Source organism: Quercus lobata, chromosome 9, assembly GCF_001633185.2.
Source record: "Quercus lobata isolate SW786 chromosome 9, ValleyOak3.0 Primary Assembly, whole genome shotgun sequence".
Taxonomy (NCBI): Eukaryota; Viridiplantae; Streptophyta; class Magnoliopsida; order Fagales; family Fagaceae; genus Quercus; species Quercus lobata.
Genome location: NC_044912.1, coordinates 51,179,982 through 51,241,531, shown reverse-complemented (window position 1 = coordinate 51,241,531; position 61,550 = coordinate 51,179,982). Strand labels below are relative to the sequence as shown.

Here is a 61,550-nt window from a genome sequence, read left to right as displayed (position 1 = left end):
TTGGTTAGTCAACATTTAAAAATTCCTAATTCTTGGTTGTATTTAATTGCGATTGGAAGAATTAAATGTTAATTATCTAGTCTTTAGCTCCAACCAAGGTCCAAAAGGCAGAAATTTGGAAAAAATCTATGCATTAATTGCAACTAGGAGCTGAAAAAATGAAGGAAATTAGGATGACCTAGGCCTAAGTGCTGATCAACACTTGGCCAATCATTCATATGTTGATGGACATATTAAATAACACAAGCCAAGTGGCAATCACTTGGGCTTAATTGACTTCTTTTTTTTTTTTTTTTTGGGCTCTCTTTTTCCTCGAATCGCATTTGATAGGGGAGCAGAAAATTAGTCTAACTCCGGTTCGTCCAAAGTGGTCGTCCAGATCCAATTGAGCAAGTTCGACCTGGAATCACCCCAGAATAAGTAAAAGTGTTCATGGACAATAATACTACTCTTGATCAGTGAAGTCTCCCATGGATGATAAAGTCGTCCATGATGAAGGTCGTCCATGGACGACCTTCAAATGTCCATGGACGACCAAACAGTCCTCCACCAGACGAACGAATACGCAACACTTAGAACTTTTGACTCTTTGTAGCAGTTACTAAACTCGCAACTATCTCAACGAATCCATCAAATAAGTTAACTTCCGTTAGCGGTTACAATTTTAGTAGCCGTTGAGGAAGTTAACTCCGGACTCGTTGGCTTCCACAAATCTTGGGGAGGTTATTGGACAAATAACCGTCCCTAGGATCCCTATATAAAGGACCGGTCTGAACCCGACAGAGGTAAGAACTTTTCTGAGACATTACTCCAAAATACTTGGAACTCCCTTCTCTGCGAGACTAACTTCTTCATCGGAGAGGGTTTGGCCGGTATTCTCCGGTCTCCTCTTTGATTGTTTGTTTCTTGTAGGCCTTCCACCACTTCAGTAGCCCACCGAAGCCAGATCATCCATCTTACTGATTCGGAGCGATATCAACATTAATTTCAAAACTAATTACCTTTCTTTCAAAATCTTTCTTTGTCACCACCGCACACCCTTGGTGCAATGGTCACTTCACAAGTATAAATGCTTGTGGGTTGTGGGAGGTGGGGGGTAAAAGCCGGGATTTAAGTCTCCAGGAGGGAGATCACACACACATACACTTAAATTAGGTTAGGGTATAATTCTATATTATATAAAAAAAAAAAAAAAAATCTTCCTTTGTCTACCATATAAACCATGCCCTTTATTGTCACTCCATGTAAAACCCTCAATATATATAAAGGGAAAGATATAATTAGATGAATCACCAACTTAAGAGGCATTTAGACAAACTCCTCCATTCAAGTGGGTGTGGACCAATAAACCAAAGGTGGGCTGAAAAATGTATTAATTTGGACAAAACACTCATTTGTTTTCGTTTTAATCCAACTAAAAAAAAAAAAAAATTGTTCTGAGCTGCATTTTAATCCAAATTTTAGATAGTTAATATAACAATTTATGGACTAAATTATGATACAACCAAACCATAATTTGTCCTACGATTTATGTGTTGTATGGGAAGAAAAGTTGAATTGTATAATATTTCTTTTCAAAAGAGATAAATAAATCTATTGGTTCATAGGGAAATAAGATAAATGTTCCCTATTATGTTATTTATTTTTGTGTAACAAAAATCCCATCATCGCATATAGAATGAAAAGGAAAAAAATATGGTAATTATAAATTGCATCCTCCAACTTTGCCTAAAATATTAATTCATTATTCTAATTCATTTTCATTAATTTTAGTTATTTAACAAAGCTAAGAGTTAACTACACAATTTTGACGGAGACTAATGGAAACTTAATTAACTTAATTGAATAGATTTAAAAGTTAGAGAACTTAATTGAATGAAAGCGAAATAACCAAATTTTGACAAATTAAGGGTATGTTTGGTTGGAATGATTTTAGGGAGGATGAAAAAAATAAGTGAAAAATAGGAGAAAAAATGGGTGGGAGGGTATTTTGGTTGAGAGGGGGAGGGGGAGAGAAAAATGGTAAAGCCCAGTTGTTTTTTTTTTGTTTGGTCCCACCAAAACTTAATATTTCTAAAATGGAGAAAAAATGAGAGTAAAAATGAGGTGCAAAATTTTGGACTAAAATGTCCAATCCACGATGTGTTTTTTGTTTTGCCTCTTTCATTTTTTTCCCTGACAACGTTATTTTTCCTATAAGTTCTTTTTATTTGACGTGCTATTCGTTTCTTTATTTTTATAATTATTTTTCATCGGTTTTGGTTTTTTGTTTTTGTTTGGGGGTTATTAATTTTTTTTTATATAAATTTTTTCCTCAGTTTTGGGTTCTTGAATTTATTTATTTTTGTTTTTTTTTTTAATGAAGTGTCCATTCATGTATGTATTTTTAATAAAAATTTAACAAATGGTGTATTTAGATACCGTTTATTTTGTTAAAATTAAAAAATTATTATTGAAAGTACTATAAATAAAAATAAAAGTTAGTTGAAATAATACAGTGGGACCTATAAATAATGCCAAAAAATGAAATAGAACCCATAAATAGTAGTAAAAATAAACTAAATAGTGAAATAATTTTAAGTTTTAAGTGCAACCCAAATGCACCCAAAGTGTTATTTTTGTGTATCTTATGACGTGATTATAAATTTATACAAACTACATTTTTTATCATCTAATTTTTCTTCTTAATCAAATAAAAAAGTATTTTATTCCTTCACTTTCCCCTTCCTTCTTTTCCACTTCTCCGATCAAACGGAAACTTAGAGGGTATAATTTGTCATTTAGCCAAATAAAAGAAAATCCCATTCTCCCTCTGGATACAAAACCCTCACAAACCAAACAGACACAACGAACAAACAAAGCCCAAGAAAAAGTCTCCCCAGATTTCCAAGTTCTCATTTCTTCAAATTCCAAATTCCATGCTCTTTCTCTCACTCTCACAAAAATCAGAATCACAAACACACACAGAGAGAGACAGAGCAAATCCAAACATCATCAATGGGCGCCACAAGCGGCGACGTGGAGGCGGGGTTCGCGAAGCTCCAAGGCGAAGACTTCGAGTACTACATGCAAACCTACTCCATAATCCTCGGCCGGAACTCCAAGAAATCGACGGTCGACGTCGACCTCTCCAGCCTCGGCGGCGGAATGAACATCTCCCGCCACCACGCCCGCATCTTCTACGACTTCGCCCGCCGCCGTTTCGCCCTCGAAGTCCTCGGCAAGAACGGCTGCTTCGTCGAGGGCGTCCTCCACCTCCCCGGCAACCCTCCCGTGAAGCTCGATTCTCAGGACCTTCTCCAGATCGGTGACAAAGAGTTTTACTTCCTTTTGCCCGTTCGGAGCATCCTCGGTGGCCCGGTAGGTGCTCGGGGTTACGCCGCGGCGGCCGGGGCGGGGGCGGGGGCGGTTGTGGCAGCGCCGGTCTCGGCGGGGCATTATGGGAATTATCATATCGCGGCGGCCGCAATGGGGAGTGGGAAGAAGGGGAGAGGGAGGGAGTATTATGAGGAGTATGAGGAGGATGATGGTGATGATGATAATAATGGGATTGGTGGGAGTAGTGGGAAGAAGGTGAGGAGAGAAGGATTTGATGGGTACAGCTATGGCGCTGGAGGCTCCGGCGGTAAGGGTTAGTGTTTTTTCGATTTTTGTTCAAATTCAATACTAGTAGGAGGAGATGGTAGAGTAGATTTTTAATTCAATGGTATATACCGGTTTACTAAGATATTAATATGATTGTTTTGTTTGGTGAGTTTAATCACTGGTATGTGCCATTTTGGATTTTTTTGTTTTTGATGATTTAGTTTTTCAATTTTTTTTTTTTAGAATTTAATACGAGTAGGAGGATATGGCATGTGAGGTGTGTTTTGTGGATGATATGATTATTTTGTTTGATGGGTTTTAGTTATTGGGATGTGATATTTTGGATTTCCTCAGAAAAGACGCTAGGCAATGCTACTGAGCTTTGAGGCTCTTGGCAATGTGGCATTTCGGATGTTGTTTATTACATGTGGTTGTGAGCTTTTGATTGTGTTGAGGGTTGCTTGGACACTTTCTTTGTTAGATTATGCTTGCATTTTCTGAACGATATTAAGGGGTTGTTTCGATTGATTGGTTTAATAACTGAGAACAGTGTGGAATTTTTTTGGTTAGGGCTTTTGATTATGGTGATATTGGTGGGAATTAGTAATTGGATTTTGAGTTTGTTAGAATATTTGGGAGGAAAATCTTTGCGTATTATTGTTGATATTTTTGGTTGTGGAGCTTTTTGGCCAAGAGCCTTGGCTCAACTAGAACCTCCTAGTGTTTCCAATGAAGATGTTCAGGGTTCAAACCCAATATCCCCCATTGTAACTGTTGAATATATATATAAAAATGGTAGTGGAGGTTTTTTTCATTCTACATGAGAAGTTGTTGAATGCTGTATTCCTTGGTTCTTTTCATTAAGTTCTTTGGGATGACTCATGGATGGTGCTGGTTAAACCCTTTGATAAACCTTGATATACTTCATTATCTGGATTACTTTGCGTTTGTGTTATTGACTATGCAAACCTGCTACTTCTGTTCTTATGAACAATATATATATTTTTTTGTTAATCAGTTGGTGATAGGAACTTTTTCCCCTTTCCACTTTGATATTTTTATGTTTGGTTGGTGTTTATTTTGTGCTTGTAGTTGTTGGAGGATGCACAGTTGATAGATTATGAACCAATTCAATGTTTTAAGGTTTAATTTCTTTTTAAAGTATATCTTTATCACTCATCTTGTGGCCTAGTATATTTATTCCCCTCCTCAACCACCACTTGGCCCCCCTTTCAACCTAGACTTAGTTTCCCAAAAATTGAGTCTTATTCATTTTAGTGAAATACACACACCCACACCCACACCCACACACACACATAGTATCACAATCACAATTTCAATAAATTGAACGGTGTTTGATGTGTTTGTAAGAAACATGTTGAATAAACCTCTCATTATAGCTGATGAGATTCCTAATTGGTACAGTTGGTATAATCATCCATGTATGCATTTAGACCCACTTAAACTAGGTTTTTAACATCTATACCTGTTTTTTGATAAGAAATAAAACTTTATTGAAATGAAAATGAGTATGCTTCTCATGTACACAGGCAGTGTACTAAGAAGGCAACAAAACTTCATCTTAAGTTCCATTAATCTAGAATTTCCTTCAAGGTAGAAAAAGAATGGCTACTTAAGCAAGCCATCCACTCAAGCATAGAGTGTAAAAAATACAATTTTAGCTCCAAGTTCCATTATATAATGTAACTAAAGAATCCATCCAAGGATCCTTAACTCCAAGTTCCATGAAAACAAAGATTCTGAAAAATGCATTATAGACTATGGAAAATCCCTGTTGAGAATGATTGGAGCCCCTGAAGAAGATGAAAATATTGAACTTATCAATTGGATGGTCAAATCTTCTAATAGATATAGATCACTTAGGATGATGAGGATGGAAACAAATGTGAAATAAAATGTAAACCTGATAGCAGTGTTGGTGATAACCAACACCCACAATCTGCTTTCAGGAAACTGAAGGGAAAGGTTGACTATTTGAAATAAGTGCATTGCTCCGTGTCTTAAAAAGAGAATATGGATTCCATTTTGAGAAATAGTGTTCCTAGTTCCCGCAACACTACATGTGATTATCCAATGTACTGAGAGGGCAAATTTTAGGTACAATTTATTAGATACTTTTGTGTTTATGGCTTCTTTTTGGGATTTCCTATGATAAATAGGATATACAGCTTCTTGATAAATTTATACAAGATGCTGACTTTACATAAATTGAAAGGGGACTTGGAATGAACCTTTGAGAAGGAATGTGCAGAAGCTGAAAAGGAAAGCAAACCCTTAGATCATGTGTTGTAACTGGGATTGTTTGTTGCTGATGTTATGATTCTTTGAGGAATTAGGATGAGGCTTAGAATTTTGTTCTGTTCATGGGCTGTTTAATGTTTACCAAGATGTCCATCCAATGGTGCTATTATAATTTATGTTGACTTCACGAATCCATTTTCCTGGGGTATATATGCACAGACATAGGGTAGGGGTAAATGCTACTATCTTTATTAATTGGCCTAGTTCTAGGTTATGACCATTTATTCTAAGTTTATCTTGTAAGCAAGCCATCATATGGAACATGTTTTGAAACTTGATTAAAAATAAAGTACTGTAGCTGACATCAAATTAATGCATATGACATTCTTCCTTGTTGAATTTATCATATTTACACCAATTTTCACCTCAAAGAGAAACACATGTATTATGTAGCCAACCTTGGCTATTGTTCCTAAAATTTATTTAGTTTGTGCTAGAAAAAGCTAGAAACAAAACTTTTCTGAAGAGTTTTTTTTTCTTCAAACAAGTTGGGTGCATTACGAATCAATACATGGAGGAGCTCTCACTCAATAGCAAAAAGCATGAGGAGCATGGAGGAGCTCTCACTCAATAGCAAAAAGCATGATGAGCTTGGCTAGTCCTCGTGATGGAGGACCATGGAAGCACTATTAAAGGCATAATTATTTTTTGATAAGTAAATAAGTTTTTTTAAGAGATGGAGGTATGTAGCCCAACCACAAAGGCTATATACAATAGGTACACACACAATTCAACTATGATCCATAGAATCTAATAAGTTTGAAAATGAAAATAATCTTGATTTTTTCCCTTAGTTTATCTTTCTGAGTTCCTTATCTTTGGTTTTGTTGTTTGGTTTTTCTGTTTCTTGTTGTTCATCATCATGAACTACTTGTACTTTTATTTTTCCTCATTTATATCATTTCTCTGATTACTTATCAAAAAAAAAGAAAATAATCTTGATGCTGTCATCCATTCAAACACGGTTATGAAAAACAGCAATTTCAAATCTAAAATGGTCCTCTTATGGTGGTGGGGTTGTGTATTTGTGGTTTACTTCCCAGTGGTGGATCCAAAGGGCCCTACCTTGTTGAGGTTCCACGCGTCAAAAAAAAAAAAAAAAAAAAATCGAAAATGGTCCTCTCATACCCCTCAAAGATTCTAGAATTCCTTTCTCACCGATTAAGGGTTATTGACTTGATTTTGTGATAAGATGTTCTCATATTCACTATATCACTTGAAAATGATCCTGAAAATTTGTTTTTGTATTGATATCATGCATTCTTGAATTGAATTGCCACATAGTTGCTTTGACAGTTTGCTTTTCCTTTTTGACTGCTTGGTTCCAAAATGGCTGTATAAATGATACAACACTTGTACCTACAAAATACTCTTTCATTGGCATGGTATTGTCTCCAATTCCTGCAGAGAAGAAAGCAGATGGAAGATCAAGGATTGATCGGGATGCTGACAATCATCAACTTCTGCAGTTGGAAGAAAAGGACGTGGTATCAACTGTAGCTACTGCGCTCTCAGATATTTGTGGTCCTGGAGAATGGATGCCTATGGAGAAACTTCATGCTGTGGTTAGTATTGTTACCTTTATTGCTTGTATATAAGGTCATTGCCCGTTGCTTATCCCATCTAAGTGATGTCCTGGGGGGTTTGTTTGGATCTTGTGCTAACCTTCAGCAATAATTTTTTGCATGAAGTGCCTCAGACTTTCAATGAGTCCATCTTGGTTCTAAGGGCTTGCAGGAACTGCCTGAGTTACTGAAATAAACCTCTATGTTCACTGAATGCCTAATACCTAAATAGAGTCAGTTATATTATATACTGATTTTGAGTATATATAGGGTAAAATGCATAAAACCACTTAAACTATTCTGCTACTTTGCCACAACTGTCTTATGTGGCAGATTGTGATTGGCTGCTGTCACTACTCACTATCATATGGACCCACCATTTTTTTTCCACCCCACACAGGCTGCCACGTAGGACAGTCGTGGCAAAGTGTGGTACTAACATTATTGTAAACTATTATCCAGTTGTAGTTACAATCCATGAAGTAAACCTTTAGTCAATTTTACCCATAAACTTTAAGAAATATGTAAATAAACCCTTCTGTTAATGTCTGTTCCAAATTAATGATTGAAAATAGCTCCATGATTGGTATGTGGCCACTAAAATGCATTAAATACCATGTAAGTTAGGCCAACACCATTCTAGGAGAAATGAAAATTTTCAAAAAAACACAACCCAATACGTAAATGGAACTCTACTATGGGGAGGGCTCAGTTTTAATGCTTAGAATGGAACTCTTTGAAGAAGCTCGTTTACAACTTGAATCAGCACCAAAAGAGAGAACCTTATGTTGAGATTTTGAGAAATAAATAGAGGAAGAGGGGATGGGTAAGGGAAGGCAAGCTATCCATTCCTCCATCTACATTTAGGTACTGCCTCTTGTTCTATTTTGACATTTTATTGTCCGATGCTACAAACTTTGGGAATTTTAATTTGATAATAAGATTGATGCGACTAATAATGTCAAAATACAAATATTAAATACATTGGTTGTGCATGACTGGATTATTGGGTGCATCACAGAACAAAGTGTTTGCTATAAATTTAGTCATTGTATTGTTAGGTATGGTAGGACATGGTAGCAGTCAGTGAGTTTATTAGAGTTGAAGGTTGCATCTTTGAGCTGCACATAACACTTAGAGGGATTATTAGAGTTGAGGATTCGGGTTTCAAAGTTGTCCATGAGTTCCAGGACAATGCCTCCAATAGAGGGATTCCATGGGAGGTCGATGTAGTTTTAGGAATTTTTGGGTTAATTTTCATGGTTGAGGGAGCTGTAGGGTTCTCAAGAACTTGCAGGAAAGTGAGGGTAAAGGATCTGGGTTGTTGGTGGGTTGGGTGAAGACAACTAGGAGGACTGGGAGGATGTCATGATTGAAGATTATGAAAGAAGATGTCCGGGGTTCTATGGGGTGGTCATGGTGTACAAAGTTAACGGTGGTGAGAGGGAGAGGAGAGGCAGCAGAGCAAATCAAATGTGATGACATCTTCAGCGGTTATGTAACAATCACATTGTCATTTTCTGTTATAAATTTGGAAGGTTCTAATGGAAGGATCTATTTGCATCTTTCTCAAATCTCAAACTTTTGAGGTAAAGTTAATTCAGGGATGTCTGTGCAGCTGATGCTCCGTTTGTTTCGAAGTAAAATATTTTCATTTTACAATGTTTGGTTGCATACTTGAAAAATGTTGTGAAAATCATTTTCAGTGTTTGTTTCTTGTAAAATGAAATTTTTCCTAGTTCTCAATACCCACCAAATGCAAGCACAACCACAGAAACCACCACTGATCGATCACCCAAAAATCCATACCGTGAAGAAAAAGCAGCCACCACTAACCACAAACCCACTTTGAAACCACCACCAACCCACCCACAAACCCACTCCTAAACCACCACCAACCACCCAAAAAAACCACCGACAACCCTAAAAACAATCACCAAACTCTGAAACCACCATCAACCACCCAAAAAGCATCCACCAAGCCACCACTAAAGATGAAACAACACAAATCCGAATCAGAAAGCCAAAAAAATACCCATGAAGGCCAGATTGGATACCCCAAAATCGCATGAACTCAAAACCCAAATCAAAACTTGATCGGTGTGAGAGAGTGAGAGAGGTGGTTGGCGTTTACAATTGGTTCAGATCAGGATTTGGGTTGTGAAATTGAGAATTGGTGGCGGAGCCGATGATGAGTGATGCTGACAAAAGGTGGCATTGCTGGTGGTTGCCGGACCACTGGGTAGGTGAGTTCCTGGCTAGTTTGTGGGATAGAAGAGGGAGAGAGAAGTGAGAGATGGAGGGAAGAAGGAGAGAGCAATGTGAGCGAGAAATGGAGAGAATAGTTGAGAGTGAGAGTGGAGAAATTGGAAAATGTTTTACTGATTTTTTAAACGTAAAACATTTGACCACTTTTTGCCTTTGCTCTTAAGGTTGACTAAAAATATTTTACAGTTGACCAACTATTTTACAACAAAACAAACATGGTAAAATATTTTCTTGGAAACATTTTACTTCAAAACAAATGGAGCGTGAGTAGAAGTTTAAGGGGTGCAAAACCATTTTACCCTACATAGATAAAAATTAAAAATTGAGACAATCTGGGAAAATTGTCTCTGTGTGCTTGTGGTAGGCATATGGTTAAGAGGATTTGTGAACTTATGGTGTAGAACCTTTAGAAAGAAGGGTTAGCGTTCAGGAATGACTAGGGTTTTGTAGGGAAGAGAAAATAATTGATTTAGGGTTGCAAAGAGGTAAGAAGAAACAGAATTGAATCTACCACAATTCGTTGATAGCAGCATGAACAATGCATGTGAACAGTGCCTGTGAATAGCTACAAAATATCAAAAAGAAGGGAAAGAGTGAGAAAAAGAAGAAATGAACAATAAGGCTATGTGCCTCAATACTCAAAACAATCAATATTTTATTGATCAACTCAACTCCTTGTTTTGAGTACTATATGGATGCTAAAACCTAACTTTTTTTAATAGAATTAGGACTATTACTTTTACCAGTGAATCTAACCCTAATTAAATTGAAATATCACACATGAAGACTCATAAAGTAAATAAATCTTATTAATAAAATTAAACCCAAGGCCCACAATTATGGCCCATACCCAACAATTACAGAATTTAAAAAATACATTTGACTGTAGAGAAACAAAATAAACATAAACTAAAATACAAATAACCAACTTAACTTACATGGGAAATTGTTCTTAGACTTTGGCTTAAATTTAGGTTTTCAAAGAGGATTTTTTTTTTATATCTAAACATGCTACGTTTGTGCCATCAAAAACTGATTTTACATTTTTGTGATTACCATGCTCCACATGGATGTGGTGCTTGCAGCACAACTATATTTTGGTTTTTTCTTACATACTCTCCTTGTTTGGAGTGTGGCTTTGTCGCATTTTTCTTGTTTTCCCTTCCTGTTTTACTTGGTTGTTGTAATTTTGGTTCTTGATTTTTGCCCCCACAGTACATCCCCAATGTACTCAGGTTGGCTTCTTTATTAATAAAATTTTTCGTTACTTATCCAAAAAAAAAAAAAACTTCTGAATAATGGATGCTAGCTCTAGTGTATTAGCCTGTTAAGTTCATTTTTGAAACTTGAACTGTGTACCTTGCCATCCCTTTTTGATGCCATGCCTCCTTTTCCATACTGCAAAGTCTTCCACATGGAAGATAGCATTCTCTTAACTTCTTGGATGCACTTTGTCGTAAAAAATATTTAGTATGATGCAAGTATATTTTTCAGTTAAGTGCTGGGTTTTTAGTACCACATTTCCCAGAAGGATACAGTGCAAAGAAATTTGTAAACTTAGAACCCACCCATTACATCTTTTGATTAGTGTTACCATGCGGACCTTCCATTGCAAGACACAACACCTTGCAATTTATTTTCCTTTTGACTTTTTCGTCACACAGCTCTCACATTGAGTAATTCTTTAAAGGTTCAGATGTTACTGTTTCATTAACTCTCGTCTAAATCTGATTAGTGCTGTTGCCAAATCCAGGTTCTCATCCCCTACCTTAACAATTATTATTGAAGTCAAATCAATTTGGGCTTCTTGCAATTAGATGATTTTGTAAGGGGGATTGAATCATAGGGTTGAGGCTACTACTTTAGGCATTTAGTAGACACTGAGTTTCTAATTTTCTGAAGAAACAAAAGCTTAAGTCACCATCCCCTCATAAGTATATTTTTAAAAGACATGGTTTCTTTTCAGTTTTGATTCTTATGGCAACAAATTTAATGATAGTGACTATCTTTTCTTTTTGGCTCAGCTGTAATGGGTCATTTTTATTGCATTGATAACAATGATTTGTACTACTGATATTGCATTGGGAGTTAAAACTCACATATACATATGGTTTGTTCACATTACTGAGTGTTCCTTGATGGTTCTAATCTTGTTCAGTTGTTGGAGAAGTATGCTAATGTCTGGCACCATAGTCGAGTAAGGAGATATCTTACATCTGAGGACTGGCCTGGTCCTGAATCCAAGGGGAAACCTTGGTACGGCTTGCTTATGTTGCTAAGGAAATATCCTGAACACTTTGTCATCAACACAAGGTCCAAGGGTCGTGTAACACTGGAGTTTGTCTCTCTTGTGTCTCTGCTCTCATAAAATAATGAAGTGGCTATGGGTGATTCCGTGATGCTGATACTTTATGGTGAAGTTTATTAGGAAAGGAATAGCAAGGGATTCCTATCGAGCAGCCAGGAACAAGGAGATTCAACTGTTCAAGGAATTCTTATGAGGTGTATTCTATAGTGATGATCTAGGTTCTAGAGACAAAATTGCTGATTGTCAACTTTTTTCTCTAACCTACTATTGTTGTGGAATGGGGTCAACCACCAATAGTGAGCTTTAGATAGGACCCTGTTAAATATATGTAAATGACAAGCTTGAATCTGAATTATGTTGCTGTTGTTTAAGCTACTGATATGAGATTGTTGGTACTCTTTCGGTGTTGGTATTTAGTGTCCTAAGTTTATTATACCGTCAGTCCCAAGATAGGAGGAAGGAGGGTCGTGAATGGTTGATTTGGATAAGTAGATTCTCCTTTTGAGCTTATAAACTGGTGGTTATCCCATCAGATCAATTACTAAATGGGGTTTTCGGTTCTAGTCCAGGCGACGCCATGTTTCAATTTAATTTTTAGATATTGTTTAAAACTGTACTATTTTTATAAAAAACTAAATGGGGTTGTTCCTAAACAACTGTTCTCCCTTTCAAGTTAACGTGCAAGAGATTCTTAAAAAATATTGCCGAGTGCTATGAGAAGCATCAAGCTGCTAGGCAAGGACTTGACATTCCTGAACTCACAATTTCAGAGCATAGATGGCAGAGGCTTGCTTCGGCCTTCAGGTACGGTCAGTTAATTGAGATTCTGAGCCTGCATAGCCTGCTGGTTTCAGAAATTATGAAGGTAAAAATAATAAATGGCTAGTCTAGTCCAGTATTAACCCAGCTTGTGGATTGCTATCCTTTGGTTAGGCTAAGGCTGTTTAAGCAGCTCTCATCTTGGCTTCTGATGCTGAGGGTCTAAGTCACTTTAATATTGGTGTGGTGGGTGACAGCATTGGATGCTCTTTCCTGGTTGGGAGACTGAAAAACAAATGAAAATGATATTAGAGAATCAGGGAAGGGAAGTCATTTACATGCTGCAGTTTCAGCTGTACCAAAAAGAACTGCAAATTCAGCAGCTCAGAATTAGCAGTGTATTCTCTCTGCTCGTATTCCTTCAACTTCTTACCGTCATGGTCTTTTTTTCGTTTTTATTTTTTAAGGTATACCCTCATGGTCTTTTGTTGGCTCCGTTGTATGATATCTATACTCGGTGATTTTTGCAGTGAATCTTCATATAAAAAAAACAGACTCACACACCGCACAAAAGGGCACGTCGGAAACTTGAGCATACAACGCGCTGCACATGAAAAAAACTTTTGTTTTAATGATAGGAGGAAAAACGTAAGTTTAACCAGATATATTTCCTTTACTTTCGTAGTTTTACATCAAACCCATATTTCCTCTAATAAAATTTTTCAAATAAGGGAATAAGAGCATTCACATCAAATTGTGCAAAAATTATTTACTTTAGTATTATAACTAATTTTTTTTTCTATTTTAACTAACAGTTTATCGAAACACTTATATTAATTCTAAACTTTATTTCAATAAGATACTTTTTTTCATATATATATTGTTTTTTATAAGTTTTAACAATATTAAACCTCAAAATATTTCAAAACAGCCATATCCTTAAACTTTAAACACAACAGTCATATTTTTTATTTTTTACTTAACGGTCATATTTTTGAAATTCAAACTCAACATTCATATTTTTAAAATTTAAATCCAACGGTCATATTTTTTAAATTCAAAACTACAATCACATTTTTGCTCTGTAAATAAGATTACCTTCTCTTTAATTTTTATCCACTTCTACCCAATTTTCTTTTCCATCCCCTTTTTATTTTCTCTCAATAAATTTCCCTTTTCAATTCGATTTTATTTTTCAAGTTGACGAGCCTCAACATGACTCATCTTCTTTTGATGATGAGTTGAAGCCTACTTTAGCTACTGTCATAGAAGAAGAATTGAATAACAAAAATTAATCGACATTATATCGTGATTCTATTCAACCTTGTATGTTTTTTTGGCGTAAGTTTTTGCAAGGTGATACAACTATTTTGCTGAAACACTGAAGTATCCTCCAAAGTATTTCAGAGGAGGTTTCCAATTAGGGTTGAAACTGATGAACCATACTTTGTTAAAAAAAAAAAAAAAAGCAATTGGAACGCTCGGACTGACCGTCTTCCCTTAAGAAGATGACCGCCGCATTCAAATGCTCACTTATGCAGTGATGACTGATTTGAAACGCTCACTTATGGAGTGAAGACTGATTTGATGGATGAATACTTTGGTCACATTTTTGGGTGTCTTATGCTATTTTGGCATACCTAATGCAAATGCTAACCTAAAAGGTTTGCCTGGGAACCTGATAACCAATACGGCAATACCCACCAGAGTACATCACATCCTCACCAACAGACTTCATTGCCCTTAAAACGGACAGTCCAGGTAAGAAAAAAAAAATTCAATTCTAGCATTTAATTGACAAAAAGCTTTATGAATTTTGTGAGTATATACACGTGATAATCTCCTTGCATACTAAGAACATTACTAGTCTCTATAGGACTAGCTGCAAATTCATCAATTGAACAGGAAATTACTGAGATAAAGAAACTGACTTTGTCAAAATTTGTCTACAGAAGCCATTTCGAAAGGGCTGGAAGACAGGCACCAAAAACATTATTATTAAAATATAAGAGTTCAAGGTACAAGATAAGATATTTTCAAGATTCTTCTTTGTTTAGTTTGCCAATTGCCCTCTGCGCATAGAGCTGTTGTTCTCGGGCTTGTTTTGCAGCAATGGCTTCCTCATCAAGTACTTGGATGGGGGACCACTCCGGGAATTTCAACCAGCCATCCTTCTTCTGTGTACTGTCATTACCCAATATAGATTCACTGTAATTTCTCAAGGCAGGTTCTAGTTTAAGCGCAGTAAAATCTGCTGCAGTCCCCGCAATAGCAAAGATGATAGAGTAACGGATAGCACCAGGTCGACCACCTAACATGCCAAAGAAAAACAAATTTAATTAAGAAAGGGACACAGTAAAATTATTAGCCTCTTATTGCTTTGGTTGCAGCAAGCTCAGAGTTGCAATACAGACATCCCTGCACAACCAGACACACCCCCTGGCAGGTGAGAGAGAGTCTTAGAATTTAACCTTGAAGACGCCCAAGAAGAGCACCAGTTCCGAAACCCGCAATTGCAGAGCTCAATAGATCATTAGGTTCTGTTTTCCTAGCTGCTCTCACAAATTCACGTGCTCCTGTAAAATTGGAAATTTTTAATTAAATTAATTCTCAGACAAAATTGTCTCCAAAACTATGGTGATCCTTCAATCAATTTCCATTGTCATTCTTCATCATTGCCATTTTTTGCAGCCAAAGACTGTCTTTGGTTGCCTTGCATTTTCTTGAGATGCAATCATATGTGAGTCTCTGAAAAAGGTGGACAACTACTACAATAATGCATGCATCCACAGATAATTTTTTTCAGATTACTGTCATATATGCCTTGATCCTGAATCTTGACAACAAAGCACAAAGAATCCAAGTGATGCAGTTGGCAGCATGATTAAGTGGAAAGATATTGAAGCCTTAGCCACAAGAAAAGGCAAACATAGGAAAAACCCAGTTCTTGGGTGCCAATCTAACAAAACTCTAAGTTCACAATAGAACTTACTATCCAAAGTCATATAACGTAAAGAAGTCAAAGTTTATTAATATTTTCATACAATATGTCTATATCAAAACAAAACTCTAATGATCACCTGTTTTACTATCCCGGAATACATGAATCCCTGTTTTCAGGCCCTTTTTTTTTTTTTTTTTTTTTTTTTTTTTTTTTTTTTTCCATCTTAATGATCTACCTAGATTGATTCATTCAAATTTTCTTGCTTAGATATTCACAAGGAAGCAATCAAGAAAAACTTTGAACCACAACTCATTCAAGAGAACAGGATGTCAACAAAATAAATGATTCTAGGGGAATGATAATGAAGACATATAGGCAGTTCTTAGATTGTATGACCACTAAAAACTTTATATTTTGATTGAAGACTCAAAGAGAAGTGATGTTTCACAACCAAATAGGCAGCCACATGCTTCTCAAACAGTAATCGGTATGCTGAAATACACTCATCTGTTTACCTTATTAAAACTAAATGCATAATTCCTGTACTTGTGCAATAGTTAGTGTTGTCAATATTTATTCATCATATATCTCACAATGACAAAAAATGTTCCAAACTGCCTTGTGGTATATTAGATATGCAAAAAATAACTGTCAAAAATTCCAAATTGAGTGTCCTACAATTCCCATTGGAAACACTACCAAAATCATATGTTATCTTCCCCAATCCCACAGCTGTAATCCGTTTCTTTTTTCAGAATAGATCACATAGATTCTTCAAATCAGTGCACACCACATTTCTAGTCTTGAAAAAGTAGTACTCTAGCATAGGTTCTCAAAAAGAACTACCAGCGGTTCAGCCAATAAAAAGAAAAAAGAAGAAGAAGAAGTAACTGCCAACAGTCTCACACCTTAAACCAACCCACTTATCAGGTAAGTCCTTTTTTTTTCTTTTTTCTTTTTTTGTGGGGGGGGGGGGGGGGGAGAGGGGAGAAGAGGGGCCAAAATGAGGTAAGTCTTTAGTTCTAGCATATTCTTAGCATATAAGCCTAGGAATTGGCTTCAACATGATGTCTACATTATGCTTTTAAACACAAGGAAAGCTATAGATGCTCTATCTTATTTTAGTTTAAAAAAAATAAGAATTTCTATTTTAAAAAATGGAAGCTCTGAAGGAGAAGCTTCCAAGAACTTACAATCAAAAGTGTAAGGTATCACAAAATCAACTATAGATTTACATACACAACTACCAATTACAGCCCTATAATTTTTTTCCATATAACCCAGAGCTAGAGGTCATTGCTATTATATCCCCATATTTTATATCAAAAGATATTCTAGAATTCTCAATTGCTTCAAAAGAAACTCAAAATCATAAAGTCTGTTTACAAAAAAACTGACGACCCAGCAGCTTAAGATTTGAGGTTCTAGGCATTGACTAGTTGTTGGGTAAATCTAATAAAACACATTGGTGACCAAAGAATATTCACTACCTCCAAACTGACAAAAAGACCATTTATCTCTGCTTGAAATGCAAGATGCAGTGCTTTTGACAATGTGAATTCATCAAGGGACAAAATTTCAGCAGTAGCAACACCAAAACAGTTCATGCTTGCATCAAGGCATTGAAGAAAATGGTATACTCCATCACAATTAATGATGTAAGATTTGCTACACACATATGAAATGACTTCATTTTAATTTGTAATGTATAAGATGATGATTCCCATGTAATATAATGACACTAAACTCTAAGTGGAAGACAATTGTATGTAGCAATTGAAATTTCATGGGATTTCAAAATAGCCTTAATGAATGAACAAAAAAAAAAAAAACTAAACAAACAAAGTGAGAGACTGAAACTTCAACACAATCACATGACTGAAAGTTTTATGAAGCAGAGATTTTTATTACCGCAATAGCAACCGGTAACAATGGCCAGATTAGTAGCATAAGTAGCACAAATCTTTGCTAGACCATGAACGTTTCGATGCTTTGACACCAACCCAACTCCTCCACCAACAATCCCTGCCCAAATCCAAAAAAAACAGGTCAATTTCTCAAATTGTCAACACCAAATAAATTCCTTTACTTTGAGCCTAAGTCCCTAAACCCAACTGAACCCAGTATAGCAAATTGGTTTAGAAATGTTTCACTTGTTTTCAAGTAAACAGAAATATAAAACTTAAATTCAATACCAAATAAACTCCCTTTAATCTGAGCCTAATTCCCTAAACCCAACTGAACCCAGTTTAGCAAATTGGATTAGAAATAATTGGTTTTCCTTGTTTTCAAGTAAAAAGCAACAAAAACTTCCATTCACTACCAAAAAAATTTCATTTACTCTGAGCCTAATAACCTAAACCCATCTGAACCCAGTGTCGCAACTTGGTTTAAAAAAATGGGTTTCACTTATTTTCAAGTAAACGGAAACATAAAACTTAAATTCAATACCAAATACATTCCCTCTACTATGAGCCTCACTCCCCAAACCCAACTGAACTATAGCAAATTGGTTTAGAAATAATGGGTTTCGCCTTTTTTCAGGTAAATAGAAACATAAAACTTTAAATTCAATACCTACACTCCCTTTACTCTGAGCCTCACTCCCCAAACCCAACTGAACCCAGTATAGCAAATTGGTTTAGAAATAATGGGTTTCTCTTGTTTTCACTAAAGAGCAACATAAAACTTAAGAAATGAGAATTTTTTTCTTCTAGTTTCCTATGTTTTTCTCTGATTCCTCAGCAACCAAACAGATGGGTAATAAATGAAATGAGACCTGCTAGGAGAGTAGGGATGAAGATGCGCTCTTTCCAGCTGTCAGTGGACGAAGATGGAGGCTCTCCTTCTAGGATTTTTGGATCTCCAGAAGCCATTTTTTTTTTTTTTGGTTGTTGTTGCGGTGGGTTTGGGTTTAAGCTTCGGCGATGAAATGAATATATTGGCACTTGGCAGTGAAAGTTGTAAACAGTGTAGCGGTAGATATAGCGGGGCTGGTTCTAGCCTTGACTCTCGGGCAGCCGAACACCCAAACCAAGCTGCTCCGTTTTGTTGATTTATTTTATTTATTTATTTTTTGCATTTAGCATTATTTTAAAAATATTTTAGTTAGTTGTCATATTTACAAAACTTTGTAGTAAACTAGTATCTTGAAATTTTAAAACTTGAGGTCAAAGGAACATATGTATAAAACTTGAGTTCAAAGGTGAAACTCGAGTTTCATGTGATGACAATCTGATGTAGGAAAAAATACACATGGAAAATCAAGTATTTAAAACTTGATTTCCTGTGTTCACCTGGGTTCCTTTCTTCTTCTTCTTCTTCCTCCCCCTATTCTTTCTATTCTTGTGAGTTCCTCTGTTCTTCTTCTTCCTCCATGGGTTCTTCTCTTCGTCTTCTTTTCTTTTTCAATTTCTTCAGATTTTCTTTTTCTTCAGACTCGAGTTCTGTGGCAAAAAAATCTCCATGTCAGCAATCAGAACTCGAGCCTCAAAGGCTTGAGATGCTTCTCTCCTCAATTCTTTCTAACGTGTGCTAACTAACGACATAGTGTGACAAACTTATGCTACTTTGCAAATTACCCCTGGTTTTGTTTGTCTTTTTTTTTTTTTAAATGATCTGTTTGTCTTTTTGTTAATAGAACGCACTACATTTTTCACAACTACTCATATCATAGCATATAGTGTTATACTTATGGGTGTCCATTGGTTGGTCCTGGTTGGGTTTGTGCCCAATCCGCGACCGACCTGACCAAATCGGGTGGAGAACTTTCATACCCGTTGCTGATTGGTGAGGGAGTTAGTTCAAAGTGGTCAGATAAATATGCATTGGGTGGCGGTCGGTTTGCTCCAAACCGTCAACAGTGGAGAAACGGCCAAAAAACACTCCAAATCCGATGAGATTTCTACCAAATCTAGCGAGATTTTGTCGGATTTGGTGAGATTTTGCTAGATATGGTGAGATTTCCACCAAATTTGGCGAAGATCTCACCAGATTTGCAGGAAATCTAGGTTGATCTGATGAAATTTCACCAAATAATCGCTGGAAAATGCTTAGAGTTGTCAGATTTTTCGGGGTTTTACGGTTGAGTTGGGTGAATCAAGTTTTAGAGAAGAGAACCCATCAACCAACTCACTGGAGTCGGTTTCTGAAGTTTGAAACCAACCTCGGACCGCCGAATGTCTTAAATTGGTTGTGAGTGGATTGGTTTCAGCAAGTAGGTTGGGTCTGACGAGTGGGTGGACACCCCTAGTTATTCTATATCTTAGAAGTTGTGGTTGTGCTAAGTAGACACTCTACTTGATTATCAAATTAATCTATAGTATCTATTTACTTATTTATTATTATCTACATTTTATTGACTTATGAGTTGTTCTTATTAACTTCAGATAATTACTAATAATTTTTTTACAAAGTTTGGCTCTCAACAAGTTTAGAGCTATTCCATGATGATTTATAAGACTATTCATGCGTGTTACTTAAACAAGTAACATGACTCATTAAATAAGTTATTTGACTAAAACCATGCATGAATGGTCTTTTTAGTCGCCACATAATAGATTAGAGTAAGATAGTTCTAAATACGTTTGAAGCCAAACTTTTTCTTAATTTTTTTAACGTGATTTTTTTATTAAAATTATTATTTGATAGGATAATGGCAAATATTAAGTACTAATAGTTTTTGATTGACATGAAAGAAATCGTTTTCACTTTTTTTTTTTTTTTTTTTTGTGTGTTAAATATGAAATAAAATAAACAAATGTTAACCCAGCTTCAAGCTTGATAAAAAAAAAAAAAAATGAACTCCATTGATTTTGAATTTGAACTCTAAAATAGAAAATGTAGCATCCGGCACCTAAAGGATATCAAAGCCATATTAGAGGCGATTAAATATTGATAAATGGAAGTGTATTTAGCCAATTTTTCTTCATTTGATTACATTTTCTATATGTTGGTATACAAGTAATTTTGTTTCATTTAGATTACGAACAAAGTGTTTGAGATTGGGGTCTAGTGGGGTTTGGTGGTGAGAATGTAGTGGTTGAGGAAGTGTTCAGTTTTAGAAATAAAGTCTACATTTTATCTAGATGTTATTTTATTATTTTAAATATTAAATTTATAATATGGTATAAACTCCTAGAAATTTCTAATAACTATGTAATTACAATATATATATATATATATATTAGTAAAGAAAATCCACTCAATAGTTGGAAACTACTTCTAAGATAAGGAAAAATTAAAATTATAAAATATGAATTAAGAAAATTAAGTTTCAAAACATTCAATAATATTATGGGAAACATCATTAATACTATATAACAAAATGATTATTATATATGGGTCTTAAAAAAAAAATTTATTTTCAAATGAAATTACCAAGTATCCGCGCATTGCGCGGGAAATTATCTAGTATTCTCTAATTTTAAGGTATTTATTTTAAGCAAAACTTAAAAAAAAAAAAAAAAAAAAAAAAAAAAAAAAAAAAAAAAAAAAAAAAAAAAAAAAAAACACACACACACACACACCAACTTCCCAAATTTCCAACTTGTGGAGCAGTTCAAAGAGAACGAAAAAATGCTGTTTAATCCCGCAAAATGACAAAGAAACAAAAGAATGGCAGTAGTCAATAGGAAATCAAATAGGAAGTTTGTACTTATAAGCTGAAAAATATAGTGATCCTTATTATAGAACTTAATTTGTTTGTGTATATATATTTGGAACAGTTCAAAAGCGGATGAACAAATGCACGTCCCCACGTTTAAGTATTGCAAAGGAGACGGCCAAAGCTAGCTATTACATCTCATGGCGCCGCCTTGTGGAAGTGGGAGGAGGTGGTTAAGGGCAGTAAAGATAACCTTGTGCTTATTTTTTCTCATACCAATGGAAGCAACTGGAATTAGAAACACTGACACTATCTTTGGTCTCAAACAAAAATTGGAAGTTCAGCCGCAACTGAAGAGACTTAACAAGCCTGCTCTTAAATCCATCAAGGTGTACTTCGTATAACATGTTTCTTAATTTTATATATTCCCACCTTTTTTCTCTTTGGGGTAAGTAAAGCTTATGATCTATATCGTATTTTCAGCTTTAATCTTAGAAGAATCATTTACTTTTGTGGGTTGTGGTGTCTCCATGACTCCCAAGTACAATAGGAGTGTAATTTTATTACAACACTAAGAATTCAGATTGATATCTATGTGTGTGATAAGAAAATGTATCTAATACAGAGTCCGGATGGAGATATAATCGACTGCGTACATATCAAAAACCAGCCAGCTTTTGATCATCCTTGGTTAAAAAATCACACAATTCAGATGACTAGTTTAATTAATTAACTACATTTCATTTGGTATCACGAATAATTTGATACGTATTGTAATTGGTATGGGCCGGGTTTGCGTTGGTATCTATGCCAAATGCCATAGATTAGACCAGGTTCTCACCCAAAAGGGCTTTCATTCGATGAGAGCAACAATGTCTCTTCAAACTCCAAGCCTGAAATTACTCAGCTATGGCACTTGAATGGAAGGTGCCCAGGAGGAACCATTCGCATAAGAAGAACAAAAGAAGAAGATTTATTAAGGGTAAGCTCTGCAGCAAATTATGGAAGGAAAAAACACTATACCACCCTTAATGTTGACGAGGGTGATTTGCATGAGGTACAACTCAATTTTTAACCAATATTTATTAATAGATTTGCGGTCAATGATATCTACTAAAATGAAGGACTCAAGTCGACACTCACAACCTTTATTTTTCTGGATGAGTTTCTAGTATGCATTAGTTTATGAGAGAGGAGATAAGTATTATGGAGCTCAGGCAACCATGAACGTGTGGAATCCCCAAACCCAAATAAGAAACGAGTTCACCTTGTCTCAATTCTGGATCACAGGTGGTGGTTTTGGTAATATTAATACCATTGAAGCTGGCATGATGGTATATACAATTTCATCATCACCTTTTCTTTAGGCGCATGCAAAACATGTAATTACTAATAATTTCCATTTTTTTACAAAATTATTTGTGTGGACAAACAGGTCAACCCAGTTCTCTATGGAGATAACAAGACTAGAATCTTCACATTTTGGACTGTACGTGTTTTAATATTTGACTTCCATGCCAGCACCAGCCTGTTTATATTGTTTCATTTTTTAAAAGAGTATTTATTTTTTTATCATGGCTGCAGACTGATTCATATAAAAAAACTGGTTGCTACAATCTGTTGTGCCCTGGCTTTGTTCAAGTTGACAATCAGATTGCGTTGGGTGCATGCCTTAGCCATATTTCCATCTATGGTGGTAACCAATATGAACTCAATTTCAATGTCTGGAAGGTAGAACAATATTTCTATTTAATTACTGTATCAAATACCTCTAATTTTTGGATACACATATATAATCATATCATATGTAATTTTTTTTTTCTCGGGAAAAAATTCATAGTACAAATGATATAGATGTGTTTGAAATTCTTCTGGTTTTAGTTCAAATAGTGTATGTTTGAAATTCTGATTGCTTGATTTATGTATTTTTATATACAACTTTTTAATTTAAAGTTTCAATTTTTTCTATACACAATTTATTTTTACCTAACTTATTTTTAAGACGGAAAATTTAAGTGTCTAGTTGTTCTGCACAAGATAGTTCATTTTTTTCCTCTTTCATTAGAAATATATTACACAAAAACGTAATGCTTTACCTATAGGTTTTTATTGTCACTCACGTAACTTTTTACATTCATTCTTTCACATTTATTTTTATGTTTTAAATATAGATATATTTTTTAATCTTTTTTAGATGTGTATATTGTCACTTCAATTATTAGCATATGTGCAAGTAACTAAACAAGTGAAAGAATAGTTAGTCTTTACGCCTTCTTTTATCATTCAAAATATTATAAACTGATTTGCATGACATATATGTACAATGAGGTAGGACGATAAAGATGGAAACTGGTGGTTGCAACTTAGGGGTACCAGTAATTATCAATTGGGATATTGGCCATCCTCCCTATTCACGATCCTGTCTGATAGCGCTTCAGAGATTCAATGGGGAGGAGAGGTGATAAACACACATCAAGATGGGAAGCACACGACAACACAAATGGGTAGCGGCCATTTCCCTGAAGAAGGCTTTGGCAAGGCTAGTTATTTCAAGTTTCTCAAAGTTAATGATGGTACAAAAGCTCTCAGGGATCCCAAGGACACGGGCATAATCATTACACAACCCAATTGCTATGATATCCTAAATAGTGGAAGCTCCTTCTACTATGGTGGTCCTGGTAGAGACCCCAAATGTCCATGAACATTTTGATTATTGTTTCAAAATTAATGAGAAGAGTGAAAAATAAGAAGAGGAGAATTATTTTCTTCTTCTCTTCATGTCACACCAAATGTACCTACAAGCCATATGTGAAAACTATTTGATCTAATAATGAAAATAAAGATATACTCTATGGAGTAGTAAAATTTTGAAATTATGTAATTTAATATAGTGGAAGTTGAGATGCATGAAATATAGACAATAAAGTGTTCATTTCTGCTTTTGTACTAAGTGTTATGAATGAACATGTAAGAGAATTCCTCTTACATGTCCATTCATAATACTTAGTACAAAATGGATATGTGACACAAAATTAGATAGCTGTGGGGCCCAATAATTTTTGGGCCAGCTCCATTTATCCGTTGGGGCCCAAAGGCCCAAGCCGAGGAAGGTTATGGCCCAGGCACAGTAATGCAAGTACAAAATAGCATTGGGATACAGCCGAGGATAATTTAGTCCTCGGCCAGTCCAAAGTCTCCTCGGAAGAAAGGGCAAAAATGGTATAGAAACAACTTGGGAAAAAATCTAAAATATCTGTGCCAATAGAAAAGGGTATGCTGGAAAGTGTAACGACCAGGGAAAACTGCCCTTACTGCCATTTAATACTCTGCACCTGACAAAGCCATACTCTCCATCTTTTTCAACCACCCCCAACCACTCCGAGTATGGGCTGATGGGACAAGTATCAGTCTTGGAATGTCGATCCTACACGTGGACGAAGGATAAAAAAACACAGACTAGTATAAAAGGGAAAGTAAGTACTTCATAGAAGGGGCTGGGAAAAATGGCCAAAAACCAGAGCCTCCCAGCCCGCCTCCAGGAGAAAGACTCCAAGGGCGAAATCAACTTAACCAGGCATGAACACCACGAAAAACCCACCGCCTGGTGACCAAGGCCTAGCCTTTCAAACCCATGCTCTACAAATGATATTGTTTGGGCCTTTTTACGAGCGAGCCCAACACCGTTGCGGTTCGTTACGAATCGTGTCCTTACAATTGGCGCCGTCTGTGGGAAAGGCTTGTGTGTTGGCATAGGCGGTAGATCGAGAGAGTTCCTTGGTCATTTCTAACGGCTGGTTATTGAGTTCTAGTTTAAAGTTCCGCTAGGGGCTATGATTCTTGACTAGGGGCTACGCTTGATAGCGTCAATCGTGTGGATGGTTCTAGGGGCTGGGCCGAGGAGCTAATTCCCCTAAAGCCAAGGTCCCACGCCAAAAGAAAACTGAGTTTTGGACAGAACCAAGGTATTGTATGGTCCTCGGACTCAAACCTATGGGGAAACCAACTACTTGGATGAGAAAACTGAGTTTTGGACAGAACCAAGGTATTGTATGGTTCTCGAACTCAAACCTATGGGGAAACCAACTACTTGGATGAGAAAACTGAGTTTTGGACAGAACCAAGGTATTGTATGGTCCTCGGACTCAAACCTATGGGGAAACCAACTACTTGGATGAGAAAACTGAGTTTTGGACAGAACCAAGGCATTGCATGGTCCTCGGACTCAAACCTATGGGGAAACCAACTACTTGGATGAGAAAACTGAGTTTTGGACAGAACCAAGGTATTATATGGTCCTCGGACTCAAACCTATGGGGAAACCAACTACTTGGATGAGAAAACTAAGTTTTGGACAGAACCAAGGTATTGTATGGTCCTCGGACTCAAACCTATGGGGAAACCAGCTACTTGGATGAGAAAACTGAGTTTTGGACAGACCCAAGGTATTGTATGGTCCTCGGACTCAAACCTATGGGGAAACCAACTACTTGGGTGACAAAACTGAGTTTTGGACAGACCCAAGGTATTGTATGGTCCTCGGACTCAAACCTATGGGGAAACCAACTACTTGGGTGAGAAAACTGAGTTTTGGACAGACCCAAGATATTGTATGGTCCTCGGACTCAAACCTATGGGGAAACCAACTACTTGGATGAGGTATTGTATGGTCCTCGGACTTAACCCTATGGGGGAAATCGAGTTTTCGAAGAAAAACTGAGTTTCGTAAGGTCGACTACTTAATAAAAATTCTAAGTTACTCAGTCCTCGGCTCAAATACTATAAAAGGTTAAAACTATTAAAAGTGTTAAGAAGATGGTGAAACGCCCCACTATTCAGCAACCTAGAGGGGCTGTTCATTTTTGCGGGTGGTATGTCTTCGGATGGTTACTTCCTACATCGCATCGAGCATTCAGTTGTCATCTCTGTTATTTTTGGGGTAAGTGTTGTTTTCGCAGGTCGGCATTGTTGTGCCAAACAACTCTATTAAAGTTATGATAATATCTTTTCCTTAGCAAATATTTTGACCCTAGGTGTCATTAATTCAATGCTATATTATTGTGTCGAACAACACTCGCAAGTTCATAATAGCGCCTTTCTCTTTGATAAGGGATTACAGCCCCAAGTATTGTACTCTAAGGTCGGCGGTATTGTGCCAGGCCGACTCAGTAAGCTTATCATAATGTCCTTTCTTTTTCTGCCCAATAGGAGTTTCAGCCCTAAGTATCACTTGTTCGATTTAGTATTATTAAGCCGGATTGTTTCTATAAACACAGAGCAAGATCTTTTTATTAACTAGGACTTTGGTCCTAGACGTCGGTCAAAGTTTAAAAATAAAAAGAATTTGCAAGATTGTACGTCTATTCACCGCGTTATCATTTCGGAAATATAGAGATAGAACATGTGAAGTAAAGTAATAACAATTTTTATTAATATAAAGATGTATTACAACGTACAAAAAGGGGCTTAAACAAGCTTATACAAAAGGTGGATTACCAAAACAATAAAAAAAAAAAAAAACAATACAGACAAGTAAACAGTCAGATGCCTTTTTAAACTCGTCTCCGAAGTCCTTCTAAACTCTGCCCCAGTAGTGCCCATATCGAGAGAAGGACCTTCTTCAAAAGAAGATGGAGGAGATGAATGAAAAGAAGGAGGAGAAGAAGAGGGAGGAGATGAAAGGAAAGAAAGAGGAGAAAAAGAGGGAGAAGGAAAAGCACCAGGATGGATCTGGTGGTGGAAAGAAGAAGAAAGAGAGGTAAAAGGAGACACCAGTGAACGAAGAGAGGAAGAAGCAGGGGCACTTAGTCCCTACCTCAGTCCTGACTCCTAACACACTGGTGCCATGTTAGTTATGCTCATGAGAGAGCGGCTGGTACTGATAATGGGTGTCCTCGGCTCAGTCACGCCGAAAGTTTGACGTGACGAGCCCCTGCTTCGAATTTTGGCTGAAAGAAAGGTGAAACAGATCTTGAGTCTCCGCCATCCCTGCCCTGACCGAGCCATTTCGAGCTTTATTAGAACATGGTGTTTTCGGGAGGGGTATGGTTCCTTCATTACTTATTATTATGGTGAACGTATCACAATTTAATGTATAACTAGCGGGTAAAGTAAACTCTAGAGGAGGCTAAGGATTTCAGATCTCAGAAGGATTAAAAGGCTCTCTGTACAAGAGCAATAGCCTCCTACTTTTCTTCTTATATGAAGGCCAAAACGGAAGGTATTTAATTTATCCAGATTTCCAAGAGAATTTGTAAACGAGGATGTACCCGTTTCACTTCCCCACATCATCAAACAAACCATCGAATTTAAGTAGTCTCGTAAATAGAAGTCATTAAAGGCGCGTTTCGGATAATTAAACGGCGAGAACGCGTCAGGAGTAAATTCAAAGGAACGTCTCGTAGACCTGTACTTTTCCTGGGCAGATGGATAACGGCCAACATTAATGAAAGGCTGAATTAAATAAGCCATAATAAAGGCTCAGTATTACCAAAACCCTTCTCTCCAACCAAGAGGTCGGACAGTAGGGTTTTGAGGGGCTATTGTGGGGCCCAACAATTTTTGGGCCAGCTCCATTTATCCGTTGGGGCCCAAAGGCCCAAGCCGAGGAAGGTTATGACCCAGGCACAGTAATGCAAGTACAAAATAGCATTGGGTTACAGCCGAGGATAATTTAGTCCTCGGCCAGTCCAAAGTCTCCTCGGAAGAAAGGGCAAAAATGGTATAAAAACAACTTGGGAAAAAATCTAAAATATCTATGCCAATAGAAAAGGGTATGCTGGAAAGTGTAACGACCAGGGAAAGCTGCCCTTACTGCCATTCAATACTCTGCACCTGACAAAGCCATACTCTCCATCTTTTTCAACCACCCCCAACCACTCCGAGTATGGGCTGATGGGACAAGTATCAGTCTTGGAATGTCGATCCTACACGTGGACGAAGGATAAAAAAACACAGACTAGTATAAAAGGGAAAGTAAGTACTTCATAGAAGGGGCTGGGAAAAATGGCCAAAAACTAGAGCCTCCCAGCCCGCCTCCAGGAGAAAGACTCCAGGGGCGAAATCAACTTAACCAGGCATGAACACCACGAAAAACCCACCGCCTGGTGACCAAGGCCTAACCTTTCAAATCCATGCTCTACAAATGATATTGTTTGGGCCTTTTTACAAGCGAGCCCAACACCGTTGCGGTTTGTTACGAATCATGTCCTTACAATAGCAATTAGAAATTAATTTGAATTTAACTTCAATATATATAAAAGAAGATTTCTCTCTTTCAATTGGACTTTTATGTGGTTCAAAAATACCCTCATTAATAAAGGTAATTTAAGTTAGAAATGGAGTCATAAATGTCAAAAAACAAATTTTATTTTGAATTTAAAAAGAAAACTGTTAAAATTTAGAATTTTTTTCTCTTTACGTTCAAAAAAGAAATTATTGTTACTACTTATTTCAAAAGTTTATCATTTTTATTTGTTTGAAAAACAAAAAAAATATATTTCTAAATTATAATATATGCAAATTATTAACTTTTATCCAAAAAAAAAAAGATTTTGAGCACTCGCATAACTTTTATCCAAAAAAACTAAAAGAGACTCGGAGGCTAGTATAATATAATATAATTCTATGAGTTCATTATCAAAACTGTATTGTGCATTAGCCTTCAACTAATTTATATGAAAATCAACAAGGCTACAAACTAAAGTTAAGTGACACAAAAATAAATGAAAATCAAATGTTGTTGTAGGATCATGTGAAAATGATGTTGCCTATAAGTTGTGAAGAAATATTGTGCCCCTAACATGATTGTCATTTTTTTTTTAACTAACCATAGCAAATACACCTTGCAAGTTTCGACAACTTCTTTATTATCTCTTTTATTCCATTTAAATAAAAGTTAATCTCTTTCTCATCTTTTTCACCCAAACCACTTAAATTCGAGAGAGACGGAGAGATGGAGATTGAACTTCCCAATTATACATAGCATTCACATCAGTCTTCACCTAGACCATTTGATTGGACTCCCTCCTTGCTTTAGCCAAACATCAACTTCATCCCTATATCCCTTCCTCCACTAATGGCAACTTGGACCTGCGATTCCTCAAGAACAAGTCGCCACACCTTGTTTTTTGACTTTTTAGTGGTACAAAACACCATTTTTCAGTGGTGATGGTATTCACAGTATGGTTGATATGCCACAGTGGGAAAACAGGTTTTTTTTTTGGCATAATGGTAGAAAAAATGCAGTGTTTCTCACGTTTGGAATGAGCGGTTTTGGGAAAAAAAAAAAGGTAATAAATTTTATTATTTGTTTTATCACATTATTATTGCACATATTATTATTTTTTTTTTTACCGTTAAACTCACCAATCAAAATTCAGTGCAATTTCTCTTCAAATAAACATTTAATAAGTATGATTTAAATTTCAATAAATATCTAAATTGCAAAAATGTATCAGATTAAATTAGAAATGATTCATTTGTTATTTAAAATTTGTTAAAAAAAAAAAATTAACAGTTCTCATCTTATTCCCTTATATAAAAATTAGGTTAAAATGCAAATTGCAAATTCTAAGTTTGACTAAAATTAATTTCAAACTTCTAATTTTATTTTTGTTCAATTGAGTCATCTAAACTTCAAATTTATTCAATTTTGGCCTTTGTCCAATTCTGTTAAAAATTACTTGTCCTCGATGATTTCAACTTATAAGAAAATTAATGGATTTAGAGAGTATTTCTAAAATTTGAAAAGCAAACATTTTATCCTTATTCCAAGGGAATAAATTAAATGTTTTCTAACTTTGCTTCTCCATGCTTATGGTTACTTTAATCTTACCTATAGATATAAAATGTTTGCTTATTTTTTCTTTTTACCTTAAAATTTTCATTCATTTATTTATTTTCCTTTAAATTGATGCAGTGAAAAGAGAAATCAAAATATTGAGATTGTTGAAGCATCCTCATATAATTAGACTTTATGAGGTTATAGATACTCAAAAATGATCTATCTTGTGATGGAGTACGTCAAGTCTAGAGATCTCATTGATTACATGGAGGTGAAGGGAAAATTGTAGGAGGAAAAAGTTCGTAAAATTTTTTAGTAGGTAGGACTAGTTAATATTTTTTAGTTTCCTCCAACTTTTAGTTACTCTAATATTTAAAGTATGCTAATCCTTGTGTCTTGAAGTACATAATCTTTAGAGTGGAGCATTATCATGAGAATAAGGTGGTTCATAGAGACCTTAAGCTTGATAATTTGCTTTTGGATTGCAAATGGAATGTGAAGATTGTTAATTTTGGTCTTAGCAATATAATTTTAGGGTTTATGACATACTGTGGAAGTCCAAACTATTTTGCCCTAGAGGTATGGATATGTGGCATTTTTGTATAGGAAATTTAGGTAAAATTTTCATGATCATCTAATCGATTTCTATCTTTATCAATTTCTTTAGTAAATTTGGAAGAATTCTATGAGAAGATGCGGTATCATCCTATCTGCACTACTAATTAAGTGGCACCCTTCCATTTGTTACTCACGACAATCGTAATGTTTATAAGAAGATAACAATATTGCTAATATGTAACTAATGTTTAATTTTTTTATTATTAAAAAAATTAATGTTTAATATTTACTTAATAAAATTTCTACTATTTATTTTTTAAAAAGTTAACTACATATGATTGTATAGCTAAATTCAATTGAAAACACATTTAGGAAATAAAAAAACACTTAATTGCAAGCTGGTAAGTTAGATAAAAATTCTAAAACTATGTAATAATAATAAAAATTCATTTAGTTATTACTTTTTGATAAGATTATATATTATATAAGTTCATGACCAAAACTGTGCAATATATGGGCCTTCAACTAGTAACTCATTGTAATTGGTACATAATAAAGGGGATGTCAGTGAGGGACAAAGTGAAAATGGTGTTACTCATTGTAATTGGTGGACTTGATTGACGTTGCAAACTAAGAAATCGAACTTAAGAATTGGTTGCGTTGATGATGGTGGAGACGGTGATGAGTTGCGCCAACGAAATATGGAAGGGGAGAGAAGAACCAAGAGATGGAGGGTGATGAGCCTGAGGTTGAGTGACTGGCTAGGTTGTGGGAGAGAAGAGTTGAGAGTGAGAGACGGGAAGAAAGTATTGTGACTGAGAGATGGGGAGCAAGTGTAAAATGTTTTACCTTTGTTTTAAGTGTAAAATGTTTTACAAAATTTTGCTTTGATTTTACCTTTGACTGAAAATATTTTACATTTGACCAATTATTTTATTGCAAAACAAACAAGGTAAAATATGAAAATATTTTCCCGAAAATATTTTACTTTGAAACAAACAGAGCGTTAATCACAACTTGCAAACTTGATAAGTTGTAAAAAGAAAGTTGTCTCTAACATTACTGATGGAGTTGTTAATGACCTTTCATCATTCACATCAATCTCAACAAAATTTTCCTAAAATTTACTCCACTTTACTCTTCTTCTTTTTTTATTCCTTTCTATTTTTTAAAGATACTCAGAGTATTAGAACATTCACATTTGCTTTTACATCCATTAACTAAACTGTCTCTTGAAAATGTCACTTTTTTCCCTACATCTCATCCTTCATTTTGTAATACATTCTATTAAATATTCTAAGACATTTCTATTTTTTTCCCCACACTTCCCCTAACACCCAGTACACGGCCAACCATGCCCCAACGACCTATAACCAACGCCAATGATTTTAGATCAGCCAACAATCAGTGGTGCCCCACTGCCAAATTAATCACCACAGAACAGATGACAGTATGACACCCAACCGTCACGGCGTCACCCACTCCTCATGTCCAGCAACCCACAATTAGAAATGACAATTTAAACCCGCCTTGCCCTGCTAGTAAATGGGGCGGGGACAAGTGTTAACTCCTGGCCTTGAACATCTGTCCCATTTATATTTAAAAATTAAAAAAAAAAAATATACTTTTTATAGTATTTTTTATAAGACATATTTATGTTCTTAAACTTTCAAGCTTAAATTTATGACATCTTTTATTGTTGTATTATTGAATTTATATTTTTATGTTTAAGATTTAAATTATTGTCTTGTTTATGTTTGAATAGTTTTTATGTTTTTTAATACTTGAATTATATATTATTAAGCTTTCTGAAGGTTTGTATTGTTAGAACTTGATTTTTATGCTTTATGAGTATTAGCTTCATGCATGGTATACTATAAATCAAACTTTAATAAATTATTAAAAGAAAATGAATACAAGAGACAACTTGTATTGTTATTAATATTTTGCAATTTTTTTTTTTTATCAGTGATACAAAACTGGATGTCTTCTTCTTCTTTTTTATTATTTTTTTAAAATTTATTGATTTATAGATATAGTGTTGGTCGAATTGTTTAAAAAATGGATTTGGATTGGAGTGCCTGAGTGCTCGTAGCATTGGCAAAGGCAATAATTTAGATCTTAAACATAAAAATATAAATTCATAAAAACTAACATGTCTTTATATGCCATTAAACCTCTAAATTATCATGTCTTTTCATGTGAGCCACCAAATTAATTAATAAATTAATTTAGTCATACACCCTATGATGGAGATCGGTCATTCGAGCCAAGTATTATAGATAGTAGCTACCGTGCTAGTTGAAATTGCGATTATGGCTGCCAAATTGCAAACTATTGTATGACCCAACTAAATAAATTGATCACAACTAAACTTATAGTAAAATATACGACCCAACATGTTACTTGGATTGAATTGCTAAGTGCAAATCCTCTCACCAAATCCGATATATCTAACATTCATTTTTGATAATGAAAAAAGACAAACACTAACCTTAGAATCTACTCAATTGTTGTATCAAATTGTCAACAACAAAATCCATATCTTTATTTGAGGTGTTGATTGCTACTTGAATAAAACACACAAATCTACAGACACAGAGAGAAGGATGATCTCCCCCCTTATATTTACATATTGTACTTCACATTGGCAACACTGCCATATTTATAGATTTAGACATGGGTAGTAATTAGAAGTTATGGTTTATCACATATAAGAAACCAAGGGAGACAACTCTTGCTTAAGGACTCGACTGGGCCCAGTCTCATTAGGCATGAGGCAGCTATACATCTCTTACGGATCATACCTATTTTTCAAAAAGCTTGTATCTAGTTCTATTTTACAATTAGTATTATATTAGACATGATTTTACCTATTTCTTTACTGAATTTTTTGTTTTTTGTTACATCGATATTTGAGAGTATTGGATTTGAACTTGGATACCTTTTTATTTTTTATTTTTTTTTTAGTACCAGGTGCATTAGCTATTTGTTTGGTTGATATTTTTATAAAACTACTCTTAAGAAAACATTTGATTATCATGAACCGACTCCACTAAGTCCTCCCTCTTCCCCTCCCCCTTAAAACTCCCTTACCTGTCATAAGCCATCGGTTCCTTCAGGGACATTAGATAAAATTTGGGCCAATTTAGGCTGTGTTTGTTTTAGTGTAAAATATTTTTCAGATGTAAAATATTTTTAGGTGAAAATATTTTCGGAAAAGGAAAATATTTTCTAGTGTTTAGTTGCATTGTAAAAATTATATTAGAAAATAGTTTTCAATGTTTGGTAATATTCTAAAAATGCTTCTTTCTTACAAATTTTTCACACTTTCTCAACCATTTTCTCAGCTTTCAAACAAATTTTATATCAAAAAATCCACCACCACCCACGGAAAATCCACCACTATCCACACAAAACCCACCACCACACAACACAGAAACCACCAAAACGCCACCACCCACACCACCACAACAACAACAAAAAAAATCAGTGATCAAAGAGATCAAGCAGATCGGTGAGAGAGTGATCGGCAAGAATGCAAATCGACAAGAGTGATTGGCGATCAAGCAGATCGACAACGATCAAACCCAGTTCAAAAGGGAGAGGGAGATCGAGAAAGAGAGAGATCGGCAGCGCGAATTGAGAACTCAACGGTGCGAACTTGACGACACGATCTCGCCGCTGCGTTGGGGCGCGATCTCGCCGCTGCGTCTGGGGTTCGGCCGCCGCTTACTCTCTCTTCTTTCTCTCTCTCTCTTTGCCGTTCCGTTGCGTCTGTGAGTCCTTTCTCTCTCTCTTTCTCTCTTTGCGCATCTGTGAGTTCCTCTCTTTGTGCGTCTGAGTTTCGAAAGTGATTTGAAGGTAAAATAAAAATGGAAATGCTTTTATAGGGTCAGAGGGCATATTTTATGGCCAACGGAAATTATTTTCCGTTTGACCCAATTTTTCTTGCGCACCCAAACACCCTCAAGGGTGTAAAACGTTTTTTTGATTTCCTTTACCACCGAAACAAACGCAGCCTTAGATAAACACAGTAGCTTGTAATACAAGAAAATGTTATGAAAACCCTTCCAACTATAGAGTATACTGCAATAAAGTCTAATTATGAAATTCCATGTTGCAGTTTCCTTTCCATAACTGATCATTAGCCAGATGGAATATTCACATCTGCACACATTGATCTATAAATTATATTAGCTTATAATTGCATACCGCTACTGGTAGTGCATGAATTCAGTATACAATTATGTAAATAGCAGATAAATTATTGGCAATAGGAACTTCTCTGCCAAATTTCTCAAGAAGCTTTTCCTACATGAACAGTTTATAACGAGTTTGAATGTGTTTAAGCTTCAACCTCATGAGACAGAATTATATCTGCACACGAGCTCATCCAACTGAAGAAGATGCTGATTAATGACTATGATGCATCCAATATGGAATTCTTTATTGGTTTAAAGCAAGAAAAATTTGTTTACCATGAGACAATGAAATCTACCGTGATTGACCCTTGAGTGGGTCTTCATACAACAAAAATTGGAACCTATCAGCTAGAACTTTACTGTTAGAACTAGAAAATTTGGTGTTTGTTCTTGATTGTAGTTTTCAAGAGGCAGATGTTTAGGGCTCCAAATCTTCTAAATTCGAATGGCCATTGACTTCTTGCTTGCCATCCCAGTCGCTGTTTCGCAACGGAGACACAGACCTCCTCTGTGATCCTGCCCCAAGCCTTCTCTTGTGTTCTGAAATTTTTTATACAGTAAGGAAACCAATTAAAGATCCAGGGGACATACACTTGAAGATAATTATGACAAAGTCTAGTAAGGAAAGATTTCCTTGTGTTGTCAAAAGAAAAGGGAAAACTGGCATATATAGGTTTAATCTCTTTAGTCAGTGAGAGGAGCTCCTTAACCAACTTCAGTTAGAAAATAGAAAGAAAAGTAAAATATAAATTCTATGATTATTATTGGAGACTCTTTTTTCATATTTTTCAGTTTTCAGCTCCCATCAACTGGCATTTTTCTAGCAACAATAATTTAAAAAAGTAGATTAACTTCTTCTAGAAAATCACTTAAAATATACTAAGGAATCAATAGGTTTAGGTTTAAGGCAAACATGCAACAAGTATTCCAACCAGTTGATCAGGATCCATAGAGCTGACCCCAATGTAAATGGTATTCAGGCATAGTTGAGTTGAGTGGAAGTGCAACAAAGACCAATAAAACAATAAAGACTTGAGATCTGTTCAGGTAATTGCAAGAGAAGGGGTCATGGTTTTCTGACTTGTGATAGACTAAGACAGACTGACATCTCCCTCAAGAAGTTTGATACTATTCATTGGTCACTAGCACTCCCCAGATACCTTTTGCACTTCTAATAAGTGACAAAAGCGCTAAATACATCTACATCTTTTAAATATTTGTATTTCCAAATGAAAAGTTAGGTAAATAAACAGAAACTAGAAAAATATACAGGCAACAAGTAAATAGAATAAGTGAGACACATTAGTAATTGATCCAGTGGACTCCTTTAATTTTTGTCACCATGAGCTCCCTTGAATTGTAAAGGCCAGAATGATGTCTTGTAAGGAAAATATATCACTTACTATTTTTGAAATTACCATAAGTCACTGAACCCTATTAGTTGACAGGCCACAACTCACGTTAACTACAAATTTTTTTATCAACTGATCAATAAGTTGAGAAAGGAAGTTTTAAGAATGAGACTGAAATTAGAAAATAATACTTTCAGCCGTGTTGCTAACATGACAAAATGTCATTGACAACTAGAAAATATAGACAACTTCAGCAAGATGAGATGAGGTACAAAAAAGGATTCTGAAAAGATACCATCTTGTTCCTAACTGAGAAAAGTTACTTTATTTTTATTTTTATTTTTTTATTTTTGATAAGAGAAAAGTTACTTTATTATTATTAGGCTTCTTGCAAATAAAAATATGGTCATGCTCAGGTAGGAAAGCCACCTTTTATTGCCCCTCCTACGCATTTTTTCAATTAGAAAGGAAAAAAGAAAAAAGAAGAAGATGAATTCAGAGAACTACCTGTCATATATACGAGCAGCCTCTTCTTGCGAACCAACAGTTTCCCAAGTGAATTTGTTTCTTATCAACTTTTATTGCTGCCTGCCACTTCATATTTTTGAAATAGACATCTCTCATGAGACATGGTTCTTGGTTTTGAAAATTCTTTCTCCTGTGTCGCTTTCTGTGTTTAATTGGTGACCCTACAAATAAAAAAATCTGGCAGTAACATAAGTCAAAGTACAGCATGTGAAAAACTCCTATATTTTGCACCCAAAAGTTTGCAAATAAAGGGCCAAACTCAGATCAGACCGATCGTCTTGGTTCACTCACACATGTAACATGTGCAATATTGGATCTACATCATTGCATGATTTTTGTAATGATAATCCTCCAAAAATCTATAATTATCCATGAACCAATATTTCCAAATTGTCGAATTTTCATAATTATGAGGTATTAATCTTTATGAATTTATCACGGAAAGAAGAAGTTTACAGTAAGAAAAAAACAGCACTAAATTCTGATAAAACAAGATAGCATTTTCCAGTAAATTCATATGGCATTTTTTTATAAGTAAAAAATTCATTAAAAAGCACAAAAGGGGCTTAATCCATGTACATGGGAAGTATACAAGAGATACACCAACAGTTAAGATCTACAATTACAACAATCAACCATCTAAGTAAATTGACCAAGAAAAAAGTTATGAAACATTCATCCTCTAAAATAAAGATTTGAAGAATAAAAGTTTCAGGTATAAAACAGATATTTCACACCCTTCAATGCTCCTAGCATTTCTCTCTCTCCAAATGCACCACATGAGACAACGAGGGATTGCCTCCAAATCTCTATACTATTGATGTTGAACAAACTGGCCCTGCCAACTTGCTTAAAGCTCAACTACACCACAAGGCATAACCCATTAAACTCCAAAGAGACTGAAAACCATATTTTATAGTTTGCCGGCAATGTCACAATGAAGTCTGTAGTTTCTCTACTTGTCTTGCACAAACAACACCAATCAACAACTTTATTCCTTTGTTTCCTCAGATTATCTGTAGTTAAGATTCTCCCCAGTCCTACTATACATAAAATGAAAGCCACTCTAGCTGGGACTTTGGGCTTCCAAATACTTTTCTAAGAGAAAGACAAACCTCCTGTAGGATGTAAAACTCTTTAGGATGTAACAAAAATATTACCCATTGAAAGACACAAACTTTATGCAAATAAACATAGGGTTTGAATAAAATAGAGGTGGAAGCTTTAGGAAGAAGGAAGTAGGCAGAGCAAGATAGGAGTAAAATTTTCTGTTTAGGAAGGAGGTGGCATTTCGTTGTTGCTAAGGTTAGAGAGAGAGCGCTAACGAGAAGCTGAGCTGAAGAGAGATAGCAGCCGTTTAGGGTTTTATCAGAGGGAGAAAAGCAAAGGGGAAAGAGTGGCATAGTTTATTGTATGAGAAATGATATGTCCATAATATTTTCAAAAATTTTTTACAACAAATCTTAAGTAGCAAATTGTTACTGATTGTTATTATTAGGGCAAAAAAGTAATCTTGGTATTAGGTTCAAATTTGAACCAATAACAACTAACCACCTATGATTTGTTATGAAAATATTGTAAAAATGTTGTGGGCGTAGCACCTCTCTTATTGTATTTATAGTAATTGTTTTTTTTTTTTTTTAAATAATAAAACATTAAAAAAGAAAAAAAAGTTGATAGTACATTTGTATGAAAAATGATAAAACAAATAATTAGAAAACATAAAATCAATCTTCCAAAGAGAATCACTTCTTTGAATCTTTTGTTGAGGAGACAACTTGAAGCTTTCTAACATCTTAATCCACGTGTGCAATACATTGCAACCTGTCTCTTTGGATTCCCCTTTGGTGTTTTGGGTGGACGATTAATTGAAGTTTTTGATTCGGATAAAAGCAATTAATGGGAAAAATGAATGGTTCAAATGGAAGGCACCAAAACACCAAAGGGGATATATATATATATATATATGTTCAGACGATATAATTTGCTTCTAAGATCTTGGTGATATCAAATTTGGTTCTAAGCCAGAAAAAATCCATCTGTAAAATATGTTTGCAAATGCCACAAGCATTTAACGAAACCCCAAACTTTTCCTTCTTCACAAAGGACACACGCATAGAAGAATTCCAAAAAGCTTGAGAATTTCTGCATTGAAGAGTCTATAACTTTTAGTTTTGGTTGATTTTGATTTCTTCAAATAACAAAAAAAATAATTCATAAAATAAAAATAAAGAAAAGTTAGATCAACACAAAGTTTACATACAAAAAAGAATGTTAGATAATACATGAATATTAATAGAAGATAAAATATCTTAAAATAGTACAACAATTTGAGAAATTCGAGTGGTCTAGTCTGTTCAGGTGTAAAGTTAAAAACAACAACTTTGTATAGTTTATCCGTACCTTCAAGTGCTTTAGTTTGTTTAGAAGTTTCTCATAAAGCTCTCTGATTCTTTCAAACTTCCCCTCTGATATTTCGAAATCAAAGTATGGCTATCATTAAACAAATAAATGTATTATTACCAGTTATCTCAAAATCAACAATCAATATCATATACTATATAATAAAAGTTGAGTTTAGAAGCTCTAATTGCGCCAAGTGGCTTTACCAAATTGCAAATTTTTTTTTAGATTTTTAGATTTTAAGAAAAAATATATATAATTTTTCTTCTACTATAATTTCTAAGTTAATAAAAATCTTAATTTTATTACAATCCAAAATCTTCATCTAATCTATCTAATCCCCTATCTCTCTAACAAGTCCAACTTAAATTTAAACTCATCATCATCATTTTTTTTTTTTTTATACAAAATTATTTTTGTTAAAAAAAAGGTCAATATGTGATTTTTTTTTTTTTTTTTTTTTTTTTTAATATTGACGGATGTATTGCTATGATCTTCATTCTCATCCTATTTTGAATCTTTTGCCGGCTTACAGGAATGAGTTGGAACTTGAAGTTGCACATTTATAGGAAGAGAACGCTAAAAGCTAAGAAGGCAGCATAAGAAGGTAATTTTAAAGTTATGTTTTTGTTCTTCTTATTTTAAAGTAGGTTTCTTTGTTAAAATAAAATTAGATTAACATTATTATTTTTATTTGTAGGATATATTTCTTAAATTAAGGGATAGTATTTAACATACAAAAATTTAATTCAGATAAAATTTTATCATCTAAATTTTAGAATTTTAATTCTACGCTTAACTAAAAGTCTATTTTAAAATTTTTCTAAATTTAAATCCCATCCCAAGTTTTCATTGTCTTTATTTTCCTCAAGTTGCAACCTACATTTTATATATTAATTATTATTATTAAATAAATAATATTTTATTAGAATATCAAGCTACAAAACTCTTAATTAAGGGATAAGATTTAACAAAAATTATAATCCTACAAGATGTAATCCATATCACAAAATTATAATCATAAACATCTGCCCACTAACACCATGAAAATAGTACAAGAGTATCTGTGGATAAGAGGAATTATGGATAGACTTACAATTCTTTAAAAACATTAGGCATAAAGAGTTGGAGGCCTTCTTTCAATCAAACTTCTGTATGATGTATCTAACACCTATATAATATAGGTGTGACCTTGAATGAAATAATAAAACTTCAATCATGATGCTAGGTGAGTAATGAAAGCTTCAATGATGCTAATGGATGTGTGAATTTCTTTTCTTTTCAAGTTAGCCTTTTTTTAAAGTGGTTTTTATTTTATAATGAGACATATTTTTATATAAAATTTTTCCTGCTTTCAATTTGATCTTTGCTTTGTTATACATAGGGTATACAAATTATTTTTTATTGATTTTACTCATTATACAAATTGTTGTTCACAAGAATAGCCCAAGAAAGGATGCACTTTCGGCATGCAAGACCTCGCCAAAAGGTATTACTACTCAATTCTCATCTTATGTTAGTTTTAAAGGAGGTATTTTCAATTATCCATGAAAACTTATTGCCAAAGTCATAACTCTTAATAACATGCTTGCAGTTATGGGTGATTCAATTTTTGGCTATGATCTCCAAATTTCAGTTAACATACTACGAGTATTGCAACCCTTCTCTATTTTTTCTCATATAATTGGTGTTATTTCTATATAGATTTGGAAGTGGGACACTATGATGTTTTGGGTTAGAATATTTGGTGCATTTATCAATGGTTTTGCCTAAAGGGTTTGGGTGCTTATTGTTCGTAGTTTGTTTCTTCAATTTGGTATTGAATGTGCCAATCAGGTAAATTAACCTTGATCTCTATCTTTAATTTTCATCATACAAAAATCACTTTGTTTTAGTTTCTAATATTTAGATTTGCATGTCTTAGTTTTGTATGAGAGTGAGAGAGAAAGTGAGAGAGGAAGAGAGAGCTGCTTAGTTTTTTTAGAGGAGGAAACAAAGAGATTCAGACCCACATTATGAGGACTAAGTACAAGGAGCTGCCCTAACCACATGGATGCTTGTGGACCGCAGCTTGCAAATCAAGTCTCTAATACTCGATTACTCTTTTTAAAAACCAAGTCTCTAAGGCTCGATATCTAGCTAGAATCCAAGTGAATGCAAGTGTGAACATAAATTGAGCTTCTAATTGTCCAGTTATAAATCGAGTCTCTAAGACTTGATTTCCAGGTGGACACCACGTGGAAAAGCACCAAATCAGACCTGATTAGAACATGAAAACCGAGTTTTTGAGGCTCGATTTATAAGCCCTAAATCAAGTTTTAGGAGCTCGAGAAGTTAGTTAAAAATATACTTTCGAAACAGTGCCTACTAACTATATAGTTGGGCAAATGGGGTGAATTGCCAATTTTGGCCGTGTTTCATAATAACTCCTAATAGAATTAAAATTCTAATCAATAACAACCAGAATTACTTATGATTCCCCCCCCCCCCCTTCTTTTTTATCCACGTTTCATGTTGATTAGGTTTTGTTCATATAATAATTTCATATGGTTTGAAATACTCTCTATGGCTTAACTTTCAAATTTGTTTATAAGAAGTTATTGCTATTTTGAGATCTTCATTCTTATTCTTTTTTAGGTATTTTAGTTTATTTCATGCAATTCATGCTTTGTGAATTAAGCCGCACGGCAGTGAGATATATATATATATATATATATCTATATATATATATATATATATTACATATGATTAAGTTTCAAATCTTTTTTTATTCATTTTGCTCATCATTTATTTTATTAATACTTATAAATATTTAATTTTGCAAAAAGATCCGTAAAGGGTTCTATGAAGCCAAACATGCAGAGTCATGAAGTTTCTAAAAGAAAAGAGTTTTGAAGTCATAAATGGTGTTTGTATAAACTGACTCAATTATATTTATAAATTAATGTAGTTTTATTCGTGTGGCTCATTAATTATGATTTATTTACATATAACTTTTTAATTAAGCCATGCATCTCACGGGTATAACACTAGTTCTTTAAAAAAAATTTGTGTCAAAACTTTGATAGAATCAATCAAATTGCTATATTAGTGACCAAAAAAGTAGTCATAACATGCAGAAAATTTTAAGATATCCAATGGTAAAATAAAATTATAAGAAAAAATTGCCCCCATATAGTTCACAAAAGAAATGAATTATTGTGGTCAATAATCAATCATAAAAATAAAAATTTCAGTAACAATCTAAACTCATAGGATAAGTTTAATTCTATTATGCAAGAGATATTATAGCACCCTCATTTTTTAATTTTATCTCAACTAATGATAACCATAGCCTAGAATAGCATAAAACAAACAATTTTGTTAGAAAGAAGCATAGACAATTGTGAGAGAAATCATGAATGAAGCAGAATCCTAAACAATGAAAAGGGTGTGAGACCTAAGATGTAAAACCCTTTTATTTTTCCCTTTGTCCCAATATCAACAAATCTATGTTAATTATTAAACCAAATTGAATAACTGAATAAAATCTTATAACAAAAAACAAAAAACAAAAAACAAAAGAAAGATATAATACCTAAATGTCATATATCATAACTCCAAGCATATAAACACAACAACCCATCAATCATTTTACCTTCAGTTTCCAGAACCTCTCATTCACAAAACTTGAAATTGACTTCCAAAGCTAAATACCAATGCCTACACAAACTTCCCAAAAAAAAAAAATTTCATATTTATAAAACAAAAGCAATCCCCTAAAAAACAAACAAACAAAGAGGAGCAAATCAGATATAAACTCTTCAACATCTACACCAATGAAAAACAAGCAAATTCAATCTAGTAAATATGAAAAGAGAAAACATAAGGATATAGTATTAAAAACAAAAAAACAAAAACAAAGAGAGAAATCAGTGATGACTGATGAGGGCCTTAATCATGCTAGCTCTGCAGCCTTTACAATACTTAAAGCATTCCCTCTACTGTAAGTGGGTTGTAAGTTGCCACCACCGTCCATCTCATCTCTTCTCTTCTCATAGAAATATCTAACGCTTATTTCATCAATTGAACTGGAGGTGAAAGAGAGAAAACAAATCTCTCTACTACTAAAGCTGGGGAAGATATTGTCCTAGATGGGAGTGGAGACAAAGGAGACTCGAGTCTTAGAGACTTGAGTTCCTTCAATCTCTCTCACCCCAACTCTGCCAACTGATTAAAAAAAGTCAACATACTAACAAAAAAAATTCAACTCTTTGTTGCTTGCGCTCATGGGCAGGGATGTTGATGGGTTCTTAAGAAAAACGAAGGAGGACAAGGATGTGAGAGAAAGAGAGAGAGAGGATGGGTTCCTGAGAAGAACGAGGGAGAAGGGGGATGTGAGAGAGGGAGAGGAGAGAAGAGAAGCGTTGATCGAATAATCTACCAATTAGTTTTAGCCTTTTACTCTAGTGTGTGCTTCCAAAGGTTACTACGGGGCAAATACGATGGGGTTGGCTCATGGATTTTCCTTCCTTTTGCCGCATTTTACGGGCTAGACTCCAAAAGAGTTAACCCAAAAATATTTTAAAAAGGGGATGGGTTTTACAGAACCCAAGTCATTGAAACTTGAGTTCCATATGAATTATTTATCCACATCAGCTTTTGCCACATTAGAACTCAAGTCTTTGAGACTCGAGTTCCTTCGTTGAGCATGAGTCTCATAGACTCAAGATGTTACATAACAAAATAGTTTGCAAAACCTGTCAACTAAGAAAATTTTTAGTAAAATCATGCAAAAAGCCAAAAAAAAAAAAAAACACAGAAAACTTGTTAGGCCTAACCTTTCAGAAGCCAATCAACACTTGCACTAATAGTTGAATTTATGGACAATAATGGTTCTAGGGAATTAAGATGTGAAAGACCCAAGATGAAATTATTTATCATGAAACTATATAGACTTCAAAGATTGATAAGTTCGAAGAGCACATTATCAAGGGTAGGAGGTAGAATATGCACAAAGATTGATTAGTTCGAAGAGGACATTATCAAGAGTAGGAGGTAGAACATGCACAACCATACCAGATGATGGATTTGATTTTAAGGCATGCAAGTGCTTGTGGTCAATTGCACATCCAACTTCTATTAAAAATCTCAACCACATCTTACATAAAATTCACCTCATGGAATTCACCCGAACAAAAAGCAGCCAAAACACCAAAAATTCTATAAATTCCTGTAAAGTATATGCACCCTACAAAAAAACAGAATTAAGAAGCTAATAAACACCGGAACCCATCACATACTAACCCAACAGCTTTGAGTGTAAATATGCTTTATTAATAGAAAATAAAAAAATAATAATAATTCCCATAGCCAAAGTTTACCTGCAAAAAACAGTGAAAACCATCAAACGAAACCCAAATAACTCAACATAACAAACAGAGTATTCCACATTTTAAGACCAAGTAACAATTAGATAGAAAGGACCCAAGGTCACACACAAACCCAATTGGCAAACACAAAATGAATATACCAATATGAATATGTATGTAGAGCTTACATAGGTCAATCGCACGTACATATAAAATAAGTGTTCAACACATCTTTTCCATAAAAGCAATATTAAGTAATGAAATCCATACCAATATTACATATCTTCGCCATTTTTCGTTATATATATATTCAGATAAAAGTAATTTTTAGTAATGAAGTCATAGATTGTAGCATCATTTTCAGCCTTTTAAAATAATTACCTAAATAAACCCACAACAAAATTACAAACCAATCTATAAAAATTATGACTCTTAACCAAATATTGATATCACAAGTCACAACAAAATTTAAAAGAGATCTATAAATAGTATTGCACGTGCCTAAACAATTGGGTTCCACACATCCAATCCAAAGTTCAGTTTAAGCATTTCTTCGAACACACGTAGGGAATTAAGAAACCAAAGAAAAAAAATATAATTCATAAAAATGAGAAACCAAATAAAATAGGAATCTGCCAGCATTAAAAAGCCAAAAGGAAAAAAATACGAAACGTTGGTGTTCCAATACCAAAGAGAGAGGGAGAAAGATTAGGTACTGTTGTCCACGATGTAGCTTTCTCCATATTCATCAGGCCAATCAGTTTGCTAAAGAGGACAATGTCAAGGCTGTTGAAGCTCTTGGAGACGAGCACTTCAATTGTGTAGTCGTGGCACTGCAAGGTTGATAGATAAGTGGAATGGGAAATTTAAAAACAAAACTAAAAGTTACATGAAGGCTGTATCATTTAGCTCAAAATCTTTAGTTCAGACCTGGAGTTTTGCGATTTCATTTGCACAATGATGTAGTTGTTATTAAAATCACCTCATAAGACATTCATAATCTATGTACATTGCAGCAATAATTGTCCCCATATGCCCAAAACTACTATTGCAATTTCATTTGCACAATGGTGTAGTTGTTATTAAAATCACCTCATAAGACATTCATAATCTATGTACATTGCAGCAATAATTGTCCCCATATGCCCAAAATTGCCATTGAACTTCTACCTTAGAAGACCCATGATATCAAACCTTCCCCAAGCTATGCCTTCACTCCACACGGAAATCCAGAGTAAAAGAGACATCAATAAAAACTATTTAATACTACAATGTATTAAACACAAACTGATATTAATAGAAAAGGTGGAAAAAGAGAGAGAAATATGTGTTCATAACGCCCAAACGAACTCACTAAAAGTTGTTCAAACACAAATCCAATGAAAAGAATGATACAATATACAAACCCAGAACCACATCTACATATTCAAACCCAGAACCACATCTACATATTCAAACATATTTCTACAGAATACTTAGAATTGAAGTTTATTTGAGTTGAGGTCAAAAACAATAACAAATCTTATGAAATTAGCAGGTTTAGTTTGCTAGGAAAGATTTAGGCTAAAAAAATATAATCTCTCTCCAAACTTTCTCTCATGTTCTCAATATGTCAAAAAATTGGAGAATAACCACATCTAGAGGAAGGAAGAGCCGTGAAAATAGATGAGGGACAGCCCTGGTGAAAAACCACAGCAGCCACACCCCCTGACATGACCGGAGCAGGGGTAGGATTGGCTTGGCGGAGGGACTCAGGGAGACCGTTCAACAAGGTTTGGTTTCTGCGTCGGGATGTGAGGTTTTAGACATTCAGTTTGGTTTTCAGAGTCGTCAAAATTAATAATGAGGTGTAAAATTGTGGAGGTTCCAAAGCCCATGTGGCACAACATGAGTAAGTCAACTACAGGTCAAACCATCTTCAGTTTTATAGTATACTAGCCTAATACCTGTGCAATGCTCGGGGTACCCTTCTATTCAAAGAAACCATCTCTAGATATATGCTAAGATTTGAAAATATTTGACCCAATACATAACATATTCCATAAAGTTTCAATTCCTATGAAAATCAAATGTCTTTATCTAAAATCTGAAATTCCCAGGAAGAGAGAGAGACAGAGAGAGAGAGAGGGAGGATAGATACAGTCAGTTTATGGTAAATTCCACACAAACCAAGAAAAGAAGACATACTGGACTTCAGCCAAAAGGTTCTCCTCATTCAGCATTGCAATTAGCGGGGCTGCCATAATATAGAAAATAAATGTTAAAAGGTGAACGATGAACTTCAAGAAAATTTTAGGGATGACAATAATATTGTTGCCTTTATCCCAAAAATTCTGAAAATTCAATATAAAAAAAAAAATTAGATCAAAAAGATTTCTTGAAATTTATTTCTTTTCTCTTATTTTCGGCAAAAAAAACATGAGGCGCAAACAAAAAGAAATAATAAATCATTCCAAGGAAAAAAAATCCAAAAATAACATATAAAGACTACAAGAAACTTCATCTAACTTTCGGCTTTTTGAAATTTTCATGAAATCATAAAATTAAACAAGATTATGGTGTTTTTCAACCCACATGCTGATACTAATCGCATCAGGTTCACATGTAGAATGTTGGATGCTCCCCTCCTTCTTCCAACTTCTGTCTTTGCATTATGTTCTCCATAGAAAACCCAACATATAATAGGGATAAGACACTCAGACAATTTTTAGAAAGTAAAAGGAAAATAAATAAATAAATAACACTGTATATTAATATTTTACAAAATAAATAAGCTCAACCATGAAGAGCATCTCCTCCAATGCCTCAAGCACTGTCTTCCCTATCTTCAACACTACCAGACACTACAATAACAACCACCAGATTGATAACCTCTTAACAATTGCTCTCTCCACGACCACCATAAATCTCTTTCACACCATGCTGCCAGCACTGCAATGACATCCACCACCCCTAACTCTATCACCGCATTTATTACCAATGGAATGCTTCTCTTATTTACAAAGGCAAACAAATAAATATTTGAAGTAAAAATGAAAAATAAAAACTTTCAAAAGGGTTAACTAATTGGTGCCTTCATAGAATCTTACCTCTCCTTTGCAAAATAAACAGGAAAGGCAACATCAACACTCTGCAAAAGAGAACTGAACAAAGTAAGGCAAAATGACATATCTCACCATATAAATGAAGTTTTGTAATAAGAAGACTGCTTTTAGCTCATCCCATATAAGTGTCAGTACTCTATTATTACTGTTATTGTTATTATTCCTAAATAATACCTGCCTGAAATGTCATTAGTTCGAGCTAGAATTTCATGGTCTTGGCTGTTTGTTTGTTTGTTTGTTTGTTTTTTTTTTTTTTTTTTTTTTTTTTTTTTTTTTTTTTTTTTTTTAAATCCAAAATCTTAATCACAATTAGGTTTTGAACTGCCAAAGGCAGAAAAAGAATACAACATTGAAAAAAGTTTCTCTTAAACAATATTAAAATAACTAATAATTTTTTAAAACAACTTTTATAATTAAAAAAAAAAATCAAAATATAATGCAGCAGAAAAAATACTTGGCAATATGGTATTTCTTTCATGGACCAATCTGTTATGATTCTAATTTTTCATAGCATAATTGAGAGCACTAACATACCATACACGAATGATACATGTTTTTTGATAAAGATATGCACAAAGAACACAAATGAAGGATGATTCTTTCATGGACCAATCTAATACAATTCTAATATTATAACATGATTGAGAATTTTAATAGAACATACACTGATACTACAATTACTTTTTTGTAGGATTATCCAAGTGAGAAGAATTTTCTAAACTGGGCACCTAATGTCCTGGTCAATATTTCCTGATAACTATAGTGAAGAGTTGTTAAATAAAATAGGTGCAATCAATCAAAGTAAATCTAATTTGTATCAAGTTTCTCCACATATTTCCAATGGCTTTTAAAAAGGGACCATTCAGAAACAACAGACCCAAAAAAAATTAAAATCTTAAAATAAAAATTTTGAGTAGTTTTGATTATTAAAGATTTGCATTTTGAGTGACAGAGCAAATCTTCATCATACTCTGAATAAGAAGGCAAATTCAAAATCAAAGCAACCCAAATATGCAAAATCAATTCTAGATACCTAAAACCAATTTACGCCAAGCTAGATACCCTAAACAAAACAACTTCTAACCAAAATCCCTTAATCAGAACCAAATCTAACCCATCTATTTAAACTAATTAAACAAAACTACTCCTAACCAAAAAACCTAAATCAAAACCAATCAAACCAAAATACCCCAACTATTTTTTTTTTTTTTTTTGAGAAACAAAATAGGCTAAATTATAGTATTTAACTTTCTCTCAGCTTCTGCTTTTATATATAGTATATGATATATAGACTAGTTGCCAACCTATGCAATGCATGGGATAGTTTTAGAAAATTCTGTATATTTACTTTGACATTGATTACCACATAAAACTCAAAATAACAAAAATTAGAAATTGAAACAAAAACCAAACACACATAATTTGGATATGTTGAAATAAGACAATGAAGGTAAAGTAACTGACACGATCATGTAGTGAAGCTAAAATTACATCCGCAAAAATCCAAAAAACATAAATTGAACAAACCAAAAAAATTAAATCCAATCATGAAAACGAAGTAAAATCTGTACCTTGGAATGCAGGGTGCATGCCGATTTGGAGGGCAAAAAATGTGAAGTTGTGCATATTTGCTTTTGCGAAAATCAAAACCGAGAGATAACCAAAGTCCAAATAACTAACTACTGAATACACAAACAGACCATATACGAATAATTTATATATGTTTAAGAAAGATTAGATCAAATTAATTTTCATTTTAAAAATTGTAAATTTCAGTAAAATTCCCTTATTCATGCCATTTTTTGCATACCAAATGTGAAACAACAAAATCTTAAACCATGCACAAGACATTCATAATTGATACATAAGATAATGCTATTAACCTACATTAAATACTGATCACGAAGCATGGTATGAAATTTCTTCGAAACAATGGCCAATCAAGACCAAAACAAATCGTTGTGTAATCAAAGATGAATTGAAGCTCACTCTGTCTCTTGAGCCACTGCCCAAAAAAAGGGAACAAGCAATCAAGCAATTAAAATTAAATAGCTTCCAATGCATTAAAAAATTTATCACTAAATTGTGCCCAAACCCCAAAGTATATATTGTAATTGATGTAACAGTCTTGCTTGAGCTCATTAATGTCTTTAGTATCATGTTCATTGACTAATTTTTCATGCTTTAAATAAAATCCAAAAAGAGAATTTATATATGTATGTATGTATAAAGGGAAAAAATAAAAAACAAAAGGGAAAGAACTCATATTGAAGAAAAAAATATAATTCATGAAATTGAGAAACCAAATAAACAGTAATCTGCCAGAATTAAAAAGCCAAGAGGAAAACATATGAAATGTTGGTGTTCCAAAACCTAAGAGGACAATGTCAAGGTTGTTGAAGCTCTTGGTGATGAGCACTTCAATTGTGTAGTCATGGCACTGCAAGTGCAAGGTTGAAAGATAGGTGGAATGGAAAATTTAAAAACAATACTAATAGTTACCTGGAGGCCATATCATTTAGCTCAAAATCTTTAGTTCATACCTGGAGTTTTGTGATTTCATTTGCACAAAGGTGTAGTTGTTATTAACATCACCTCATAAGACTGATTCATAATCTATGCACATTGCAGCTTTGGTTGTCCCCATATGCCCAAAACTGCAACTGAACTTCTACCTTAGAAGACCCACAATATCAAACCTTCCCCAAGCTGCCAATGACTAAGCCTTCACTCAACACGGAAATCCAGAGTACGAGAGACATCAGTAAAACCTATTTAATACTACAATGTATTAAACACAAACTGATATTAATAGAAAATGTGGAAAAAAAGAGAGAAATATGTGTTCATAATGCCCAAGGGAACTCACTAAAAGTTGTTCAAACAAAAATCCAATGAAGAGAATGATCCAATATACAAACCCAAAATAACCACTTATTCTTTTTCCTCTGTATTCTAGAATAGAAGATGATACTCATATTACAAATGAGGACAACAAAGATAAAAATAGGGTAAAATACTATTTTGGACCCTAAACTTTACCAAAAGTTTGTTTTTCATCTCTAAACTTTAAGAAGTTCATTTATCATCCCTAAACTATTGAAAAGTTCATATTTTGTCCTTAAATTATTGAATTTTTTTTATTTATGTCCTTAAATTTTACTAAAAGTTTGTTTTTCATCCCTAAACTATTGAAAAAGTTCTTTTTTCATCCTTAATTTTGTCTCTATACTATTTAAAAAACTCCTTACAAAGTTTAGGGATGAAAAAAGAACTTTTTAAAGTTTAGAGACGGAAAACAAATATTTAGTAAATTTTAGGGATCAAAATAGTATTTTACCCTAAAAAATAAGAGCCAAAGTGGAAAAAATATCAAGAGCATACAATTTGTCTCATAAATATAAAGAAAGAAACTCATAATAAATGCTAGAGATTATCATAATTTAACGATTTAACTATTTTCAGAGATAATTTTATTGCTAAATTCATCCAAATTAGTTATAAACACTACCTCTTTCGCAAATTAAACACCCCCTCTTTTGCAAATTAGAGTTGTTATTCAATCAGCAGTAAATAGAGATACAACAGAAAGATGTTATTCAAGCAACAATAAATAGAGATACAACAGCCCACTAGAATAGCTTTCACAACAATATTTTGAAATTCCCAAGGAAATTAGATTCTCACTAACCCAAGGTACAGGCTACACCATTGCATTTTGCGTTGACCCTTTTGGCTTTTGTCAATATACATGATGGCAGAACAGAATTCTTCAATATTATTCACCTACTCTACACTAGAAAAAATTAACTGCAAAATAATAAAATTAATATCTAAAAAGTATAATATATTTAAAAGGAATCAACGTATATTTTCTCCCATTAATGAAGAATTGCAATTTGTATGCACTTCCCCCCCTTTATAACTAAAATTCATTGGGATATGGAAGATAAGTAGTAGCTACAACACTAATCTAATTCCTATCCTCATCCATCATAATTTATAAGTAATTGCAGAAGACTTTGACTTAGCAAAATCAAACAGACCGTGGTGAAACTTCTAAAATTTGAAACATCCTACTCATATCAAACAGATGCTCAGATTAATGAATACCATAACTTTAAACCTTATCCATCATTAATATCCTAAAATGTAAACATGCAAACCCTTGCAAAAAACTGCAAACCTTCAACTCATAGATGAAAATAGAACATAAAAATATTAGTACTTACAAATGCAAACCCTTAAAGAAATCTTGTGATTTGAAAAGATATTATTGAACCCCCAAGATTTTAGAGTGTTTCAATATACCCCTCCACAACCAGTCCCTATGATTCAGAATTACTAAAACCCAAATAGCCTAAATGAGCATATACTAATAGCTAAAAGGAATATAAGACTAATTGAGTGTGATACTGCTTTATTATAAGAAAAATATTTTCTTGAGTAAAAAATTGCCTGCATATATAGAGTTGTGTCTCAAACCCAAGATCAAAATTCAGCTTCAATTATTTCAACAGCATACCAAGCATCATTGAATGTAATTTTCATCTGACAAATTTCAAGTAGCTAAAGAAAAATTCATAAACTAACATCTCGTTCTATTATAAGTGTTTCCAATAACATTATTATTTGAATTGTAATCATAGTTAAGTTTATGACAATTTTATCTTGTGTTTGACTACTACTTCTAGCAAGATGAGTGGGTTTGTTTGGTTTAACAATATAATAATATAATAAATGTTGTAGATGAAACCAAAATTTGTGTTTAAAAAAAAAAAAGTCATTCCATGAAACTCGAGTAGAGGAAATGGAATTGAAATTCAAATATTGTTCTGATAGTAGAATCCTTATTGTTCTTCAATATAGTAGTAATATGAAACACAAAGGAGCAGTAATATGAGCATATGACAACTCACAATATTTCCACAAGTGCAAGCATAAGAACATACCTAGACATGTAATTTTTTCCATCTCAATGATAAGCATCTCTTTAAAGTGGATCACTTAAAACTTGATATGCTTCACTTAATGCCTGCAAACATAAAAAATAATGAAGGAACTTGGAATTAAAAACATAATCTCTTTGCACAGTTTTAATATTGGCAACAAAGTTCTATGGGAAGAATCACTGAGAAGGAAAAGAACACATGATTTTGTTTATTATGATTCATTTAAAATGAGGTATGTGCCTGGAAAAATCAAGGAGGGGAGATCATGTTCTGCTACCTATAATAATTACACATATTAGGCAGTAAACATGAAGCAATAGATGAAAGAGCAAAACACTTTGCATCAAGCATAAGAACTTTTAATTCAAATTTAAATAACATCTAAAAAGAAAGTTTTGGAAATCCAGTCAAGCATATTTATTATAATTTACACCAAGGGCCATTCATCATATATTTATGATGGGTGATTGTTTTGATATGATCAAATTGGTCCCATGGATACACCAAGGGCCACTCATCATATTATAAATTATCTATAAAGACAGGTGATTGCTTTGTAATGATCAAATTGGTCCCCCAATGAACTTAAAGAGATACCAAAATCATTGTTGTGAATAAATTTCATCCAAGAACTTGACAGAATTCTAATAAGATTTTGTCTCACTAAAATCTGATAAAAGTGAAGTAAAGGTTCAATTCCCCAATCCACTCTATAATAATATTAAGTCATCACATGAACCAATCAAGAAAGGGTGAAAATATATGATCATTTATGCATGGAGTGGGAACCTGTAACTAGATCACTTGATGAAATATAAAACCAAAGGAGAAATATTTAGGAGAAAGGGAAATTTCAAACAATAAAGAGTAGTCCCTTTGTCATAACAAAAATAATAATAAACAATACAACAATCAACACTTACTCCAAACTGAACAGGAACATCTCTTCTTAGTTGAGTTACCATTATCTATCAAATCATGAAAGGAAAAAAAAAATTGAGAGGAAATTATCATAATCAAAATCACAGATGTTGAGAGAGAAAAAGATTTTTTTTTTTTTTTCCGGATAAAAGCAATTGGATTTCTTTTCTCCACCTTGCTTTACTCTCTAACAACATGCAAAAATTATATAAAACAATGTGCACGATCAGAAAATTTCAGCCAATAATGAATATGAAAGAAATTAAATCACTTACAAAGAATCTTGAACTCCATATCCACCAATGAAACAAGCATGTGCAGAACAGAGTAATCATGATCTAGTCTTTTAAAATTAAAGCACAAAGGTTGCTGTTAAGGAAGTTGAAAATCATAATGCTTGCTATTTGACAGAAATCAAAACCACGATGGTTCTCAGCAAATAAACATATCAAATGTAATGGGAATCTTGTGTTTAAAGTTAGAAATTGAGCAAACCTGAACTTTCCATGACCCAATGCCCTTGAGCAGCTGTGATGGATGAATTCAGGCCTGAAATTTTCAAAGGATGAATCAAAAATCAAATTAGAAATTTGTAGAGAGAAAAGAATACCAAAACCACAACAAATTCCGCTTTTATCATCTACTCCTCTGCCTCCATCTCCCAATCGCATACTGAAACCCATAAATGATATCATTAGACAAAAACCTATGCACAAACTCAGAGTAATATTTATTGAAGGACTACGAATCATTCCCATGTAATCAATTAGTGGAGAAGAGAGAGTATGATGAAGTCTTGGATTGTTGTAGGTTGGACGCTTGATTGTTCAGGACTGACACTAAAACCTAGAAACGAAAAATGGAGGGAGATTGAAGTTTAAGAACACCAAAGATTCAAGAAGACCAAAGAGATGTTGTAGAAGCCCATACTGAGTAATAAGATGCCCATACGTTGTCACTCCAACTATGACATTGACAACCACATAAAACTCAAAACTCAAAATAAAAAATAAATACAAATTCAAACAAAAAGCAAACACACATAATTTGGATATGTTGAAAAAAGACAATAAAGCAAAAGTAACTGACACAATCACGAAGTGAAGCTAAAATAAAATGTGCAAAAATCCAATAAACTTAAATTGAACAAACCTACAAAATTAAATCCAATCATGAAAAAGAAGTAAAATCTGTACCTTGGAGTGCAGGGTGCATGCAGATTTGGAGAAAAAAATGTGAAGTTGTGCATATTTGATGTTATCGTCTTGTTTGAGCTCATTACTGTCTACACTGTAATTGATGTCATGGTCTTCTTTGAGCTCATTATTGTCTTTAGTATCATGTTCATTGACTAATATGTGTGCTTTAAATGAAATCCAACAAGAAAATTCATATATGTATGTATTTATGCATAAAGGGGGAAAAAAGAAAAGAAGGAAAAGAACTCATATTGAAGAAAGATGTAGAACTTCCTTCTCTCTAGCAAAATCCCTAAAAATAAGTCTTTACTTGTTTTATAAGTAGCATACACAAGCTGATTTTGCAATTAGTTTCAAGCAAATAAGAAAAATGTCTAATCTCATTCCACATTCAAGAATATTTATATGTGAAAATTTGTTAAAACATTAAGGGTCTACTAGAATCTAGAGAAAATTGTTAGGAAAAAAACTGTTACCAACAATTTTTCAAACTTAAAACACCCAAAAGAAAAAGAATAAAAAATAAAAATAAAAAACCTCTTTTAAGTTAAATTTTAAACAACTACATTCTTTAATCAACGTGGTTGGCAAATCTTTCTTTTCTTAACTTGCTATATCTCAATAAACCCACTTTTAAGACACCAAAACCCAAAAAAAAAGGGGGGGGGGAGAAAGAAAATGGAAAACCTAGCATCTTTTTTTTTTTTTTTTTTTTTTCCATAGGTAATCAAAGAAATATTATTAATGAAAATAGAAAGTTAAAATACAAATTGTTCATGATGATGAACAACAAGAAAAGGATAAAACAAACAACAAAGAAGACGGAAATCAGGAAAACATAAACCCAGCGAAAGAAGAACAATCAATAAAACCCCAACAAACCACTCAAATAGACTACGTTGGTATAAAACCTTAAACTCTTCCAAAGTCTTCTCAGTGTTCTCAAAAGAACGACGATTTCGTTCCAACCAAGCAATCCACATCAAGCAACCTAGAATCAAATTTCAAATATTTGAAGAGTAAACATTCCCATGTTTATTAAAAAAAATTAATTCGGAAGTAGAAGAATACTATTCATAAGAAAAAATAAAATATCATAACGCCTCACAGATTTTTGGGTTCCATTGGTGAAAGGTAAATAGTTTCCAGAGCCATAGAACTACAAACTGGGTGCATAGATTGTCATGTGCCCTATATGACTTTAAAATGTTGTGGCTAAAAACGGCCACAAGTAGTCCTACAATGTCAACATAACAAACACGTCAGTTATAATAAGATTTAAAAATGCCACTTTCCCGTTGTACAGGAGGGGAAAAAATTAGAGTATATCAATACTCAATAATTTTCAACTTCCAAATAACTCATAAAGGAACATCTATAACGCAACTGCGTGCCGTAACAAACCAATATTACATAATAACACTTATAAAGAAACTCAACCCAGAAAATAAAAGTATGATATGCAAACAAAGTTTTCATACATGTTCAAGGTTTCATGGAATTTTGTACTATATGCACTTAATACTTTGTCCTTGATGTATACTTCCAGTATACTCAGGTCACACCCTTCTTCTTTTTATAATGTAAAAAAAAAAAATGTTGGATACCTGAAGCTGAAGCTGAGAAGCAAAATTTCACTCCATGAGCAATGAAAGATTGAATTAGGAATGAGTAGAAAAGGCATGCAAAGGACAGCACTGTTATGTTGTTCTTTCATAAAGGGAAACCCATGAAAATATTAAACAAGCAGCAATAGAAAAAGAAAAAGTAATCAACATATGTGCATTTAACCTCCATTAGTTATCTTGCCATTTCTCCAAAGAAAACCAGAGATACACAAAAAAGTAAGTAGGACATATGATGCCATAGCAGAAAGGAAACAAATATAGAACCAATTTAGCTCAGAATTACATATAAAGTTACTAAATTTCCTAACTTTGTTTTATCAACATAGCAAAAATTAACTTCTATAGCCTATAAATAGAGTCACATACCAATACCATCAGCCAAATTATAGCACAGGTTAGGATAAAAAGAAGCAACCAAGATGACCAAATTTTGCAGTGAAATAAAGTAGAAAAGTGCATTCATGATCAAATGGAAACCTAAACAAACCTCAACTCCACAAAAATCATACTTCTAAATTCAGATCTTTAATACTTTTCTTCTTATCCATTTTCCAGCAACTAAACAGCTTTCTTGTTACCTGGTGAAACTTCTAAAATTTTAAACATCCTACTCATATCAAGCAGATGCTCAGATTAATGACTACTACAACTTTAAACCTTATCTGTCATTAATATCCTAAAATGTAAACATGCAAACCCACACAAAAAAACTGCAAACCATCAATTCATAGAGGAAAATAAAACATAAAAATATTAGTACTTAAAAATGCAAACCCTTAAGGAAATCTTGTGATTTGAAAGGATATTACAGAACCCCCAAGATTTTAGAGTTTTTCAATATACCCCTCCACAACCAGTCCCAATGATTCAGAATTACTAAAATCCAAATAAAACAGATGCTCAGATTAATGACTACTATAACTTTAAACCTTATCCATCATTAATATCCTAAAATGTAAACATGCAAACCCACACAAAAAACTGCAAACCTTCAACTCATAGAGGAAAATAAAACATAAAAATATTAGTACTTAAAAATGCAAACCCTTAAAAGACATCTTGTGATTTGAAAGGATATTACAGAACCCCCAAGATTTTAGAGTGTTTCAATATACCCCTCCACAACCAGTCCCGATGATTCAGAATTACTAAAATCCAGATAGCCTAAAAGAGCATATACTAATAGCTAAAAGGAATTTAAGACTATTTGAGTGTGATACTGTATTTGACGCAGAACAATCAAAACAAAACTGAAACAATGGAAAAATAAAAGGATATGACCTAGGAGTCAACACCTAGGCGTTGCTTGGAGTCAACACCAAGTGGGAAAACCACTAGGAGTCAGCACTTAGGGTGGACCTGGAGTCAGCACCAGACCAAAGAAAGACCAAATGGCCATTGTTTTCATTTATCAAAATATCAACTATCTTCTCAACGAGTACAATAGGTTGCTTATAAAGGATTACTAAACCCTAGTTCTAATTGGCTAGGAAACCCTAATTGCCTTATTACAAAAATAACCTTGCTTCCCAAATTAAAATACTAATAGCTCAATAAATTACTAGAACCTAAAACATAAAAATACAATTGACTTGCGAATATAAATAATATTAAATAATAATTTTCTTACATCTCCCGCATCATTCTCCTTTTGTTGGAGAAAACTCGACCGCGAGTTTTAAAGCATTGATGGATTAGGATGCTAACAAATAGCACTTGCTTTAAGTACGAAATCACCTTAGAAAGCACAGGGAAAAGAAAAACCTTGAATTCCACCACATCAAACTCATTTGGAATAACAAAATCAATGTGTGGAATCAGTATAATCTCTTCTTAAACCTTATGAACCATAGGAAGCACTGTGGTTTTAATCTCTTCGACTTCACCAAGATGTAGATCTTCAAGGACCGTGGAGGGTTGATTAGAAACACATTCAACAACTTCAACTTTCACATCATGTGCACCCTCTAACATAATACTCTCTTTAGGCACCATCTTTTCACCTTGCTATTCTTCAATAGATTCATTTCCTTGCACGCATGTTAAAGCAACACTTGTCGAGGCATGTACATCTATGTCAACATTAGGCTTTGGTGTTGCTGAAGGATTCTCCACGACCAAGATATCACCATCAATGTTGTCTTCTATGGGGGCAGCAATAAGTTCATTGTGATCAATTATCCTTGGTTTCCCAATTAAATCGGTTTGAGTCTTCATTTGCTTCATCTAAGCAATCATGTCTTGAACATTTTTCACGAGTTTTACAGATAATTCCTTTAATTCCTTGATAGATTGTCCAAAAGTGCACTAAGGACATGAAATGGGATGAGAATGAGGATTCATCGTATTTGCTTCAACTTGAAAAGTACTACATTGAGATTGGGGTAGATACTTAGCTCGATAGTATGGTGACAAATATTCATCACAAAACTTTTCTTTCATATCTTCCCACACACTAATAGTAGGTTCACAATTCATATAGCGGAAATATTCAAGATTCTCCCAAAACCTTTGTGCTTTACCTATTAACTTCAACTTGGCATATCGAACCTTTTTGTTATATGCAAAATTTGCTTGCTCAAAGAATTACTCCATCCCATTCGGCCAGTTGACAAAATCTCGTGGATAAGTTTCATAACCATCAAAATAAGGTGCTTCTAATATTACCATGATTCTCTAAAATAGTGCTTCAACAAATAGTTGGAAGTTTGCTGTGATGTTCTCTGGACAGATTGTTGGAATAGGCTTCTAAGACTATTCTCTCAGATAGTTGTTGGGACTGGGCTGGTTGACAGGTTTGGATTTCGTGGGTTGGGTCTTCCTTTTTTTTTTTTTTTTAAAAAGAAAACTGGTGTTGTAAAATGTGGGCTTTGGGCTTGTTAACACATGGGTTGGTCAAGCGTTCGTTTCTAAGATGGGTTGGTTAGATTTTTTTTTTTTTTTTTTTGGCCTAAAGAAAGTGGATAACGCAGAGGGGCTGTACTGGGTTACCTTTGGGTCGTTGGGGTACTTGCGGCGGAACGGCAGCATGTAAGTGGAAGGCATGGTGGCGCAAGGTAGGGATGGAAAGTGCTCACAGTGGGTCGCTGCGACTAGTCACGGTGGCAAGCAGGAACCGAGTCGGCGGCAACAGGACTTCTTCTCTGTCGCGGGGAAGGGCAAAAATTGACGATCTGGGTTGGTGGCAACAGGGCATCTTCTCTGTCTTTGTGGTTGCAAAGGGTTGGGGTCTTGGAGTGGCTGGGTTGTTTACATTAATGGTGGTGATATGGCTTGAGGGAGGAGGGATTGGTGATTCACGGTGGGTTTGTGAATTTGGTAGATTCTGTGTTTGGTTTGAAATCTGGGTTACTGTAGTGTGGTGCGGTGGTGTTCTGATGGGTGGAAAATAATGACAGCAAAGGATTTTTTTTTCTTTTTTTTTTTTTGTTTGATTTTTTCTGATTCTTTCCTGCGGTGATACTTTTAACAGATCGGTGTTTGCTCTGATATCAAAACTAACGCAGGACAACCAAAACAAAACTGAAACAATGGAAAAATAAAGGGATGTGACCTAAGAGTCAGCACATAAGCCTTGCTTGGAGTCAACACCAAGCGAGAAAACCACTAGGAGGCCAGCACCTAGGGTGGACCAAGAGTCAGCACCAGACCAAAGAAAGACCAAACGGCCATTGTTTTCATTCATCAAAATATCAACTATCTCCTCAACGAGTACAATAGGTTGCTTATAAAGGATTACTAAACCCTAGTTCTAATTGGCTAGGAAACCCTAATTGCCTTATTACAAAAATAATCTTGCATCTCCCGCATCAACATTATTATAAGAAAAAAAATTTCTTTAGTAAAAAATTATCAGCATATATAGGGCTATGTCTCAAACCCAAGATCGAAATTCAGCTTCAATTCTTTCAACAGCATACCAAGCATCTTGAATGTAACTTTTCATATGACAAAATTCAAGTAGCTAAAGACAAATTCATAAACTAACATCTCGTTCTATTATAAGTGTTTCCATTAACATTTTATTTTAATTGTAATCATAGTTAGGTTAATGAATATTTTATCTTGTGTTTGACTATTACTTCTAGCAAGATGAATGGGTTTGTTTGGTTTAAACATATAATAAATGTTGTAGTTGAAACCAAAATTTGTGTTTAAAAAAAAAAAAGTCATTCCATGAAACTTGAGTAGAGGAAATGGAATTGAAATTCAAATATTGTTCTGATAGTAGAATCCTTATTGTTCTTCAATATAATGGTAATATGAAACACAAAGGAGCAGTAATATGAGCATGTGACAACTCACAATATTTCCAGAAGTGCAGGCACAAAAACGTACCTAGATATGTAATTTTTTCCATCTCAATGATAAGCATCTCTTCGCACTGGATCACTTAAAACTTGATATGTTTCACATAATACCTGCAAACATAAAAAATAATGAAGGAACTTGGAATTAAAAACATAATCTCTTTGTATGGTTTTGGAAATCCATTCAAGCAAATTTATTATAATTTACACCTAGGGCCATTCATCATATTTTGGAGAAAGGGAAATTTCAAACAATAAAGAGTAGCCCCTTTCTCATAACAAAGATAATAATAAACAATAAAACAATCAACACTTACTCCAGACTGATCAAGTATATCACTATTTAGTTGAGTTACCATTATTTATCAAATCATGAAAGGAAAGAAACATTTGAGAGGAAATTAACATAATCAAAATCACGCAGGTTGCGAGAGAAAAAGATTTTTTTCCAGATAAAAGCAATTTGATTTCTTTTCTCCAACTTGCTTTACTCTCTAAAGACATTGGCTCTAGCATTGATTTTTCACCATAAATAGATGCACTTCATCTGCCATTTACAATATCCAACAATAAGTAGGAATTTCAACCCAAAAATGGATGTGCTCCATCATCTATATACAATATCAAAGGAATACCTCCAACAGATTATGCAATCACACAAAAACAGTTATCAATATAAAAATGGAGACTAAAACAAATACTCAAAAGAGAACCAATTCTAAACAAAACAAAAGACAAAGATTAGGAAAGAAAATCACAACCACAAATGAAAAAAATTCCATAACCTAAAGAGAGAGAGAGAGACAACAGATGGTGAATTATGAATAGCACAACTGGTTATATTCTCGCAAAAGGATACAATTAGGACAAGGAGTTTTGATTGAATTATTGAAATATGAAT

The 61,550-nt window shown here is 34.1% G+C and overlaps 3 protein-coding genes and 2 long non-coding RNA genes across 21 annotated transcripts; 2 read left to right on the top strand and 3 right to left on the bottom strand.

The window, feature by feature from the left end:
* The first annotated feature begins 2,865 nt into the window (after window positions 1-2,865).
* LOC115959701 (FHA domain-containing protein FHA2) lies at window positions 2,866-12,611 on the top strand. 2 transcript variants are annotated; one of them, XM_031078209.1, is made up of 3 exons: window positions 2,866-3,631; window positions 7,315-7,472; window positions 11,899-12,611. In XM_031078209.1, exons 1-3 carry the CDS (start codon window positions 2,998-3,000, stop codon window positions 12,106-12,108), a joined length of 1,002 nt encoding a protein of 333 aa, XP_030934069.1. In that variant the 5' UTR covers window positions 2,866-2,997; the 3' UTR covers window positions 12,109-12,611. The 2 variants fall into 2 exon arrangements, with proteins under 2 accessions (XP_030934069.1, XP_030934068.1); XM_031078208.1 differs by having other exon boundaries at window positions 2,902-3,625.
* A 2,045-nt stretch (window positions 12,612-14,656) lies between these two features.
* Window positions 14,657-18,815, bottom strand: LOC115959073. The gene is made up of 4 exons (XM_031077372.1): window positions 18,531-18,815; window positions 17,663-17,776; window positions 15,279-15,383; window positions 14,657-15,118 (listed from the first exon to the last, which is right to left on the bottom strand). Exons 1-4 carry the CDS (start codon window positions 18,625-18,627, stop codon window positions 14,844-14,846), a joined length of 591 nt encoding a protein of 196 aa, XP_030933232.1. The 5' UTR covers window positions 18,628-18,815; the 3' UTR covers window positions 14,657-14,843.
* Window positions 18,816-21,634: 2,819 nt separating this feature from the next.
* LOC115961961 lies at window positions 21,635-24,057 on the top strand. The gene is made up of 7 exons (XM_031080845.1): window positions 21,635-21,745; window positions 21,982-22,071; window positions 22,183-22,413; window positions 22,529-22,690; window positions 22,792-22,845; window positions 22,941-23,087; window positions 23,689-24,057. Exons 1-7 carry the CDS (start codon window positions 21,635-21,637, stop codon window positions 24,055-24,057), a joined length of 1,164 nt encoding a protein of 387 aa, XP_030936705.1.
* Window positions 24,058-34,891: 10,834 nt separating this feature from the next.
* Window positions 34,892-54,572, bottom strand: LOC115961582. Of its 16 annotated transcripts, XR_004085310.1 has the most exons (13): window positions 54,443-54,572; window positions 54,008-54,061; window positions 53,788-53,855; window positions 53,515-53,559; window positions 52,592-52,674; window positions 49,211-50,364; window positions 47,625-47,665; window positions 46,723-46,771; window positions 45,224-45,745; window positions 42,762-42,886; window positions 39,185-39,274; window positions 36,761-36,942; window positions 34,892-35,441 (listed from the first exon to the last, which is right to left on the bottom strand). It is a non-coding gene; the product is annotated as an uncharacterized LOC115961582 (long non-coding RNA). The 16 variants fall into 16 exon arrangements; XR_004085300.1 differs by adding an exon at window positions 51,331-51,449 and having other exon boundaries at window positions 53,788-54,572; XR_004085301.1 differs by adding an exon at window positions 51,331-51,430 and having other exon boundaries at window positions 53,788-54,572.
* A 967-nt stretch (window positions 54,573-55,539) lies between these two features.
* LOC115959005 lies at window positions 55,540-60,754 on the bottom strand. The gene is made up of 3 exons (XR_004084735.1): window positions 60,678-60,754; window positions 55,820-55,948; window positions 55,540-55,702 (listed from the first exon to the last, which is right to left on the bottom strand). It is a non-coding gene; the product is annotated as an uncharacterized LOC115959005 (long non-coding RNA).
* Between the last annotated feature and the right edge of the window lie 796 nt (window positions 60,755-61,550).

Excerpts from the sequence above, each read along its gene's own strand:
- LOC115959701 (XM_031078209.1), top strand. The coding sequence starts at position 2,998 with ATGGGCGCCACAAGCGGCGACGTGGAGGCGGGGTTCGCGAAGCTCCAA. Across the intron at positions 3,632-7,314 it reads TGGAGGCTCCGGCGGTAAGG|AGAAGAAAGCAGATGGAAGA; the intron begins GTTAGTGTTTTT and ends CAATTCCTGCAG. Across the intron at positions 7,473-11,898 it reads TGGAGAAACTTCATGCTGTG|TTGTTGGAGAAGTATGCTAA; the intron begins GTTAGTATTGTT and ends AATCTTGTTCAG.
- LOC115961961 (XM_031080845.1), top strand. The coding sequence starts at position 21,635 with ATGGAAGCAACTGGAATTAGAAACACTGACACTATCTTTGGTCTCAAA. Across the intron at positions 22,414-22,528 it reads ACGAGGGTGATTTGCATGAG|TATGCATTAGTTTATGAGAG; the intron begins GTACAACTCAAT and ends ATGAGTTTCTAG. Across the intron at positions 23,088-23,688 it reads TCAATTTCAATGTCTGGAAG|GACGATAAAGATGGAAACTG; the intron begins GTAGAACAATAT and ends ACAATGAGGTAG.
- LOC115959073 (XM_031077372.1), bottom strand. The coding sequence starts at position 18,627 with ATGGCTTCTGGAGATCCAAAAATCCTAGAAGGAGAGCCTCCATCTTCG. Across the intron at positions 17,777-18,530 it reads CATCCCTACTCTCCTAGCAG|GGATTGTTGGTGGAGGAGTT; the intron begins GTCTCATTTCAT and ends GGATTTGGGCAG. Across the intron at positions 15,119-15,278 it reads TCTTCTTGGGCGTCTTCAAG|GTGGTCGACCTGGTGCTATC; the intron begins GTTAAATTCTAA and ends TTGGCATGTTAG.